This window comes from Melozone crissalis, unplaced genomic scaffold (assembly GCF_028551555.1).
Source record: "Melozone crissalis strain CALT ecotype California unplaced genomic scaffold, PUWL_Pcris_2 ptg000110l_1, whole genome shotgun sequence".
Classification (NCBI taxonomy): Eukaryota; Metazoa; Chordata; class Aves; order Passeriformes; family Passerellidae; genus Melozone; species Melozone crissalis.
The window spans coordinates 650750-705095 of NW_026535887.1; the positions used below are offsets into that span (position 1 = coordinate 650750).

A 54346-nucleotide genomic window follows, 5' to 3' on the forward strand; every position below is an offset into this window, starting at 1 on the left:
TCTCCCTGGGACCTTCTCTTCTCCAGGTTGAACAGAACTCTCAGGGTGTCTCCAAGCAGAGGTGCCCCAGCCCTCTGACATTTACATTTCTCTGCACACACTGACCATGCTATAAACTGTGCATTCTGAACAACCTCTGTAGTGACTCACATAATCACATCAGTTAATGTTAAAAATTCAACATCTGCAAACAGTAGCAATACAAAATGAAAAGAAGAGAGATCAGTGTTCCAGCTGTGTGATGCAGAGGTTATTCCAGTCTCCTCCTGCAGCCCACAATGCAATGCACCTCCCAAAATAGGTCACTTCAGCTTCAAAACCAGGGTGAAGTCAGAAAATCTCTTCCACTCTTCAAAAGGAACATCCACTTAAATGTTTCATGTGGCAAATAAATTGAAAGTGTAGAGCACAGACTTAAAAAATAAAGTTTCAAAGCACACCCAAGCCCAACCCAGATATTTAGACTAAGAGCATTTGCTCCATAGACAAGCAAAAGAATCTCTTTCATGGAGGTGGTTTATTTTAAGAATTTACAGATTTCTGGGGCTTTTCCACTTCTTCACAAGATAACAGAGCAGTCTTGTCAACACAGACACAGGCAGGCTAAACCACATATGCTCAGAAGAGCTCCTCTTCACCTGTAAGGAAAATTGAAACAAATTAAAACCCTTTCATCTATTTATGTATTTATTTTAAACTCCTATCTTCCCCAATTTGAATACTTCACTAATATTCCTTACCACCCCCCAACTATTCATCAAATCTATTTTTTTCTTATATTTTAAATTTCAAAATTTTCCTTACATTTTAGATTTTGAATATGTTCATGCTAGTACAGAAACCTCTTTAGGTATGTCTTTACATACAGACATTTTTAAGCAATTGCATTAAGTCAGGCCACTATGCAAAAATTCAAACAATAATTGCAAATTAATATCCAATAACAGAGAACAAAATAAACCCCACAGAAAATTATCATTCATCTGGGATTATGCTTCCATAGACATATTTTCCTTAAAATTAGTGAAAATTAAGCATTCTTTGTCTGAATTCTAAACTAAAAATGTCCAATTTCACATCTGTTCAGGTAGAAGAGTTTCTGTCTGACCAAGACCATTTAATTCTGACTTCCTAATCTGATTTCATATTTTCTGTGTTCATTAATTTCAAACACAATCCAGTTTCTGTGACACAACTTTACCTCTTGGCTTTGGCTGAAGCGCTTTTTCCGATTAATCCCTGGTTATGGTATTATGAGAGAAAACAGAACAAGCAGGTTAGGAAGCAACTCATGCAAATTCAGGCAAAACTCTGCACGGATTTATGACCACAAATGTATTGTGAGGAGCACAATACAGCACCAAAATGATATAAAATACATATTCCAGGCATTCTGTCAATACACAGGATATGAACACATGTATTTCCATACAGAGCAGAAATTTTTAACTGTTACAGTAATACACAAGAGCTACATGCAGTTACAAATTGTGGTCTAAGCCCACACATTTGTAACCTGCAGCACACACACCTGCACAAAACCTCATCCTCAGGCAGACAAGCAAAATGCTGAATTTCAAGTAAAATACATATTCCATATGAAAATATTCTGGAAATTCCCTCCTTGCAAACCCAGCCCCAAACTCTCAGCTTCTGAACACCTGATTTATCCAAAAGCATTTCAGTCACAACATTTCCTCTCCCTCACTCAACATTACTGGGCTATTTGACCAGGCAAAGTAGGAAATGTCCAGGTAAAAGGGAGGAGGGGGGAAATCCACCAGGAGGAAAACCCTCACCTCTGCAGCAAGGATGCATGGTGAGACTGAAGATCGATTTCACCAGCTTTTAAACTGCATTTGATCAGAAAAAAACTGCCAAACTTCTCTCTGGTTAGTAGAACTGCGCAAGCTGAAAAGCTTGGGAGCCATGCCAGGTTTTAGGGAATCCCAAAGTCTGCCTGTTCCCCTGGCACACAGGCAGCACATGACTGCAAGAGCTCTGAGGGCACCTCCCCACAAATACTCACAGAGCAGCAGCACCAGAGATGATCTCAATGAGCTCCTTGGTGATGACGGCCTGACGGGTGCGGTTGAAGGTCAAGGTCAGCTTGTCAATCATCTCAGCTGCAACAAGGCAAGGTTGGAGTTTAAACACAGAATCAGTGTAGAAATGTCTACAAATGCACATACAGAGAGGCTGGATGGGCACAATACCCAAGTGGCTTGTAAACTACTGCAATACCAAGTAGCAATACAAGGCTTAGTGCCTCTTGGCATTTGCAAGTGTCAAATAGTGCCAAATACCAGAGTGCTCCTGACATTTTTTCCCTACAGGTAATATCACCAGTAAACAATCTGAGAATTCAGCTTGTCACTTAAACATCTGCAGAACAGCTGGCAGACTTGTAAATACCAGGTATGACACAGCTTATTGTAACATAACACAAGCAGGCATCATTAGCTTTGAAATTAGATTTCACTGTCAATTAACTGCATTGTTCTTTCCTTCAAGTTGTGGCAAAAGGAGACAGATTTTTCTCAATTATTTTTTTCTCAATTATTTCTAAACACAGCAGTATCACCTCTTTCTCTCAAGCTGGTCATCAGAGCTACGCCTACCATTGCAGGCAGCCCAACTGCACATCCCATCAGCTTCACACAATCACCTGTATCCTTCCAAAGCATACCTACATATTCTCTACTTGCTCCATGACAGATGGTATTTAACTATTAAGTTTCCCCACTTTTACATTGCACTGCACTAATTATATTTGGTGAAAGAGTAAGTACAGATTTATAAAAATTCAGGAAATCCTCAGAGCAGCCACATGACAGGAGCATAGAGAATATTTAGCCATTACAAGATTAGTTTAGTGTTTCATATGCCTTTGAAATAACCTGTTATTGCATTTCCAGTCTTAGGCCTGTTCCTTGGCAGCAATCCCTCTTCCCAGGGACTAAATACAGTTTGAAACAAAATCTGTTGAACTGGCTCGAAAAAACAACTCAAAATGGAATGAAGATAGGAAACAGCTGATTTTTGGAGTGAATTATCACACAAAGGGAGGTCAGCACTTTCCTGCTGAACAACTGAAGTCCTGGAGAACCAGGGAGGAGCTTACAGGCATTCTTGCTGGCGTTGTCCATGGCAGTCATCCTGGCGCTCTGCTCGCTGGTGGTGGATTCCTTCAGGGAGTAGTACAGAATGTTTGCTAGCGTGAACTCCTGGTAGTTCCTCAGCACATCAGCATCAATGTCATCATAGATACTCAGGCTTTCTGCAAAACATGCAGCAGCAGGCTTACACACAGCCAGGATTTACTACTTCCAGCAAAATGCAATGACATGGAGAAGTTTCCTTGGCTGGGCTGTTTCAGTACTTAAGGTAGCACAGAGGGATTTCCTGAACATATTATATGTACCTTCAGAATCTCTAGGCTAGTTACAATTCTGTTAACTATTTCAATTTAATATTACAAAGGCAGGCCAAAGCAAAATGCATTATTGCCATATTATGTTTAACCTTCACAAACAATGCTGCAGAAATATTCTGGGGTCTTTTTAGTGAGCAGTGAAAAGTCACTCACTACTCAGACTACTCAGTGCTGAAAATTTTGGAACTGACAGAATTTACATATGCACAAATCTTGCTTGAGACAGAATCTCAAACCAGAATTAGCATCACTTTTCCTTTTAACCTCCTTGCCCCACAGCACCTTTGTGAGCCAGCCTTGGACTGATTTAGACCAAGACAAAACCATCTGTTAAACTATGATACAAGCACCATAATAAGATGTTTTAATATCATATTCCCATTTTAAGAGTGCTTTCCTTGTGATTTATCACTGCATGTAACTGGTGGTTTCTAGCTCCCTACTTACCAGAGCCAGCCACAGTTTCAAAGGAGAAGATTGGTTTTTCATCAGTCTTGTAAGAGATGACAGACCTGCATATAAAGAGCAAAACAGGCTCATCAGTTCAACTAACTCTAAACTGAATGGTTCAAATCAAATTAGAATAGACAAATTCTGGCTTTCCAGAATGCCACAAAGTTTTGTGATAACTCTGATGAAAAGATTTTGGATACTATGTGGATATAATAATGTGTTGACTGTAAATATAACAGCTATACACAAGTTAAAAGGGAGTTCCAACCACAGAAAAAACAGCCCAGTTCTTGACACACAACAAAATCAAGAAGTAAAGTGAATATGCCAAATCACAGTCAGTTTTCATACACCTTCATTGGGCCAATATGCTCTCTGAAGCATCCTGCCCAGTATTTTCCCAGTGAAGTTTCATTCAACCTTACCTGAAGCGATTGTAGATGACAGAGCCTTCATCAAACTCATACCCAGAGTTTAACAGCTCCAAAGCAATGGCTGAAGCGTCCCCAAAGCTCGGAGGTCTCCGTCCCACCTCTTTGAATGTCAGCAGGAAATAGTTGCCATGTGTCCTGCAGCAACAACAAACCTGTGTTAGAGCCAAGTGGATGCTCTAAAGTACAAGAGCAGCAAGACTTACTAGAGGTAACTGGAACTTAGGAGTGTTTAGAATTAAACATTTTTCTGAATTAAGAGTCTGAAAGAAACTTTGCCTTTAGTTAAATTACCAAAGCTTCACAATACACACGTGTAACAGCACCAGTTGCCAGCTTTCAGACTTTTATTCCAAGAATATAACAGTGCTGTGTAGCAGTTTCCCAAATTGTGAGATTATCAAAACCACTTTTTGGGTATTTGCAGATTTTTTTTTACAGGAACTTGAATTTAACACAGTTCCCTTAAATGCAATTTCCTGCCAGTCTTGAAATTTCTACCACAGAAAACAAAACTCCAAACTGCACTTTTGGGCCCCATCCTTTTTACCTTTGAAGCAGGCCTCTGATCTTGTCACCTACTCCAACCACCATAACCTCTTTCCCTGCATTTGAGAGGTTGGTAATCTCATTCTTCAGGGTTTTAGCAATGGATGTGTGGATAGCACCACACAGGCCTCGGTCAGAGGACACACCAATGAGGAGATGCTTCTTCTTGTCCTCAGGTGCCTTTATTTCTGCTTTCTCATAAAGAGCTGAAAAAAAAATAAAATTACATTTTTCAAGGGTGCCAAAAACACAAGTAAATAATAAAAAATGCTCTGAATTATTCTAACTAAAACCAATACCAAAGAGGCTCCAGATCTCAGCCAGATTAATTTTATTTCCTTTGCAATTGTTCCAAGCTTGCACATGGTCAGACCAGATGTGAGCAAGAAACATTTCAAAGCCAGTCACAGCTCTGATCACATCAGTGAAGTTCACTGTGCAAACAGACTACTGGAATGTTAAAAAGCCTTGGCATTTTGTCACCAGTATGAAAACTCCTCCTCTGCTCCCCCCATCATTAAGTGCAAGATGTTTCTCTCACACAGAGCTCCTGTTCCATAGACCCTGGCAGGCTTCAGCTCCCTCTCAGCTCTTGCATATTTGGCTGCAGACACCATCTTCATGGACTTGGTGATCTTCTGGATGTTCTTGATGGACTTCAAACGCCTGGTGACTGCAAGGTTAAGGGTTCAAGGTCACAGACTGTACTGGGCATAACAACTCAAACCCAAACAACAAAATGCCAGCAAGAGCCATCCAAAAATATTGTGCCATGTTCCTCAAAGAAGAGGAAATAAACACACAGTGCACAAATAAACCTCATAAGAGACGCTGATGTAAGAACATAGCTGACACAAGTTCATCTTTACAATACAGACATTATTTTTTTTCAGACATGACATTCATTTAATATTTATCCCACCATGAAGTCTATTTACTATTCTCTTTGCTTCCAAATCTACCTGTTTCACAAATATTGTATTTGAGGTATAATGTCTTCTTTCACAGATGACAAGCAGAGAAAATAAACAAAAAGTCCCCATAGTATGAAGACAGAATAAATTTCCTCCTCTATTTAGACTGTGGTAAAATGACATTTATAAAAACACAAATGGAAAAAGAAACCAAAACAGGTATCCCATAGACAAGCACAATTCCAAGGCAATATCCCTGTATAAAAACTATGAGGGATGGCTTAAGGAAGCATTATCAGACTAAAACCATTCAGTCAATCCTTTCTGCCCCCCAAATGCTTCATAAAAGCACAAGGAAAGAAACATAAGAGAAACTAAAGTAACTCTTAGAGGTGAGCAGAAATCTGGTTTAGCACATATGATAAAAATATTTTTTAAATCTATTTGAGTAAAACTATAAAAAGACATTTAAATTTCTACTAAAACCACTTCTGAAGGACACTTGTTTAATGTAATTAGCACTGCAGGCCTGTATATCATTATGTATCACAATCATTTTACCCAACAGAGGATAAAGAGAATTATATTTTAACATATGGTTTTCCTGCAACATTTTCCCCTCTCAAGAGCAGCCAAAACCTTTACTTACTGTCTTTTAGCGTTGCCATATTCCTGACTTGGCCCCTGCAAAGGAACGAAGGACAAATTAGGATAATTCACTAGCTCTCCACAAACCAACACCTCCCAAGGGCAAGTCCCTTTCAGAGTGATGGAAATTCAAAAATTTGCTGTTTCTTAAAAAAGATCTGTGGCAGAGACAAGCCACTCTGACCTGGGGCTTGTATGCACACCTTCACCCTTCCCTACCTGTATAATTTCACAGAATCAATTAGGTTGGAAAAGACCTCTGAGATCATCAAGTCCAACCTATGACTGAACACCCCCTTATCAACTAAACCACAGAGTGCCACATCCAGTCTTCCTCCAGACACCTCCAGGGACGGTGACTCCCCAACCTCCCTAATTACACTTTCTGTGAAGAAATTGCTCCTAATGTACAACCTAAACCTATGATCTTGTGTCCTGCTGCTGGCTGCCTGGCAGAAGAGGCCAACTCCCACCTGACTGCACTTTGCTGTCAGGGAGCTGTAGAGTGATAAGGTCACACCGAGCCTCCTTTTCTTCAGGCTGAGCTCCCCCGGTTGCTCTCCAGAGGACCTGGGCTCCTTCCCCAGGGCCACTGCCCTTCTCCGGATCCTTCTCCAGTCCCTCTGCCCTTCTCTAGCCCCTTCCCCAGTCCCTCTGCCCTTCTCCAGCCCCTTCCCCAGTCCCAGTGCCCTTCTCCAGCCCTTTCCCCAGTCCCACTGCCCTTCTCCAGCCCTTTCCCCAGTCTCAGTGCCCTTCTCCAGCCCCTTCTCCAATCCCTCTGCCCTTCTCTAGCCCCTTCCTCAGTCCCTCTGCCCTTCTCCAGCCCTTCCCCAGTCCCAGTGCCCTTCTCCAGCCCTTTCCCCAGTCTCAGTGCCCTTCTCCAGCCCCTTCCCCAGTCCCACTGCCCTTCTCCGGACTCGCTCCAGCACCTCAATGTCCTCCCTGAACTGAGGGGCCGGAACTGGCTCAGGACACAGAAAGGTTTAACGCGTTACCCACCGCCTTAGTTAACGACACGGAACAAACGAGGGCATTAGAAGGGCAAATCAGAAATAAAAAAATAATTTTAAACAAAGCTTCGTGCAGTGCAATTCGTTTCTAACCTCTATTAAAACGAAGCATAGGAAGCCGCACCATTTCCTGGCCAGAGCAGGGTCTTCTGCCAAATCTGTCCTTTAACCCTTGCCTGTCCCATTCACCCACCCCGACCAAGGACGGACGCTCCATCCCTGCGGGTCCCCGCTGCCCTCATCTCCCGGTCCCGGCTCCGCCACCACCCCTCAGAGCCCGCAGCCCCTCAGGGCCGCCCGCGGCCGCGACCCCGCCGCCCCCAGGCGCCGCACGGCCGAGGGAAGCCATCCCCCCCCTCATCCCGCGGAGCCGCCCCGGCCATCGCGACGCGTTCCCCCGTGCCCACAGCGCCCGTCCCAGCCCGTGGCGGTACCATTGCGGCTGGACCAGCACGACCGCGGCGCCCCGGGCGAACATGGCGGCGCCTCCACCACAGCCCCGCTGAAGGTCAGGGCGCCCGAACCGCGCCTGCGCCGCCCCGCCGGGATCCGCTTCCAGGGCGCCGCCGCCATTTCCGGAGGGGGCGGGATCGGGAGCAGGAGCAGGACCGGGAGCGGCGCCGGGTCGGAGCAGGAGCAGGACCGGGGGCGGCGCCGGGTCGGGACCAGGACCAGGACCAGGACCAGGACCAGGACCAGGACCAGGACCAGGACCAGGACCAGGACCAGGACCGGGGGCGGCGCCGGGTTGGGAGCAGGACCAGGACCGGGAGCGGCGCCGGGTTGGGAGCAGGACCAGGACCAGGACCAGGATCGGGACGGGAGCGGCATCATGGGCAAGTCGGATTTCCTCAGCCCCAAGGCCATCGCCAACCGCATCAAGTCCAAGGGGCTGCAGAAGCTGCGCTGGTACTGCCAGATGTGCCAGAAGCAGTGCCGCGATGAGGTAAAAGGGGGCGCCCTGGGGTCCCCGGTCCTGCGGGCGGCCATTGAGGACGCCCAGTCCCGGTTCTCCCGGGGTCAGGGCCCCTTGGTTCGGGTCGGCTCGTGTGACAGCTGCGATCTCATAGAATCACAGGATGGTTTGGGTTGGGAGGACCTTAAAGATCATCCGCTTCCAACCCCCTCCCATGGGCAGGGACACCTTCCCACCTTCCACTGTCCCAGGTTGCTCCAAGCCCCGTCCAGCCTGGCCTTGGACACTTCCAGGGTTCCAGGGGCAGCCACAGCTGCTCTGGGCAACCTGAGAAGCCTCAGGGCCTCCCCACCCTCACAGGGAATTATTTCTTCCCAATATTTTATCTAACTCTGCTCTCTATCAGTTCAAAGCCATTGTCCCTTTTCCCATCAATTTTCTTTCCCCGTGTTATTGAGGGGAACAAAGTGGGAGCTGCAATCGCACTTGTAGGAATGTATTTGTAGGATTTTAGCACTGTCTTCATTCTGTGAGTGTTGCAAATTGAGACAAAGACAAGTCAAGTATTTATTTCTGCTTTATAGAATGGCTTCAAGTGTCACTGCATGTCTGAGTCCCACCAGAGGCAGTTGCTGCTGGCTTCTGAAAATCCTCAGCAATTCATGGATTACTTCTCTGAGTAAGTTTTCTGTATATTCTTACCCATTCTATTTACCATTACTTATTCTGTTCTTACCTATTCTTCATGCCTGTATCAGGTCTGCACAGCCACACCCCTAAGGTCCAGTAATGTCATATTGAAGACACTTTATTGTGATACATGTAGTATCAGCTCTTCTTGTAACTGAAAATTTAGGCAATGCCACCTTTAAACCTTAGGTAGGAGATTTCAAGAAGCCATGATTTTAGTAAAATTTGACAGTTTTTTCTTGTGTTTTAATCCTGTTTAAAGGATTTTGCTGTTTTGCTGTTGCTCTGTGTTACAAATACATCACCTTTCTGTCCCCACTGAGTGACTGCCACACACACGTGAGCTAAAAGAACCATAACAGAGAGAGAACAAGTCAGGGGAGGGACTGACATCCCCCAGCTTCTCCCAGGCCTTTGTCCAGCTGACCTGCATGACAGCTGGGATGACTGGAGCTGTCCTCAGCACGAGTTTGAAGTGAGGCTTTATGCTGCAGCCGTGGAATTAGCTGGGAGATGAGTGATCCATCTGCCCCATCCACTTCTCTGCCCTTTGTCCTGCCCTGTGCTCTGTGTCAGTCAGCCTGGGAAGACACCTGGTAACCAAATGCCAGCAATTAGTGGGAAGTGTTGAGATTCCTCTGCTCCATTTTATCCCTTTGAGAGGCTGTTACTCTCTTGGATGTTTAAGGTGTGTGCATGTATCATGTTGTGTTTCATCCTGTATTTAATCGTGGCCTACTGACAAAGGGAAATGTGTCTGAATATCGTCATGCTCAGCTCAAAAGAATAATCAGATTTATACTCCAGATGTTTATTTGTTAATGACAACAGAAAATTGCTTCTTAGTTGTTAAAGTTTTACTAAAAATGCCTTTTTTTTTTATTTCCTAAGGGAATTCCGAAATGATTTCCTAGAATTGCTCAGGAGGAGATTCGGTAAATATTTTCCTGTTTGTTTGTTTGTTTTAATGTCTTTTGTTGGTTCAGTGCTAGCCACATAATAAAAATAATTTTAAAAAATTATTCTGTATTTTAGGAACAAAGAGAGTGCACAATAATATTGTGTACAATGAATACATCAGCCATCGAGAGCACATCCACATGAATGCCACACAGTGGGAGACACTGACTGATTTTACAAAATGGCTGGGGAGAGAAGGTGAGTGCACCTGCTCAGGGTTGGGAAGTTTAAAAATTCTTGGGAAATTGAATTCCTGATAATTGATCGGTAAGTATTTATGTTAATTCTTTTTCTTTCTTCCCCTCCTGTATATAACATGAAAAGATTTCCAGACATATTTCTGTGCTAACCATTAGGAGTTTGCTTGTGGAAAATGTCAGAAGTCTGGGATAAGTACATCAGTTGTGAGCCTTTCCTTGTTCCATCTGCTGGTCTGGATTTACTGGATACATTGCTAAATTCTAAATCAGCTTCTAACAGTTGCTGTTTAAAAATTACAGATTCTTTCCACATCTGACAAGAGGCAAGCAGTTATTTTCATTCCTGGCCTAGTGGAAGGGTTAAAGCTGCAGTTCTGTGTTTGGTGGGAGGAAGAGAGATTAAATGGCACTGTGGTGTGACAGAAAGTTGACTTTGGCTCTGGATGCCCCTGTTCTGCAGGATACATCCAGCAGTTACAGAGTGTTTGGAAAGTCACTCTAGCCAGGCTCAGTAACAATAGCACAGTGCTGCAATATTTCCTTTAGTATGATACTGACTGTGTATCATTTATACATGTTAGATTTCTGTCTTCTTCCTTGTTAAAACAGTGGGAAGGAAACATTTTCTTCAATAAGGAAAGTGTTGTAAAACACTTCATGCACTTTGTGATGTACACTGGCCTGTGTCCAAACATATCTGAGGGCAGAAATACATGGTACAGATAATTCCAAGTCAGTTTTAGTAGCCCAGCAAGGGGTGTGCTGTCTCTGGTGAAGTATCTACATTGCTACAGTGAACAAATTAATACACAGTTTTATTTGTCCTTACTTTCTACATCTCATATCACTTTTCTGCTGACAAATCTCATGGCTGCCTCTTAGCTCTAATTGCAGTTCTGCTGTTCCTAAGGCCTGCCTTTTGCAGCTTTCCCAAAACCCTCTGATTTTAAGGATTCCCACAAACATGGACTAAAAATGGTTTTGATATTGTTAACACTAATCTGACTTTGTTTTGCCTTGACTTTTTAGGTCTTTGCAAGGTTGATGAGACCCCCAAGGGCTGGTACATTCAGTACATCGACAGGGACCCAGAGACCATTCGCAGGCAGCAAGAGCAAGAGAGGAAAAAGAAGCAGGACCTTGATGATGAGGAAAAAACTGCCAAATTCATTGAGCAACAAGTTAGAAGAGGTTTGGAGGGGAAAGAACTGGTGAGAAAAATTGCACTGTGTGTGAACCTTCAGCTCAAAGCTCCTTGTGGTTAAGTCAATGGGGAATTTGATGCTGCTGGAATCCTTGCACTGGTATTTCCTTTGATTCCTAACTTGGAGTTACATTGTACCCAGCTTGCAGGAAGTAATAATTACAGCTTTTCCAGTGATTAATGATTTAAAAATCACTCTTGAGTTTAGGAAAGGGCAGCAAACAATCCATTAAACTGCATGATGTCTTCATTTATGGTGTTTCACAGCTAAGAGGGCTGCAGACAACAAGTACCTGGTGCACTGAGGAGGCTGAGATAAATAACCAGGGGGATCTGGCATTGTCACAGACATTTTTTCACAGAAATCCTTTCTTTGGGATTTGTGCATCTTCTGGGAAGCAGAGGCCCCAGAAGAAGAATGTAAACAATTGTTATCAGCTGCTGTGGAATGCAATAGGATGCACCTGTGATTGGTTCATGTTTCATGTGTACAATTAAGGGCCAATCACAGGGCAAGCTCTCTGGAACACAGAGACAGAGAACTCTCTTGTTTTTAGATTCTTTTCTATTCTGTTCTTAGCTTAGCAAGCCTCTGCAACTTCTCTCTTTATTCCTTTTAGTATAGTTATAACGTATTGTATATCATATATCAATAAATCCAGCCTTCTGATCATGAAACAAGATTCTCGTCCTTCTCTCACCCCAGCGACCTCCTCAGGTCGCTGTAATATGGCACAATCAAGTTCACATAGTGAAAAGTTCTATTTTGGTGGTGCTGGTGTGGTTATTTGGGATCTGTTTACTTGGCATCATGCCATGACCCCCATACCTGTTGCCTGGGGCAAAAATCTCCCATTTGATCCTGGGTATTGATGGGTACATTTAAATCCTGTTGTAAACAATTACCTCCTTCTTAATTTAAAACTAATTGAAATTTAAATGGCCTGAGCCTTTGGTGCTGAAAAATTGGAAAGATACCAGAATTTCCTTCTTTGAGTTAGCAGTCTGTCCAGAAACCAGTCAGATCGTGCTGGTTCAGGTAGAGAAAACTGCTGCAGCAAGGCCACTTGCCTTTTATGCTGGAATTGAGCAAGTTTAGGCAGCATCTCTGTTAATTGGACAGTTTTGCACAGGAGCCTGTAATGAGATGATTTTTCAAGTTTAATCTTTTATAAATCAAGCCAGATTGAATATTATAGTTACTGTCTGTAATACTGAGCTAATCAATGATTATGATATCTTGACTCAGTTTTCTGTTTGATTCTTTAAATGTGCTTTGTGTTTTTTGGCAGGAAATGCCAGTCTATACTGAACTGAACAGAGAAAATGAAGAAGAAAAAGGTAACTAGATTTTGATGGATGTAATTTTCTAGAACCTACTGGAACTGGTTCTGTGAAATCAGTGAAAATCAGAACATTTTGTGAAATTTTGGACCTGATTCAAATGAAATGAGCATTAAAGCCTGCTTGGTGCTTCATAAAGTGCTTTGAGATCAGTTATAAAAAGCACTAGAAAATGGAAATACAGAGTATTCTGTATTACAAAATTTAATTTACTTTTAAAGCTAAACCAAAATATAGATTAGTAAATATTTTCAAATTTGTGCTTCTTTTCTATTTGCAGATTTTAAAAATTGTTAACATCCTGCTATGCAGTTATTTGTAAAGATAGAAATAGAGTAATGTCTCTTTATTTTTTAGTTACATTTAATTTAAACAAAGGAGCAAGTACTTCAGTCGCAGCATCTTCTAAAACAAGGTGAGAAAAGAATTTAAGGCCAACATTTACTGCTACAAAGAACTTCTATGACAGTGATGTTTGTATGAACAGGAAGATTTGTCTTGTCCTGAAATATTTGGAGTCTAATCTGTCATCCTCTGTTGGTATTCACAAGGGTGACCAGGTGACTTCTTGGTTGGTTTTGTATTTAAAATGATGAGTGGGTGTATCTTAAATGGGAGCTGTGAGGAGCCTTCTTGAATTCAGATGTCCATAAAATAATAGTTAGGTACAGCTTCCTCCATGGAGGGTGGGAAAGGGATCCAGCCAAAGCATTTGCAGTGATGCCATCCAGCCCAGCTGGCTTCTATGAATGGATATTCCTGACTGGTTAATTTTGGTTCCTAAAAGGTTTCATTGCCTTGTCTAATTGGAGACAATACTTTCTTTGGTCATCGTTTAAGCAGCTAAATCTGCCTGAAATAAATCTTCCCAGAGCTCTGGAATTTAATTGTCACTGTGTAACCACAAGCAATGCAGGACAAAAGGGATCAATAATGCAAATAATACTGACTTACAGCAGCCTGGGGAACTGTTTGATGAGCAGTACATCTTCTCATGTAAGGCAATATTGTAATTAAATGTATTCCAGGTAAAAAGAAAGCTTTTCCCTCATCTCACTCAGCTCTTAGATAAGGTATCTGATGGGATATATGCCAGGCAGAAAATGAGACAGTAAAGCAGCTCTTTGCAATAATAGAGACAGATTGCAGGCTTTAAGGAAAACTTGTAAATTATCCCTAAGCATTGAGTTGTGCTTAAGATGGTTCTGAAACTTAATCCAGACTCTCACTTGAATAGTTTCAGTGAGGAATACTCCAGGTCCTTGCTAAAATTTGGCCAAATGTGAAATCATGTATCAAGTAGTCTAATTTTTTCACAGCATATACAAAATACTACCTGTAAACTGTGAAATGGAAGTGTAGTGAGTTCACAGCTTACTACACTATCTTCTTAAATATGGACACTGCAGTTATGTTTTAATTGTATATTGCCATTATGAGATTTTTTTAAGTATTTGCTATTTGATTTGTGATTTAATGTGCAATTTTGATTATTCAGATTTTCTCTGAAATATAGTTTTTCTCTTAAAGTTGCTTCTACTGCAGTTCCTGTCTCTTCCTTCCTGTGGGGTATCTTCCCTGTGGGAGTATATCCAACATCCTCACCACAGGCAGAGCATGCAATTTTTCCTAAGGCCATATTAATTATTGCATCACTGTTGACCTCAGAGCAGCTCCTCCCTGCACCTTTTGGGTTGAAACAATACCTAAATTTTTTTACTGTGTTCAAATGTCTGTTATAAAAGTGGCAGTTCTCACTTTACCTAGATGTTCCCTGATCCCTGAGATGTAACTTTTTCTGATGATTGCTCTTTATTTTCCACAGTTAGGCCGCTTGCCTGTTTTGAATATGGTTGTAAAGGTGATATTTGTTTGCTGAGTGTGGAGCTCTTTTCTACAGATTCCAGGATGTTTTCTCCCATTGCCAGATAAGCTCAATATTATTACAACGACCTGATGAGGTCTCCAGGGTGAGAGAAGGACGAGAATCTTGTTTCATGATCAGAAGGCTGGATTTATTGATATATAATACATTATTACTATACTAAAAAGAGTAAGGAGAGAAGTTGCAGAGGCTGCTAACCTAAGAATAGCATAGAAAAGAATCTAAAAACAAGGGAGTTCTCTGTCACTGTGTTCCAGAGAGCTTGCCCTGTGATTGGCCCTTAATTGTACACATGGAACATGAACCAATCACAGGTGCATCCTATTGCATTCCACAGCAGCTGATAATCATTGTTTACATTCTCTTTCTGGGGCCTCAGCTTCCCAGAAGATGAACAAGTCCCAAAGAAAGATTTCTATGAAAAAATGTCTGCGACACAATATCTCTGTCTGGAAAGAGTTCTAGATATCTGCCCTGTCTGAGAGTTTCTCTATCCAGATGGCTTCTCTAAAGTTTGTGCTTTCAAATTTGAAAACCTTACTTGCAGACCAGCTTTTGTCCTCTTTATTGAACTCAAGACCTTGATCAACTTTTTGTTTGTGCAGTGGTGACCTGGTCATGGGGCTGTGTCCATTCTGCTGCACTGCCAGCAGTGACCCTCAGTGGACATGGGGTTTGCACCCCAAGGAGATCAGTTCTAGAGGAGGAGCTGTGTAGGGTCTGCAAGGGGACTGGGACAACTGAAATCAAGCAGAGCAGCACAACCAGCTCTTCAAATGCATCTTGGGAGAGGGGAAAAAATGTTAGATCTGCTGTGAAAACACCATCTTACTTTTCCAGCAGTGTCCTTGGACAGAATGCACTGAAGATGGTGGAGGGGGCAGTTAAAAGAAAAGAAGTAGCTCATAGCTCTGGTCAGTCCAAAGAGAAAAAGAAGAAATCTGCACTGGATGAGATCATGGAGGTAATAATCATGCAGGATCTGTTTCTGTGTGCCCCTGTGACAATGTCCCCTTCACCTTTGAAGTGACCTCAGACCTTCAGTTCACATGGAATTCCAGCTTTCACATCTTACCAGGCAAAATAATTTTATTTCCCCATAAAACTGGTTTCATTTCTTCATAAAACTGGCTGCTCAACTCTGCCTATTCCCCAGATGAATGAGGTGTTGGGAAGTAAAGGAATACAGATTTTTCAAGAGAATAAAATACCTAGAAACACTTGCCAAAAACAAAATACAAATCACCATCATTTTGTCATGAGTTCCTGGAGTCATCCAATGGATTTATGAGGCAAGACTATACTGACTTACCCTAATTTAGGGTTTGGGGATTCTTTTTGTTCCCCACATGACATGGGGCTGGAGAATTGGTTCAGAGCTGTTCAGAGGCATGGGAAAGCAGTGGAAGGAAGAAGTAAATGGTGATTATTTGTTGTTCTTTAGCTTGAAGAGGAGAAGAAAAGAACATCTCGAAGAGATTACTGGTTACAGCCTGTAAGTGACTTAAAAATTATTGTTATACCAAATCCAGCCAATTCTGCATTTCTAAAGCCATTTTTGATTAGTGTAAAGATCCAAAAGCAGATTGCAAACTAAATTCACAGTTATTTTCCCTTTCCTGCTCTTGACCCATTGTGGGCTGTCACATTAGATTGTGAATTCAAGTATAACTGTATGTGTCAAAGAAACCCAAAAAAGTCTTGAGGGATGCTACTTTGAGCCACTAATTTGACAATATACACAAATTCCTGAAAGCCACATCTTCACTATTGTTGCTTCCTGCACTCTGCTGTACTGTTAATTTAGATTGTAGAATTGTTTGCATGTTTTGGCACTTTATTTTATTTTTTCTCTCCTTTCAAATCTCCCAGGAAATCATTGTAAAAATTGTAACAAAAAAGCTTGGAGAGAAGTACCACAAGAAGAAGGCAGTTGTTAAGGTAAGGTGGGCTGTGGGGAACACTGGTTTGGATTTTCTGGAATTAGATAATTTAGGAAGATTTGTTTCTTTGTGCTGATTGTTCAGCCTTAAGACAGCACTGTTGAGGACTGAAATGTCACCTCACCTGTATTGGGACTTATTCTGGACAGGCTGTGAGCCTCTGAATTGGTTTAAGGGCATCTATTCAGCACAGCTTTGTCCTGTGTAGTTTGTCCCTATTAACACATCCATAATAATAATCCCTGTATCCATGGGATGTGACAACAGCAGTGCAGTTGGATTTTAACCCAAGACTAGTCAGTTCTGCACTGATATTTCAAGCTGCAGGATCTCATTTGCACATAAAATCTCCTGGCTGGAGCCCTTGCATTTTGCTGGTTTTGAAAATGCAGGATTGCAGAGTCACTATGCCAAAGTTAACTTTGAAATTTAAATTTTAGAGAAAAATGTTTGGTATTTCTGCTTGCCTTTCAAAACAGGAGGTGATTGACAAATACACAGCAGTTGTGAAGGTGATTGACTCTGGGGACAAACTGAAGCTTGATCAGACACATCTAGAAACTGTAATACCAGCACCAGGTACAGCTGTTTCCTTTTGTTTTCAGCTTCTGCCACTGCAAAACTTATATTTAATTTCTTTTATACTATAATTCATCCACTTGAAAGTACCATAACCTCTCCTGAGAAGACAGGCTGAGAGAGCTGGGGTTGTTCAGCCTGTGAAGACCTTAAAGCACCTTCAAATACTTACAGGGGGTTTATAAGAAAGATGGGGACAGACTTTCCAGCAGAAGTTTGGAACCCTGTTTTGTAACTTTTCCTGTTTCTATTTCAGGCAAGAAAGTGATGGTATTAAATGGTGGGTACAGGGGAAATGAAGGCATTTTGGAGTCCATCAATGAGAAGAGGTTTTCAGTGACAATAACAATTGACTCAGTAAGTACCAAACATTGCAAGCTCTTGTTTACACAGAGTTTTCCATCTGTACATGGAGAGCTTTCAGAAGGAACCCTGTTATCCTTAATCCTGCCTTACAGGTGGGATCTGTGGTGTGCAGAGTTCTGTGGACACCCCCCACCTATCAACAGCCACATATGCCCACCTGTCACAGGATTATTCTTTGCTGTTTGCAGAGAATCTCCAAAAATATGGTAGGGTGCTGAACTTAGCAAGTTTTGAACTTGCAAGAGATTTGGAAAATATTTTGTGTGTTTATTTTGAACAGGGCTATTGTGGTACTGTTTTATGGAAAAGTAAAAAATGCAAAATATGCAAGGATATGAATTTACTCCTGCCTTTTCCAGATTGATGTGGGGCTTTATGTGCTCATTTGTTGTCTTGTTTATAGGTAACAGTTATGGTTAATAATCAGTCCATGCCACCATGTCTGTGTGGCTCTTTCTTTATTCTGCTCTGCAAAACCAATCTTTAAACTGATTGATAAAGCACAGATGACACTGGCTCAATGTCAAACTTCTTAAACACAGCTTGCAATTCAAAGAAGGGCTGCACAAACTCAGCCCAGGTTGGATTCTGCAGGATTTGGGAAGAGACTGTGCAGATACCCTGATGAAAGGAGGAACTTTGGCACTAAAAGCAAACTGAAAGGATTTCTGGGATGGTGTTGAGGCCTGGCCACATTCTGTGGTCAGGCTGAAAATTATTAATCAAAGAACATTGTATTATGAACAAATCCTCTTTACCTCTCCTACTGTAATCTCCCTGTTGGGAATTCAAGAATCAATTTTATGTTATGATGTTTGTTTTTTTTTTTTTCTGTCGTTCTCCAGGGACCTTTAAAAGGGCGCAGAGTTGAAGATATCCAGTATGAAGATGTTTCCAAACTTGCCTGAGGTGCTAAATCATACATCAGAGAAGATTTGGGTTCTCAAAACCTTCTTTGTGACATCTTTCAGGCAGACACAAGACTCTACCATGTCAGGGTTTTAATTGTGTGTGTATGTATTTATAATGTATATAGACATTAAAAACCAGCAAAATTGATTTATTTAAAGATAGCTATTGATTTTTTGTTACATAAAATGTTTATGGAAATACTATCACTGGAAATTTTTCATCTGATTTTATATCAAAGTTATAATATTTCCTTCAATTTCCTTTTGTAAAATGTAGCAGAGAGCTGCAAACTGGAGTATGTGGGCGGGTCCTGAAGAGAGAATTACCTACAGGGAGGCAGAGTGTGTTGGAGCCAGAGGAGTTTAAACAGCACACTTTGCAATTTAGAGCCAAAATGGACTTCTGAGTGCTTGAACAAGGCATGGGATGGAGGGGATAGCAGGAAGATTCCACTGCTGCAAGGGGTTATTTCCTGGATGCTGTAAGAATGCTGTGGTTTATTATGTGCAGTCACCAGTTTATTTTTGATCAGCACAGCAGTGACAGTAGAATGCAAGTCATTACTCCTCCAGCAGGTTTGTCAGGGATCCTGATAATACTGATATGGAATTTATCTTCATAGGGACTCCATATGGAGCTGCTCATTGATGTTACTTGTGGAGTGTCTTGGGATGCCAGGTGAAGCTTGCCAGATATGAACTGGGGGTTGCTCCTTTGGTTTTCCAAAGCCTTTTCCTTTCTTCCATCGTTGCTCTGCTACATGAGTAATGTTACTTGTGCCAAATGATGTAGCATTACTTATTTTATTTTTTTTAAAGTGTCCCATTTTGTACAATGTTTAATTTCTAAGGCACTTCAGGAATAAACAGAACCCTTTCTTAGGCCAGTGTGATTCTTACCAACCTTTCCAATGCTGTTGATAAGTCCACCAAAGAGCACAGTGAAGTGCTGGGGTGGTGCACCACATTATTTGGGTAGAAAAAAAAACAAATGGGTGGTCCTGGGCAAACTAAACCCAACTGAAGGTTGTGTGTCTCTGGAAACTATTTCCTTTCATTGCCTCAAAAGGTTGATTTGTGGTTTCCAGGGGAAACCTGCACAGAACTGGAGGTCTGCAGAGGTTTAATGAAACAGCTGCTGTCTGAGGTAGCCTGGAACAGCCTCACACAGGACATCAGCTGTCTCCTCAAGCATAAAGAGTGCAGAGACTTATGAGAACTGGAGGCACAGAACACCTGTCTGTAAATTCAGGCTCTTTGTGCAGCCTGGGCTGTGTTAACAGCACTGCCCTCTCCCAGAGAACAGGCAGTGAGAGAGAGAAGGTTTGTGGAGGGTAATGAGGGCAAGTGATAGAAGAGAGCAGCTTCTGTATCACTGAAAATAATCACCCTTGACATTCTGCACCCTGATGAATTGGAGTAAATATAGTAGACAAGTTGTGTGGAGAAGACCAGAGAATGGTATCTCACTGAAGTGGCTGCTGCAGGATGCTGTGCAGGCCAGAACTGATGGGTGAGTTGAAAGAAGCAATAAATAATTTGTAGGAAGTTGCTGACACTTCCAAGAGGAACATTGAAGAGACATTTCAAAACCTCACTGATCCTGACACAGCTGCAAGAAAGATCCTGTACCAGCTTTTAGTGCCTAAGGAAAGGAAAGCAAAGTTGGGAAGGGCAAGGAGACTACTTGAGTTCCTTTCCTAAATTAGGGCTGCTGAAAAGGATAAGGCCAATGTGTTTTAACAAGGTGTTCAAAAACAGTTTTCAATCCAGCTTTTGGTACATACACAGGTATATTGGTTTCACTACTGATCTCATTCATTGCTGAATGCTCCTGGAAAGTAAGAGATCTTTTGGGAGCTAAGCCCCCTGGAAGGGAAACTTTTAATACTGATTATTTCTATATAGTGTCAATGTTTCCCACTTTCAAGGATTTGTATCTGTGTGAAGCCCCATTCTGATGTTGAATTTTCACAAAAGGGCTGGAGGCTGTCTGAGACTCATCTAACTAATTTCTCACTAATATAGCAGCAACAATTATTGCAAGGACCCTCCTTATCACTGGTTAATCCATCTTTAAATACTGGAGACTGCTCCAGTATTTGACACCCATTCCAGACCCACATTCCTTCTTTGTTGAATTTCCTTTACTTATTACACATCCTTCTTTTTGCCCAGTTCAACACTGTATGAACTTATATTTTCTCCAGTAGTCTGGAAACATAAAGGTGTAAGTATTAAATACATATTAAATATTATATTAATACATATTAAATCTGGTTGTGTGTGTTACCCACACTGCAGGAGCCACAACACTGTTCCACCTCTACTATGAAATGGAGATTAGAAAATAGTAGAAATTTTTAATGGAGTTTACAGCCTATTAAATCAGACACAGCAAGTGAAAGTCACCTCCTCCAACCCAGCACGTCACTTTATTACAGATTTAATTTCTCAGCAGGAAAGGGAGTTTACATGTCTTTGAAACCCCAATAAAACAAAACAAACAGTGGTGGGGTCACCTCCAGTCACCCTGGTGTGACAGCTGCTGCTCAGAGGAGTTGTTTGGGCATGAAGGAGCAGATGGGAATGTTTTGTACTAAACTGGAGCATTCAGGGTTTCTTCATGAAGCTGTAGAGGTGGGGGACCAGGTAATCCCTGTAGTGGCCATCTATGAAGCCTTTGCCACTGTTGTGCACAAACCAGCACAGCACGTCTGTCCCCAGCACACGGTCTGTCCTGTAGTCCTTCTGCACACCCCTGCAGGGAGAGGACAGCCAAAGGAGGGTCAAACATGGCAAAGAGACACAGATATCCTGCTCTGCCAGAACCCAGGACATCCCTCTGGCTGTCCTGGAGGACTCGAGACCCTGCCAGGGGGCTCAGAAACCTTGGCACAGAGCCCAAGGCACCTGTGACTTTGGTCTTGACCCATGGAAAAAATTACCAACCTTATATGAGGATTTACAAGCCACGAAAGTTTAAGTAGAATGATAGTGAATTTATCACCAGGTGAAAATGTAGAATTTTGGGGTTTTTAGAATGGGGGTCCAGGAGGCAAGATGGAGGAATCTGGGCATGTCCAGTCTTTCTCCTTCTTCTTCCCGGCCTCCATCTTCTGCTGTGATGTTGGCACTTTTGGATTGGTTTAGAGTAGAGACAGACTGTCTCTACATAGGTGATAGGTATTGGGAAATTATTGTAAATAACATACACATAGTTTTTAGTATAAAAAGATAACACCACCCCGAGGGTGGCCAGAGTGCCTCTGTCTGTCCTGCTGAGCAGACCTCAGCAGGCCAGAGAAAGAATGTTATAGGTAAGAAATAATAAAAACCTTGAGAATGAGAATAGGAGAATCCTGACTCTTTCTTTGACTGCTGGGCTGGGTAAAAGAGACTTTCTAGCACATCTTGGGGTCACTCTGACCAGCAGAAATTCTGTGACTGCTCAATATTGCTACTGTGGGGAGAGGTGTCTTCCACCAGCAGGAAGTGGAAATAACCACGAAATGCAATTAATTTTACAGTTCTGTGAGCTCATGGGCCTATTCTGGAGGGTTCCAGGCTGGGCAGCTCCAAGGACAGAACTGATTTAGAAAGAGAGCAATAAAGCACATGAATCCTACCTGGTAACAGTGAGCTTGTTGCCCTTCACTTCCATGATGGCTTGTGGTTTCTCTGGAGCTTGCCCAGGTGTTTGGTGGTGGATTGACACTTCTGGTTCAGACACAAACTGACCTGGACAGGGAGAGTTTAAGGCTGTTTGTGTGCCCTGACCTTTGAAGCTCCATGTCAGCTGCTGCCAGGCACTTTTGGAAAATCAAACCAGCTCCAGCAGGCAAACCAATCCTGCATGGACCATGGGGTACCGTCTCTAGACAATCAGGAAAACAACCTCTGCTCCTCAAAAGGAGTTCTGCATGGGTCCAGGACTCAGAAGGTAGATTTGCCTTATGAACTGAGGCTTTGTTTTGTTTTATACCACTGCCAAAAAGGGCTGTCATTTAGGGAAGAGCTGATTACAGATGTTTGCACAGAAATCTCCTCAGAAATTTTTGAGGAGTTTGTTTCGGTCTTTTTATTTTCAACATGCAGCAGTTTAGTCACACAGGTAAAGTCCTGTCAGTGTCACCAAATCTAGCCAGGTCTGTTTTGAAAACACCCTTCCCAGCTGAAATAAGGAATAATCTCCTGGTCCCTGATGTTCCACTATGTCCTTGGGGCTTCCAGGACACTACAGGAATTTCCCTATTCTCTTTTTGAATGATTTCCACAGCTTTTCCATCAGGACACAGTCACCAACAAATTGACAGCATGAAGGTGTGCCAGGAGATGTTTAGGCTGGATATTGGGAAAAGGTTCTTCACTCAGGGGGTGGTTGGACAGTGGAAGAGGCTCCCCAGAAAGTGGTCACAGCGCTAAATGAGAGTTAAGGAGCATTTGGAAAATGCTGTCAGGCACATGGTGGGATTCTTGGGAATGTTCTGTGCAAGAGCTGGACTCCTTTAGGGTCCCTTCCAACTCAGGATATTTTATGCCTGTGATTCTGTAAAATTCCCTCCAAGTCTAGCAAAACCCCTTCCTAGTACTCCACCATTCCCACTGCCTGGCCCCCAGCCCTTACCTATCAGCCCGTGGGCTGCAGGAGAGAGCTGGTTTTCTGGGGGAATGTAGATCCCCAGGAAATCAACATTCACGGGGTGTTTCTTCCACACACGGTGCAGCAAAACCATGAAGGACATCTCCTTCCCCACAGTGATGGTAACGTTGCTTTCTCTCTTCACAGATATGAGGAGCCTGGCAGAGAGAGACCAAAAGGGCAGGGTCAGTTTATCTGCCCACACAACAGCTGCCAGCCCCTTGAGATTCACCCATCCAGAACAGTCCCACAGGGATGGCAGGTATGTCAGAGGATCCATTAAAAGCCCTGAGCCTTAAGAGTGGTACCCAAAATTCTGGCAGGACAGTGCCTAATAAACAGACACTTCACCCCCATGCTGAGGCAACCTCATTTCCCCTGCAAATTTAAGCTCTTTCTACAGTGAATAAAGATTTTGGATGTGGTGCTGTTGCCTAAACAGTGCTGTAGGGTGTCCAGCATGTCTGACAGCTGCAGGGAAAGCTCTCCTGGATGATGTGAATTATGGCATAACAGGGTATCTCAAACAGAATTAGGTGGGAGCAAGTGAAGAATGCTCGACTCACTGTTTGCGGATGACGTGCCCCGTGTCAGCCCAGCTCAGTGTGATGGCATATGAGCCATCTTTCAGAGTGATCTTTTCTGTGCTTATCTCCACTTTCAGGCCCTTCTTTTGGAAATAAAACCCAATCTTGCCAAAGTATGTGTTGAGTTTCTTATTCTCTGCTTTCTTGGCGCCGACGAGCTGCCCATTGACCACAACTCCTGTGAAGAGCAGAGAAGGAAACGTTGCCTCAGTCTTGGAGCACTGCCTGGAGATTTGGAGTTCTGATCTCAACAGGGAGCACCATGAGACCAACAGAAACAGGAACCCTTCTGACCCCGTTTTTCTCATTTTTCCAGCCAAGAGAAGAGAATAATTTATTAAATTGCCTCCTGATGCTACTGTTCATCCCTGTCTGAATTCAGTCCATCCCTCTAGGTGTCCAGAGTTGCTGAGGACCCCACTGTGGGGTTCGGAGACCCTGGCACACAGCCCAGAGCACCTGGGGATTTGATTTTGACCCTTGGAACAAGTTAACAGCTTTGTATGAGGACATGAAAGTCACACAGGTTTGAATGGTGTAATAACAAAATGATCACAGGGTGAAAATGTAGATTTTAGGATTTTTGGTATGGGGATTACAGGGACAAGATGGAGGAATTTGGGCATGTCTAGCCTTTCTTTCTTCTTCTTGTTCTCCATTTTCTGCATTGATGTTGGCACTTTGGGATTGGTTTAGAGTAGAAGCTCACTGTCTAATATAAGTGATAAGTATTAGGAATTAAGTGTAAATATGTTATACGTAGTTTGTAGTATAAAAGGGCAACATCACCTTGGGGGCAGTCAGAGTGCCTGTGGCTGCCCTGCTGAGCAGAGCTCCTCTAGGCAGAAAGAAAATCTAGTAGATAAGAATTAATAAACAACTTCAGGACCAAAAACTGAAGAGTCCAGACTCGTTCTTCATCTGCACGGGCCAAAACAGAGACATCCTGCAAATCTCAGGGCAGCCATTATCAACCAGCTACCTGAGACATCTCTTAGCACAATAATCTGGTGGGAATTGCTGTTAGATCTTGCTGGGATGGGAGCAAAACCCCTTCAGGTGTAGTGTAAGGGATGCATAGGACAAGAGGAAGTGGCCTCAGGTTGTGCCATGGGAGGTTTAGATTGGATATCAGGGAAAGTTTCTTCACTAAAAGGCTGGTCATTGGAACAGGCTGCCCAGGGAAATGGTGGAGTCACCATCCCTCAAAATGTTCAAAAATCCTGTGGATGTGACGCTTGGGGGACACATTTTCCTGGTGGGGTTGGCAGTGCTGGGTTCAAATTTGGACTTGATAATCTTTATGATCTTTGCCAACTCCAACTGTCCTGTTATTCCATGATCTTGGCACCTTTCCCTGTGTTTGGCCATCCTCACAGTGACAGGGTTTCCCCAGTAGCTCACTTCTACTCTGAGTTTCACCTTGTTTCTGCAGCCTCTTGTCCCTTAGCTGTGCACCTTGGAGACGTGCAAGGCTTCACCTCCTGATCATTTGGTTGATAGTACCAACAAGACCCACCATGGATCCACCACTTCTTTTTCTAAGCTTGGCCAAACCCAGCTGCCTCAGCCTCTCCCTCTCTGTCCTTTGCTCCAGCCCCAAATTCATCTTGATGGCCACCACTGAATTCAGCCCAGTTTGTCAACATCTCTTCTGTACTGGCAAGGCCCAAACTGGACACAATACTCCAGATGTGGAGGGAAACAGCCATTTTCCTCAGCTTGCTGCTCACACTCCTGCCAGCACACAGTCCCCCCTATAGGCAATTCCCTTGGTCCTTCTAAACACCTTTCAGAGCCAAAAGAAAAAAATTGTGCTGTAAAATAAGCCGCGTTTTACTCCCTTACCAGTGCCAGGGTCAGAAACCAAGTTTAGGATCTTCCCAGGTTCCGAGTTGATGTTGAAGCAGATGTTCTTTTGGCTCTTGGGCAGGTGTATGGTGAAATGTGGGTCATTGTCCACTGAAACACACAAAAAAACAATTGTGAGAAGCAGGTCGGCACCTGCTCTGGAGGGGAGAGACAAAAAAGCTTTTCAGAAGGATTTTGAAGCACTTTTTGGGGTTCCCCATAGTAAAATGAGGGCCCTTTCCATCCTAAGTTCTCAGATGCTCCTCACAAAAGGCTCTCAGACATTTCCTCCTCATACAATTCCCTGGTTTAAGGGAAGGAAGTGACATTCCTGGTTTGAGAGCTGCCAATGCAGTGATGCCAGGTAAAAACACATCCTGCCTACTAATCCCACTGAGGAATACAATCCAGGACTAGTTCTCACAGTATATTTAACAACCTGTAAAAAATCACTTGTTTTTAAAATTTTAAAAGTTTAATAGTAATAAAATCGTTAAAAAAATAGTAATACAATTAGAGTAATAATAATTTGGACAATTTGAATTAGGACAATATGAGACAATAGATAAAGAGTTACAGACTCTTTGTCCAGGTATCTTTTCTGGGCAAAATAAGCCCAAAAAAGGACCCACATTAACAGAGGATTAACCCTTAAAAGCAATAACCTGTTGCATATTCATACACCTCATACATGATGCATAAATTCCATTCAAACAGAGGATTCTGTCTGGTCATCATCAACTTCTTCCTCCAAATCCTAACAGCACCTTTGAGGCAGGAAGAAGTTTGTTTCTCCTGATAAGAGGGCAATAAATTCTCTTTCTCTGAAAGATTCAGGTGTCCTGTGGCGGCTGTCTCACCGCGAGTCCTTTCTTTAGAAAAATTATCCTACATGGCATAGTTTCTATTTTAACATTTTTTATAACCTAAAACTATATTTACCACACTACTTAAGAGATTTAATACAGCATTACTTTCTAACACAACACATATAATATTCATTTGAATATTTGCGAAAAGCGAACCATAAAATATGCATTTTTCACACAACCTGATAGGATTGGGCCCCACAGAAATTCATATGCCCGTTAAAATTTCCCTCAAATGAAACAAACATCACTGAAGGCAGCTGCTTCCAGCCTTGTCTTGCAGTGCAGAGCTCTGCCCAGCTCCTGCTGGGTTGGTGGTGTCTGGCATTTCCCTGTGCTGAGAAGTAGTTTGAGAGCTCTTTGTGAAATCACTACATAAATACACACATCTCACAGAGAGTTATTGTAGCGAAGCCGTGTTTATGGGCAGTGGTTCTCACAGCTGGCTTGCTCAAATAAACTGCCACTAAACTGTGGCAAAGGCCCAAGAGTTAACAGGATCCATCAGTCACCAGTGCACTCAGAGATTTTTATCTGCCAGGGAACATTTATCTGCCATTTACAACAGCAGTAACTCCACAATGGCTTTCATCTGTCATTTACAATGGAGGCAACTTTGCTACTGCAGAGAAGCTAAAGTTGAGCTCAGCAAACAGCCCCAGCCCCTGGGAAACACACATGAAGAGCTTGTGAGGTCACTTAAATATTTTAGATCCTATTAGCATCCAAAATAGTTTCATCCTTGTAGCTTACAGCATATTTTTACAGGTTCATCTATTCTAAATCAAAATTACTCCATGATTTATAAAGAACAAGCTTGGGTTGCAAGGGACCTTAAACAGCATCTTGTTCCAAGCACCCTGCCAGGGACAGGGACACCTTCCATTAGACCAGGCTGCTCAAATCCCATCCAGCCCAGCCTGAAACACTTCAGGGATGGTGGTGAGTGGCTAGGGGATGAGTGTTGATGTGTCTGGTGCTCTTGGTAGAGAAATGCTGTGGTTTTACCTCTGTTGATTGTCAGAGAGGACGTAGGCGAGCCCCTTTGCTCAGGCATGAAGCTGACTGGCACAGCTGTGACATTGGCCCAGGGTGGGATCCCTTTGTTGTTATTGGGTGCATTTGGAGTTAATCCCAGGGTTCCTGTTACAAGACAGTCACAATTAGGGTCCTGTAAGTGCTGACATATTTAACAGTGTAAGTTTTAGAACATCTGCAGTAGATCAAAGCTTGATGTTGTTATTATACCAATATAAAGCAGGTGCAACACCATTTACAACGAATTTGTGTACTGTCATAAAGTTGGATTTGCTCCAGTGTCTTCACCAATGAAATATGACTTAAGAAGGTAGATAGCTCACCATAAGTTAGCAGTGAAGAAATGGAGCCTGGCTTTTTATCTCTCATTCATGAGAGCACCTCCCACTTTAGCAAAGCCTCCAAGGTAAGGCCTGAAGTGTTTTGCCAATAAAAAAAGCTGACTTTTAAAATTTCAGCATATGGTAAAAGCTGACTTGGGTCCTGAGTTTGAGGTGCCTGAGAAAAGACAGGACTCTTCCTGCATGCTCTGGGATGACCCATGTGAATAAAGGTTTCAGAGAAGTGCAATAATTTAATATCTGTGACCATGTTCTTCCTTCCATGATGGAGACAGGACAAAGTAACTCGTCCTGTCTCTCTCCCATTCAGTTCATAAAGCAACATGATCTTAAACAATCCATGAAACTTGGTTTGTTTGATGTGCTGGGCTGACATTCACATCTGCTGACCCTGCTGTGAAGAAGAGTAAGAGGAAAGAGGAGTTATCATGTTATTGCAAAGCTCCCATACCTTCTCAGTGATTTCTGATGGGCAGCTCGTCACAGCACAGCTAACAAACCCCAAGTCACTCCTCACCCAGCTAACCCAGTCTTTTATAGCCCTTATCCTTATTGGACACCGTTGTGGCCTGTTAAGGGCAGGCCTGTTCCCAATCTTTGGTGATTCTACAGCTGCAGCTCCTCAGGAGTGACATTACCTTCTGCACTAACTTTATTTTCTTACATTCTATCCCCCCACAGAGCTGGGGGAGAATAGCAGGGCTGAAGATTGCACAGGTCACATCTCTGTCAGCATCTTTATCCTTGATTCCCTAATTCAGACCAACATGAGAGACACAGTAATGGTCAGAGTGAGACACTGACCTGGGCAGCAGCCCTTCCTGGGGTCTTTGGGCTGGTCTGCCAGCATTATCTCATCCTTCTCAGCATTCTCTATCAGCATGGCCGTGAAGGGGGTGACGATGTGATGGTCCAGAGACATCTGCAGGATGGATTTGGTGATGTTCCTCTTCAAAGCAGCGGTGGGGGCTGCGTTTCTGGGAGGAAACAGGAGCAGAACTCCTGGTTAGCAGCTCTACAGGGCAGCTGCCATGGCAGTGGCATGGAAGGGTCACAGAGCCAAGAGGAAAGGCTGAGGGGGTTAATCCTGAGCTGTTCCATGGCTCTCACTCAGGCCCCATAAGGTGAATTCCCACCATTTCATTCCCTCAGCCCCACAGCCAGGCCTGTTTGAGCACATTGCTCCTCACCTCTCTGCCATCATCTGGTTCACAGTCAGATAGGCCCACAGCTTCCTGGTGAAGTCAGGATCTGCATATTTGTCCTTCTTCATGAATCCATCCAGCTCTTCAACATCTCTCAGGGTTTCCATGACGAGCTCTGCATTTGCCTGTGCAGAGAGAGAAAAAGATGAGGGATGGGAGCCAGGAGAACAGGGTGCCATGAATTCCCCTCTTGGTTGGTGTAAGGACCCACTCTGGCCCTGCCCGTGGTCAGTTCCAGATCAGAAAGTCCCAGCACTGTTGGCCTGACTGCAGTGGACAGGGAAGGTGTAGCAGGAGGTCCTTCTGCTAAAGACACTTCTGTGGCAGTGGATTAAAGTAGTTCAAGGAGCCCAAGAGGTGCTACCTCATGCCAAAAGAGGCTCTTGACAGAGCTCTGTAATCCTCTCCTCAGGCTTTTTCACATCCAGTTCCACTGAAGAACACCAACCACACTCTGCTTTCTCACACAGGCCCTTTGACTGCACTGTGCTTTGGCAGGAAAAAATACTGAAGATGGTTGGGTTTTTTCCAACAGCTGACAAATGATAACTCCTAAACCCTGTAAGAGTGCAGATAATTGTTCCTCCTCAGAAAGAAGGGTCTCAATGTAATATTCCCATCCCATTCCACCTGGAAGAGCTGCCCTGAAAACATGGGGAAAGGCTCATCACACATAATATAAACACATCAAAGGGCAGTGCTAGGACTTGATATGGTGTAGATCCACCACCTTGAAATCCCTGAGGGTGGGAAGTTCAGTTATGAAACGAGTTACCTTAGGGGATCCCTCCTGCATCTCCACAAAGCATGAAGGAAAACCCATACTTTTGTCTGGATTTAATCTTTTTGGTACATTTATCAGCAGGAAGTTCCTCTGGCAGGCTGCAGGAAGGGGCTGTGCTCAAAGCTATTGTGAAACACTGTTGGAAAAATCTCCCCATCCAGACCCCAAGAGGACAAAACCCTCCACTGGGCATTAACCTTCAGCAGGGAGACTGCCCACAGGAGGGAATGGAGCAGCCCAAACGCCCTGGGCAGGTGTCCCAGGGACACCTTCACTCACTGCAGTCGCGGTGACGATGCTCTCCAGGTGCTGCAGGTTCTCTGTGTCCACCTTCCCAGCCACCACGATCTCTGAGCCACCAAAGTAGTTGTGGAAGCTGCTCTGGGTGACATCTGACACTGACTCCTGGGGGTAGTTGAACTGAATCTTCCTCAGGAGCGGGGTGGAGACCTGGTTGTAGAAATTCTGAGAGGGAAGGAGGCAGAGAAGTGAGTTCGAAGTGATTCTCTTGCAAGGCCACTCTTACTGAAAGGACAGCAGGTGACAAAACCTGGAGCCCTAAGGAGCAAGAGGGAATTTCTGTCACCATCACATTTTCTGAAAAATCCTCTTTGTCCAGGATTCTTCTCCTGGGAAGCTGAGAAGCCTCAGTGAAAAAGGAAAACAATATTATCGCATTTGCTTCTCCTGTGTTTTGCTGCTTTGGAATGTGGTTTGGAGATTGTTTATCCAACAGGTGGTTGTTTGATTGGTTTCATGTGAATTATTTTGACTTAATGACCAATCAGGGTCAAGCTGTGTCAGGACTCTGGAAGAGAGAATCACGAGTTTTGATTATCATTCTTTGTAGCCTTCTGTCTGTATCCTTTCTCTATTCTTTAGTATAGTTTTAGTATAGCATAATATAATATAATATAATATACTATACTATAATATAATATAATGTAACGTAACGTAATATAATATGTAATATAGTATGTAATATAATATAATACAATATAATATGTAATATAATTTAATATAATATAATATAATATGTAATATAATATAACGTAATGTAATATAATATGATTACATAAAATAATAAATTATCCTTCTAAGAACATGGAGTCAGATTCATCATTTCCTCCTTTGTCCCAGGGACCGAGCAAATACCACAAATTTCCTCATCTCATTGAATGCAGACTTCTTCATACTTGGCACAGCTTTAAGGGGGTACAGCAAGAATATCTGGTGAAAGTCAAAGGATGGGGCCTGAATCTCACACACATCTCTGGGCTACTGTGTAAGACACACAGCTATTCCCCACCTAATTCTTGTATAGATGGTGAAATCAGGGCACAGTAACAGTATAAGAATGCCAGAGTTTGACCAGCAGCAATTCCTGCTCACTGATTCGGAGCCAGAGCTAGAGTTGAACTTGTTCTTGCATTGGCTAAGTCTGGATTATGATTTACCATTTATATAGAGAGTTTTTGTTAGTGATGAAATGGCCTAAAGTAACATCCAGGCCTTAATTTTAATTCAGAAAACATTTTTTTATAGTCAAGGCTGCTGTATAGAATATTAATCCTACACAGGGAAGTAATGTATTATAGATATCACTGAAACTGTAACTAGGACCATTTAAACTGAAATATGTTTGATATCTTGCAGGACTCTCCAGAAAAAAATGATGGGTTTTGAGAACTTCTTGCTAGTGGAGCTACAGCTGTGAACAGAATAGAAGAGTTTCAGAGGCAATGAGGAAGAAACTCACCTTCATTTGGAGAGAAGTCTCCTGGTTTCCAAAAATCCTGTGGGCCATGCCGCGGTTGTCGGTTGCGATCCTCTGCAGGAAATCGTAATCCACATCAAACCCAATCCCGAGGCAGAAGAGAGAGAACTCATCCTTGATGCTCTGCTTCACGTTCTTCTGGATAGTTGTCAGCTTCAGCTCACCTTGGAGACACAGAAAGGGTGACATTCACCTGAGCAACAGCAAAGTCTCCATCAAGGTGAACTCTCCCTGTGTCTCTGGTTCTCTCTGGATATCAGGGAAATCCAAGCTCAGTGCCAGATTTCCATTGCCTACAACAACATTCGAGCTTCTCCTGGATAGAGATTAACAAAGTGTTTGCACTGAAGACAATACTTTTTGACACTTTTTAAAAATATGATGTTTTTTTCATTGTACATCCAGGGCTCTTAGTCTCTTTCAATCCTAGAGGGATTTGAAATTCTAGAACATCTAGAGTTCTCCCAAAATTAGTGATTCAAGATCTCTGCAAATTGAGCCATCCCCATGAAGACTTTATTCTGTTTCTCATACTTAAGATGTTTAGAACATTTAGACTTATTTTAAATGGCAGAATTTTTGGACCTGACTTCTTCAAGTCAGCAATTGCTTTGACCTGTACCAAATCCAATCCAAATTAATTTGCTTTCCACTCTCTTTTCCTGCTTTTGATGTTATGCTTGTGACTCCACAGATCTGTGTGGGCTAAACTCATAGGAAGAGGAAATTTTTGTACAATCATAGGATCATAGAATGGTTTGTGTTAAAGGAACTTCAGAGATCATCCAGTTCCAATCCCCCTGCTATGGGCAGGGACACTTTCCACTAGACCAGGTTGCTCAAAACCCCAATTTCTCGAAGATTGTTTTGATTACCTGTCCTACAGGACTTGTGCACTTCTGTAAATTGCAAAAAAATCATAACTTGCACAACAAGCTGCTCATCTTTCTAAAGCTTCTGTGCAAAGCCCCGTGGCACTTCTAGCACTTGGCAAAAGGGCAGCAGAAGGCATTGGAAGAAAGATGAATGGAATTTTTTAAACTTACTGCCAAATTGTCTACTTGTTGCTTTTCTCAGGCTTACCCCACCAGCCTTTCCTGTCACCCAAAGCAGGATCCTTACCTACTGTTGGATCTCCATCAGATACCAATACAATCATGGAAACTGAGTTTGGGTCCAACATGCCTAAACTTTTGGCTTCGTTCAGGATGAAAGTGGCTCGGAGAAGAGCTTCATTGATATTTGTGCCTGTCAAAGACACAGTGAAGAAAACAAGCTTTTTATTCTTGCTGAATCCAGATCAGTTCTAAGATTCTAGTGGAGTTAAGAGGGACAAGAGTTGAGATCAAAGCACTAAACCCCCTCCTTTCTGATGTTTAGGTACACCTTTCTGCACTCTGGTTCCCTTTTTCATCCCAGGCTGTCTCTTCATGAGGCTCCTCCACTCCCCCTCACTGATTCCAGTGTGACCATTTGTGGTGTTGGGAACTCCTTGGTGTGGGAAGAATTACTGGGTTTGCAGAGAGGTGATTGAATGAGAGCATGGAAAAACTTCCTGTTCTGGCCATCAGCCCATTCCTTGGACAAGAGGAGCTGTATGTTTGCTGAGCTTATCTAAGGTTTGATTTGTGACACAGAAGGAGCAGAGTAAGAAATTAGGATGAGAGGAACAGAAATCTGAAGGCTGAGCAGTCAGAAAATAGGTAACTTTTTTTGTCAAGAAAGAAATAAGTCAGCAGCTCCAGAGACAAGTTAATAAAATGCTGCATTTAAACTGGCTTTGCTGGATGGGAGCTGATCTCTAAGCTTATCTGTCAACTCTTTTGGGGTAACAAAATCAGTCACTCATATATAGAGCTTGGTTTCCTATTTCCAACATACTGATGATTTTGGACAAGTCCATAACTTCATGTTCATTGTAGTGAAAACTTCTGGAGATGAAGCTACCACAGCACCAGAAGGCTCTGGTTTTAGGGAGAGTCTCTCCACACTCCTGATGCACAAATAACTGAATAACAAATCCAGAACTGCACTTCAGAGCGTGGCAGATTAAAATCATCGTAAGCTCCTTCCAAAGATCTGTGCAGCTGAAAAAGGCATCTGTCCTTGTTTATCAGACAGGGAATGAAAGCACAAAAAGGATAAACCGTTTGCCCACATGGCCTTTAGTGGCTCATTGGATCTTGAAGGTTGGAAACGACCTCTCAGATAGAACCCAACCATTAACCCCAGCCCACCACTAAACCATGTCCTTAAATTCCTGCAGCTGTTTCTTGTAGGATTTGTGGCCCAGCCCCTTCCCCAGCTCTGTTGCCCTTCTCTGGACATGCTCCAGCCCCTCAATGTCCATCCTGTAAAGAGGGGCCCAAAACTGAACATGGAACTGGAGGTGTGGGCTCACCATGCCCAGCACAGGGAGGGTCACTGGCTGGTCCTGCTGGCCACACAAGTGCTGATCCCAGCCAGGACACCATTGGCTTTCCTGGCCACTGGGCACACTGCTGGCTCGTGTTCAGCTGGCTGCCAGCCCAGGAAAAATGATTGTGGTTCCCTGCTTAGGGAATATTTCATCTGCCTGTTCATCCAGGCCTATGAGATGGACTTCATCTTTCAGTGATATTTAGGATCTCTGAGGTGGGAGGTAAGATAGATCAAGGCAGCTGTTCTGTGGTCTGTGTTCTATCTGCTATAGAAGGAAATGCAATCCCATCTTCTAATACAATAAACTGCAATTCTTGCTCTTCTTTTAAGCATGTTTTTTCTATTTTGGGAATCAGACTCTGTTTATTAGGAATACTCTGACAGCCTGAAGGCTGTCTGAGCCACCCATTCCTGTGAGATGCAACTTCTGTGAGCACCCTGCAACCAAAAGCTCATACCCCCGTTGGGATGGATTGCCTGGATGTACTTCTTGGCATCTTCCACCTGTGCTGGGGTGGCTGAGACCAGATTGTCCCTCCAGCAGCGGACGTTGTGGTTGAAGTCGATCAGGGAGAACTGGTCAGCAGCACGGAGCTCACTCAGGATTGCCTTCATGGCCTCGATGGTCTGGGAGAAGTTTAAGAGAAGACAGGTTTATGCTTCCTGCTTATGAGAGCCTCTTCTTTACTTGTGACCACAGGAAAATATAAGCCTGTGAGCAATAAGCACATGAGCACTGAAATCCGAGTTAGAATCCGCGGTCCAAATCTCTCTTTTAAAAATTTTTTTTGCACTTCTTGCATAATGTCAAAATTTTCACCAAAGAAACACAGAATAATTGCAATTAGGAAGGATAAATTCATGGCTCAACTTGCAATTAGGAAGGATAAATTCGTGTCTCAACTTGCTTAACTCCTGCTAACATAAAGCGAAGTGAAAGGAAGAAACATTTGTGGTTCAGGAGAGAGCAACTGCTGGACTCAGCTCTGGAGACTTAGCTCTGTCTGCAGGCAGTTGTTTCAGGCTGGCTAACATCTCTTTGAAGATGTGTGATTTAAACAAGTGACAATTAACCTGTATCCCAGTCTTGCAGCACTGATTTCCCCAAGGAAGCAATCTGCCAAGCCTTACTGTTGTGCTCTGAAGGAAATTCAAATACACCTGGATGATCCCCAGCTAATGTTTGTCCAGTCAGTTCTCAAAACCCTTCAGTGACACATGATATACAATCTCCCAAACTCCTCGCTCAGACCTACAGGGTTTTCCCTAATATCTGAGATAAACCTCTCCTGCTGCAAATCCATCTGATTCCATCTTATTCCACCCTGTCTGGAGATGAAAGCCAGTTGATGAGTTTCCCTTTCAGAAAAATTGTTTGCCTATTTGGAGGCTGATTATCTTTCTTGAAGCATTTTCTCTTGCAGACTAAAATATCTTATTTTAACATTTTTTTCCCCTTTATGGGTTATGTTGTCTAAACAATCCTTAGTGGTCTTCAGAGGGCTGTCAACAATTCATCCATGTTTGGAAAGCAGGGATGGAGAATCCCCATTGAGTCTTTCCCAGGATTCAGTATGGAGCATTAGAGAAAAAGGGGTCAGAGCCTTTGCAAAATATCTTGTGATCTGTCCTTTAAAATTTAAATTTAGAGTTAAAATCTGGCACCACCTCTTCCTTAAAACATGGAAGAAGCATTATAAATAACGGGGTAAAATCATGAAGTCTTTAGTTTCAAATATTCTCCAAATTAAACTGCTATTTTTACATGCCAGTGTGGTTCAGAAGTGCATGGTAAAGCACACAGGGAAAGTTGGCAGGACATTCATTTTGCAACAGAAGTCAAACACTTACCTGCTTCATTTTCAGTCCCCACATGGAGCCACTGACATCTATAACAAATAAAATGTTTTTGGGCAGTGGATCAAGATTTTCCGGAGCAAAGAAGTGAATAAAATAGCCATTAAAAATCTGTAAAATAAAATTAAAAAAATCACTATAGAAATGAGCTATAGCAAAGATTTCAGAAAACTCAAGACAGTGACAGAGCATAAAATTCTTATTTTCTCACTGAGTTAATTATTTTTCCCTTTTGTCTCTTTCTCTTCTTTATTGGCCAGTTCTAACTTTCATCTCTGCATGTCTCTGCAGCCTTACACAATTTTTACTCAATAAAGGCAGAGCCTGGTTCTCAAACAACTTCTATGCCCTAGCATAGGAAGGAATGAAAAAAGCTTTGAAAAAAACTGTTCTGCCTGTAATAATTCAACCTCATAACTCAGCTTCATGTTAACATAAAAATAGTGATGTTCTGGTCGTCTCCTTGTGATGTATTGGTACAACATCCAATGACTCCATCCTCTGATTCTACATTAAATCACCAGAGTGCTGCCAGGTATAAAGACACTGGCTCTTGGACATGACAGGAATCTTCTCCTGCTGTACGTAAGCCCATGTCTTAGTCATAAATTAAATAAATCCATTCTGCCCACTTAAAATCCCTCTGTTCTTTCAATTGGATACAGAGCTTGTCCTCATGCTTATTTCCCTGAAGGATGAAGTTTAGCACAGTTTGCTGAAGGACAGAAATTCCTTTATTCACAGTTCTCTGAGCAGCCACACTTACTTCCAGCTCTCCCCCCGTGGTCTCTCTGTTCACATCGTACTGCACCACAAAATTTCCATCCACGGCCGTGGACGAGCACTTGGGGCATTTTCTCTGCTGATCCATTGTTGGCTTGAAGGAAACGTGAGCCTTGGGATGAGGAGAGACCATCAGTCAGCGAGGTGTTGTGGGAGAGGGGGTGCTTGGCACAAAGAGGCTCCACATCTTCATGAATTGTCTGATTTTCACTGATTTCATGCTTTCATTATTTGTGGAAAATGGACTTTGTCACTTCAGAAGAAAAACAGCACTGAGGTTTGCCTGGATTTGTTGATTCAGTAGTAGCAAATGTGACACAAATCACATAAACCATCTACAGCACCAAATATTTCAACTAGAGCTGGGCAAACCATTTCTATTAAGCAACACATTGGGGTTTATTAACATTTTCCTAGCTTAAACTATCCACAATTTTATCAATATTTTTAGTAGGTTTCTAATTGACTTTTCCTCCCCAAACAAAGAGGATTGCCATTTGTCTGTGAATTGAGTAGTAGGAAAATTTTCATTAGTCATGTGACTGATTATGCAGACCTTATGGCATTTTTTTCTGTTTTAACTGGATAACTTGAAATTGCCTGAGAAGACAAGACTTAATATAGACACAGTACCTTGGAAATAATTGGCTAAACTAGGAATGGGGGTGAATTTGAATGTCAGGAAACAATACTTCCTGGCATATTAGTATGGCATTAAAGACAGATTTTGCCACATTTTTGCATGCTTCCAGCAGGAACAAAAAATCACCAGGACTGTGTAGAGTAACTGAAGATTTTGTTGTTTTTTTTCCTGTCTGTGACTGGTTATTTCTTTCTCTCCTTTGAAGATTTTGTGTTTTTTCCAGTCTGTGACTGGTTACCTTTTTCTCTCCCTTGGAGATGGTGGTGATTCCATTGAAGTGATCCCCAAGTGAATTAGGAACGTGCACGTAGCGCAGTCCCTGTGGCTCAATGATGCGAACATCCACCTAAGGGCAGGAAGGGAGGACATTTATTGTGGACAGTGCTTTCCCATCCCTGGAAGTGCTCAAGGCCAGGTTGGACAGGTTTTGGAGCAGCCTGGTTTCGTGAGGAACAAATGTGTCCTGTCCCCAGTTGTAAACACAGCTGAGAATCTCCTGAATCGTGACTGGCTCACGTCAGGACCAAAAAAGCTTTGACATTTTTATACTCTTGTGTAAACTTGAGTGAAGGAAAACAAACTGTACTTGCTATTTATTTGGAACAGTGCTTTTCACAAAAACCCCAACTTCATCAGGTAGTGTCCTATGAGAGCTGATGATCTCTCCAGAGCTGTGATTTGCCTTAGAATCACAGAATGGTTCGGGATAGAAGGGATCCTAAAGTCCATCCAGTTCCAAGCCCCCTGCATGGACAGGATCACCTCCCTGAAAACTGTGGGTGCTTTCTCAGCAAGGATTCACCTGTGGGGCTCTTCCCACACACCCCAGTTCTGCCTCACCTCCAAGTGCTTGGCCAGGCGTCCTGGCTTCACAGAGATGACGTGCTCGTAGGAGCTCAGCCTCCTTCGGATCATTTCGTGGTAGTGAAGCTGGAACTGGATCCTCATTCCTGGGGGCACATTCACTTCGGTTTGGAAGTTTTCCATGTCCAAGGCATTGCTCCTGAAAAATCAGCTGTGGGGTTAGTTTGAGGAAACACAAGGAGAAGGAAAAGCTTCATTGAGCTTTGGTTTAGATTAAGGGTTTTGATTCTAACTGTGGCCTCTGTCAGGGAGCTGCAGTTGTTTGCTAGCACAGGGCGTTTTAGCAAGCTGAAAGCTGAAACACAGTAAAATCCATGACAATTAAATAGCAGAGCTGCTTTAAGTAAGCATTATTCTTTTCTGGATTCCCCCTCATCTATCCCCTCCTGGGATGGGTCTCCTCAGGAGATCTCAGCTCTCCTGTGAGTAAATTCAGTACAAAACCCATATGCCAGAGTGTTTATACCTGACTATTCCAGCAGCCTTGCCTTTGGCTTTTGCTTGAGCATACATTTTTCTGGCTTCAGATTTTTCCCGAATATGGCTGGTAAACGTGATACCATTGATATCCCTAGGAGAGAGAAACACAGGCAGCTTGCAAAAGAAACAACTTCACAATCGAGGACTGTTTCTTCAGTTTACATCAGTGAAATCTAAGCTGGTGGGAAATGAAATAACAAGGTTCTTACTTAACCCCAAAGTAATGAATTCTGATTTTCACTAGAGCTCTATCTTTTTCCCTACCTGATTTTTATTTCAAGTAGCCAGCACCACTGTGCTCTGAGGAGGAGGATCTGCTCTCCTCCAGCTCCTCCACACTTTCCCCATGCTCTGGGCAGGGAAGGCAGTTCCTGATGCCATGGATTGTTTGGAACATGGATCAGGACTTCTCCTGACCAGCAGCCTGGCTGCTGCCTCTCTGAATGGAAACTGAACCAGGCCAGTTTCTGCTCAGTGAGGGCTCTGATTTGGGTCTCTCTCCTTTGATCTGGCAAGGCTTAGTCTATTTGAGACTTTTGTCCATTTTTGTTGATATTGACCAATGGCTCAATAATTACTGGGGAGGAGGACCTGGACAGACAGACAGACTGATGCACGAACCTCCTGAGAAAGCCTGCAAAAATTACACTGAACCTGGAAAATAATAAGAGCTTTTTTTTCACAAATACTTCCTTCCCAGCCCATTGAATGCTTCCAGAAGATGAGGCTGATACCTTAATTTTAATTGGGCCTTGGGACTTCAAAGAGACATGAGTAGTTATTAATTGTTATAAAGTTGCTGGTTGTATGAATATGACACTGACTATGACAATTAGTTTCAAAAGTGAAGAGTTTAAGATATTAAAGTCTGTGTTAAAGTATTAAAGTCTGTATTAAAAACTTTCTGGTACAGAGTTCTAAGGTTCTGTGTAGGAACAGTGGTAGTAGTAGCAATAGTTGTTCTCTGGTATAGAGTCTGATGTTTTTAGTAGTAGTAGGAACTACAGTTTTTTCTTTTTCTTTCTTCTCTTTTTCTTCTTGTTGCTCTTTTTTCTAATACAGGAGGATTTTTATACATAAAACAACTAATCGGCTAAAAGCACGATTCTAAAATATTCTTTCTAAACTAATCTAAACTTAATTTTAATGTGTGAAAGTAGTGCTAGTTTTTACTTTAAAAACTATGTATATAACATTTGTTTCTGTAATTATATTATTTGTTTTCTTAAAAATTTATGTATATAAGTTTATTTATTTATGTGAATATATTTATTCATAAATATATTTATTTATGCATATAGTTCTATCTGTTTTAGACATGTAAGTAAAGCTCTGTTATGTCTTTGTTATGTTTGGAGTTAAGTTATTGAGCTTTAAACTTAGCCTTAGGGCATTTACTAGTTAACACACTTTTTAAAGGTACTTAAAATGTATTTCTACTTATTTAAAATTATAACTTATATTTCTATTTACTTAAAAATTAAACTTATACTTTTAATTCATATTTATGAGGTTTAATAAATCTTTTTTTTTTAAGGTTTAATTAACTCTTGTATTCATCTCTCTCTCTGAGGAACCCAGAGAGGTTTGTACCCCACCTGACCCCTACTTACATGGTAAAGTTGTCAATGAAGGCTCCTTTGGGCACTTGCACATCAAACATGATGGGCTGGGGCCTCCTGGCGTTGTTCACCATCTTGGCTTGGATCATGGTGTTGGCCAGCCTGGATGTGATGGTGGATTGCACCTTGTAGCTGTACAGACCTACCTTGTCATCATCCTCCACCTGCATTTGACAAAACCGCTCCATAAATTTAGGGCATGACTGGAAAAAATGCCCTAGAGGAAAATATCAACCATTTTTGTAGTCTCAGTGCTGCTTTTCAATTGCTGCTCCTTACAATATGGCAGCTAGAGGGGACATGGGCCCAAGTTCAGGACATCTCCGTGTTTCAACTGGAAATTGTGGCAGGATATTCACATGAATATAGTTCATTATAACATTTCAGCTGAAAGAGGGTGTTTTTTAAACTGCAAGGTTTTCCTTGCTTTTTACCATGCAACCAGTCCTTGGAATGACTCTAAGAGTGCAATCCAGCATGGACAGCTACACAGTAATCCTGAACATCATATGATGATGAGGAGAGAGCTCACATTTTCCACAGAAGTCCTAAATAGAGGAGGCTTGAAGCACTGGCTATTGACCTGGTATTGTAAATTGTTAAACCACAGCAGGGGGATAACAGTATTTAAGTGTTTTATTAAGACATTGTCTTTTTCTAATCTGTTTTGATGCTTATTTCTTCACCTTTATCATACCCTTCTCCCTCCAAGAGCAGATGCATCAATAGTATTGTGCAAACAGCACCCTGTTTAAAGAAAATAGGTTAATACCCAACCAGCAGTAAAAACAAGGAACTGAACAAACAGAGGGATTGATTTCCAAAAAAATGGTTAACCAGAAAAACACTTTGTTCAGTAATATTTACCACAGAGGAAGAAAAATACTCACCAGATCTCCATCATACCCCCAGTCAGATGTGCTCCGCTGGAAAAGAGAAACATGGAGGGGACATTTCAGCAAAGCTAAAGCACTGACTGGCTGTTTCAAGGCAGGATCAGTGTCTAAAAATTGTTTTCTAAGATTATGAATCATAAAACAAGGAATTACAGAACTATTAGGTTTGGAAAAGACATCTAAGATCAAGTCCCACCATTAACCCAACACTGCCAGGGTCACTAAACATTTACGTGCTTTTTTGAATGCTTCCATCAGTAGTGACTCCAACACTTCCATGGGAAACCTGTTCCAATTTTTGACAACCCTTTCATTGAGGAGCTGCTCCCTAATATCCAACCTAAACCTCTCCTGGCACAACTTGAGGCCATTCCCTCTGCTCCTGTCCCTGTTCCCTGTGAGCAGAGCCCGACATCCCCAGGCTGTCCCCTCCTGGCAGGAGCTGTGCAGAGCCACAAGGTCCCCCCTGAGCCCCCTTTGCTCCAGGCTGAGCCCTTTCCCAGCTCCATCAGCTGCTCCTCCTCAGGCTTGTGCTTCAAACCCTTTCCCAGCTCCATTGCCCTTCTCTGGACATGAATGAGAATGAGTTTGGGTTCCCAGACAAAGTGTGAATATTCCTTTTGTCTTATTTCATGTATTTCTACGTGGGATGTTGGAGCATGTGATTTCCCAGCTGTGCCTCAGAACCTATCATAAACAGGACAGCTTTCTTCCTCTGCCCTTTATTTTATTTTTAAAGAAAACATTCTCTTTTAGAAAAACATTCTTCCTGAAAGCAATTCACGCTGGCAGAAAGTCATCCTCAGACACCCTTGTTTTTAACAGAAAAGTTCTCTTTGTTTTTCTATGAAAAGTGAAAAAAAATCTCAAACCCCAGACTTCTTTAGCTCTCTTTGTAGCCATTTATATTAGAAAATATTTATGTTTTATATGCAATATGTATAAATTTAAAAACCCATTGTGTAATTGATACTGCATTTACATGCTTGTGCCTATAGAAATTAGTTATGCATGGATTACTGAGAAGAAATTGCTCATTAATGGTTGTGGTTTTCCCCCTGCCCTATGATTTGCTCCATTTGGAAATTTCTATGTCTATGCTGACATCTTGTGGCCATTCAAATAATTCTCTTTAATTCCCAAAAAATCTCCCCTATTTAAGGAATATTTCTGTTTATCCCCTGAAAGGGAACCTGGCTCACCCAGATGCAACTTTTTAATGCAGAGATCTGCTTTTGAGTTATCATCACACCTAGGCCAGCTGAGCTCTCCAGGGTCAAGAGGACCCAAAACCACAGAAGATGCTCATGAAAACATCATTTAATCCAATGGTGTGCTGCAAGATTGCTCTGCAGTTGTTAAATTCACTTGAAGCTATACTATTCTAGGGAAATCTTTTGCTGTATAAGAGATGACGATGTCACAGCAAGTTCATGTTAAAGACATGATTTTAAGGATCTTTTAAAGGCAGATGGAGAGGATTTCTCCCTCCCCGAGAACAAATGCAGGTTTTAATTTTCTGGCTCTAAAGGCTCTGAACCATTCATATTGGGATTTCAGGATATGGAAATATATAACTCTCTAGAGACCCTCTGCAGACTGATCCTGTCACACCCCACAAAATTCATGTACAGTGAATTGGATTTCCACACCTGATAAAGCACCAGGCCATGAAGAGTGATTTTTGGCCCCACACATACCCTTGGCACAAGGAACATCATCAGCTTGAATACAAATTAAGATTAAACCAACATTAACTGAAACAAATTTAATTTTGGAAAGATGAAGACCAAGAACACAGACCAAGATCCTTAGAACACAGGGATTTTGTTTTATTTGGGATTCTTTTCTGGTTCTCAGCTTAGGGCTCCTGACCCACTTTAGGAATGGTGTTTAAAGCTTTCAGGATGCCCAGGTTTCCCTCCTGATAGCTCTTGGTGGAGAAGAGGGGGTATCAGAAGGAGAGGGAGCTTATCAGTGCACATGTAGTGACTGCCAGGGCTGTTGTTAGAGATCAGACATGGCCTGGGCCAGCCATACCCCTGGGAACTCAGAGGCTGCAGAGAGCAGCCACCCCAACAGGCCAGGAGGACAGAGCTGTATCTTTGTCTTCAGGCATCTGAACCCCAGAATCATGGAAACACAGAATCACAGAATGGTTTGGGTTGGAAGGAACCCTAAAGATCCTTTAGTTCCACCTCCCTTGCCATGGCCAGGGACACTTTCCACAAAATCGGGTTACTCCAAGCGCCATCCAATCTGGCCTTGAAGATCCTGCTTCAGGTCTGAGGATCTGCCAATGTGATTATTGACATCAGGGACTTCTGTGGGACCTGAGACAATTTTCAGCATGGGGACTCATGGCTGATATTGGCTTTTAAACCACATCCAGACCTGCTGATCACTGCACAAAAACAGGATCTTGAGCCACATCTCATGCATGCCAAATTGCTAATCTGAATGAAGACAATGTGTGCCTCAGGAAGTATTTGAAGGACAGATGCTGGGCTTTGGCTTCAGATACTGAGATGCATCTTCTCCTGAAACCTGTGCAGGACCCTTCACAGTGATCTTTGTTCAAATCACTATATGGACATTGCACTACATAGTAAAATAAGGAGAGCACAATCACAGATGTTCTGCATTTGACAGAAATTGCTTTTCTACTGGGGCATGAAAAATGTTGAAAAGCAGATGCCCCACAGGAGAAACCAGAAAGAAGAAGTGATCTGCAAGTGTTCAAGGCCAGGTTGGACAGGGCTTGGAGCAGCCTGGGACACTGGAAGGTGTCCCTGCCCATGGGACACATGGGAGGAGAACGGAATTAGATGATCTTTCAGCTCCCTTCCAACCCAAACCACTCCATGTTTCTCTGATTCTATGATCTACCTGGAATGCCCTTCCAGTTCTTTGAGGTGCTGTTCCCTCATAATTCACCTATTTTCCTGTAATTTCCTAAGCAGTTTTTAACACTCTCCAAATCCATTGGAGCATCTTCACACTCCTTTCAGGGGATCCTCACTGTGAGGTGCAAGAAGAGAAATTTCAAATGTAAGGCTTGGCAGATTGTCTTCACAGTGCTGTAGATGGATCCTTGTCTGTTTGGTTCCATTTACACCCTGGCAGCTGGGGGGGTCTCCAAAGAGCTGATTTAGGGGGAAATTCTTCAGTGTGAGGGTGGTGAGGTCCTGGCAGAGGATGCTCAGAGAAGCTGTGACTCCCCCTGGATCCCTGGAAGTGTTCCATGTTGGGTGGGGTGTGACAGTGCTCACAGGGGTCTTTGGATGAGGGAAGAGACGAGGATTTGACTCTATGTTTCAGAAGGCTTGATTTATTATTTTGTGATATTTATATTACATTATAACTATAGTAAAAAGAATAGAAAGAAAGGTTTCCTCTCAGAAAGCTAGCTAAGAATAGAATAAAAAAGAATGATAACAAAAGGCAGCTCTCTCAGACTCTGTCTGAGATAGCTCGGCCTTGATTGGCCATTAATTATAAACATCTAAGATGGGCCAATCAAAAACCTACCTGATGCTTTCTACAGCAGCAGATAACCATTGTTTACATTTTGTTTCTGAAGCCTCAGCTTCTCAGAAGAGAAAAAGAAAAACCTAAGAAAAGATTTGCACAAAAAGATGTCTACGACAGTGGGGCTTGGATCACCCTGGGATAGTGGAAGGTGTGGAAGGTGTTCCTGCCCATGGCAGGGAGGTTGGAATGAGATGAGCTTTAAAATCCCTTTCAACCCAAACCATGCCGTGATTCTATCATTCCATCCTATCTCTTTCCATAAATCTTTCCTGTGCTGCTTCTCTTGGAGGGGAAGCCAGGCAGGCAGAAAAGGAAAAAGGTGAGATCACATCCACCCCTGGACAGGCAGAGACCAGGACCCAGGCCTGGGCAATGTGCTGCAGAACATCCCAGCTCACAGGGTGCCTCACAGGTCTGGACACTTTATCTATCTCCCAAACAGAGATAAGAGCTGTGCACCACCATATAGACGTTCACAAGGTCAGCTGCATTCCAGCCCATGGAAAATTCTGCTGCTGTGGTCACGAGGACCATGGACCCACCTGAGGCACAGCATTTCGGGAATTACTCAGGGGCAAAACAGCAGAATATCTTATCTGTTTCCAGGAAACCATCCTCTGTGTTTAGAGCCAATCAATAGGGTCTGCAGGGAGCTCTGTTCCCTCATTGCCAATGGGCTGGTGAGCTGTTTGCAGGAAAGCATAGTGCTGAAAAAATAATTTGGGAGGCAGCCTTCCTGTGATGATGAACAGGAAATAACTGTGTGCCTGCTGCTGTCTCAAGATGACTTGCACAGTTCGGTTTAATCTAATTTATTATATTTTATTGTGACTCAACTAATACAAGAGGATCTGAGATCTTAGTTTCACTGGTTTGCAAAGATTTATTTGATAGGTAAAGAATGGGAAATGATGTATGGGAATAAAAGCAATAATTGGTATAATGAAACCAGTGGTACAATTGTAAATTACTGCATGCATATGTCTGTGCCTCTGTCTACCCAGAAATTTTGGGAACAGAGGCAACATAATACATATGGCACTGATAGAGACATATTGGAAAGAAATGGTGGCCTGAAGAAGTGCAGCCAGGAGGGATTTCTGTTTGGATCATGATTCAATTATTGAAACACTGGACTGGCAAGTGTGACAAGGCTTGATTCATACTCATGCTAAAATCTGCCATTTTTTTTCCACTGTTGCTCAGGATTTAGGTATCAATGAGTTCCATCCAAAGCCTTAGGATAAAGGAAAATCAGGTTTGCCTGTATGTGATTTGAAAGACTGTGGGAAATCCAACATTACTCAAGATGATCTTTCATTTTCACTACATTGAACAAGCTCAAGAAAAGCAGCACCTGAGCTTGGTGGAGGAAAGGTCCACTCTGATCATCATTTCTTTCATGCAGTGTAATGAAAATTTTAATACATTCAAACAACTGATTTCATGAGTATTATCATTAATTGCTACCAAGTAAAACACAGAAAAACTCTTGAAATCCTTCTCTAAATGTTTCTGTCTCCCAAGCCAACAGACTGAAATAATCTGCAACCCATCAGTGTGCTGCAAACAAATTTTCTTCCCAGGTCTCAGATGCCACCAGCTCATCACTGAGTGTCACTCTTTGACCAGAGTTAAATATGAATGCATGGACTGAACATTCACAGCCTGCACTTGCCAGTGCCTGAAGTCCTTTTCCATTTTCTCATGGAAAAACCTCACCTGTTTCAATGGGATTTTCCCCAGACATGAAGTCAGACAAGTATCTCCATTTTTTATCACCTCAGGAGCACAGAGACAGAACAAAGCTTTGCTGTGCTTAAGGGAGAGCAGCAGTTCTTGTCTCAATGCCAGATAAATGCCCATAAAAACCATCTGGTCCCACATGATTGCACTCTCACAACCCTGGAGATGGGAAAAGACACCTGGAGAGAGCCCCCAGGCATTCTGGCTCCCTCCTCTTTGAAGCATCTCTGGTACTGTACCTGGTACCTGCCATTTCTGGCCCTGGGGCTCGAGGGAAACCCATCCATTTCCAGATCAATCAGGTTTTCCACTTCCTAGAGGAGGGAGAAGAAGAAAGAGTTGCTGCTGCCTTACTGTTTGATTTATCACTTGATTTTTTATTGATTAGCACTTTACAGGAGAGTTCCAAAGGGAATTTACCTCCCCTGGATGCTAATGGGGAGCACAAACCATCTCAGAGCAAAATCCTCACACATTCAGTTTCCCTCAGTGGCCAACCAGCTCTATAAACTCCTGTAAAATCACGACCTTTACCATCACTTTACAGCCTTTCCTTCCGAAACAAGGAGTAATATTTAACATAAAATGAACACAAAGAGCAAGAGGCAGATTATTATCATCAGGATGGGTCTAGCCATGGAAATTACAGCATTTCAGGCACTGATATCACTCAAATAGTGAGATGGGAATCTCACTCACTCAGAAGTTCAGAGAATTTCTGCTCAAACCAGTAGAAATTGTCTCTGGTTTTACACCAATACACCTGAGAACTAAATTTCCCCCAGTGACAGCAGAAGAACATCAGGTCTTTTCCAAGTGCAAAGCTGCACTGATTCATTTACAAGTGTGGGTCACACCACAGCAACACTCTTAATTAAATTTTTTTATGAGCTTTATTTATAGAAGAAATTTAAGTGCATGAGTTCCTTTCCAGCTTGTGTGATAGCATAGCCACAAAGGTTTGCACAAAATTAATTCAAATTGTTTAAGCACATTGATGTTAAATTGATAAGACATCTACAATTAGAAAGAAACACAGGTCTGGAATATTTTTCCTGGGAATTACAAATCCAGTTTTAAAATCTCATTGAGTCAAGAAAAAGGCCATAAAAGTAAAGAAAAATAGGATATCCAGCTCAGTGAAGATTTTTATTGATCCTGCAATGGAAAAGAAAGCCTCATGTCCTCCCTGCTGACTTCACAGGAATATTTCAAAACTGCAACGTGGAAATGGGTGTAGACACCAAATCTGAGTTCACCTGAGCCTGGGGGTTTAAATTTAGACTCAGTTTCTGAGTCAAAGCTATAACTATACTTCTTCTCATCATTGTATTATCCCAATAAATTATGGTCTCTTTTATAAATTCTCTCATCTCTCTGCTGAGGAATGTAAAGTCAATAGGATATTCACTCTGTATTTGAATTCCTGTTAACAAAACCCCAATTCCATACAAAGCTTTGCTGAAGTCCCCAGAGGTTCCATTCACAAAGATGTCTAGGTGCCCTTTTTCTGCTTATTCCAGGGAAACAGGGTATAAAACATGCTGAAGATCTGAGTACAGAAGCCCACTTAATTGCTTAAATGTTTAAACCACACCAGAAAAGGCAACACTGAACTAAGAATATGAAACTGCTTGGACTGAAATTTGGACTTATGCTCACACTCTCTCTTTAATAATATTAAATAGCAATAATAATAAGATTTAATAATATTAAATAAAACATTACAAGTGACAAATGAAGACCAATTATCAGAAATATTTACAGCTGAAAGCAGAAGTACAGCTAAAAGCAGAAGAGAATTGTGGCGCAGTGACCCAGTTCTGCTCCCACTGCTGCTTCCATCCAGAGTTCAGCAGGGAAGGGAGAGCTGGGCCTGCCCCCAAATACTCACATCTGGGATGTCCCCAATCACCAGCTCAAAGCTCCTGACTCCAGAAATGAGGAACAAAACCAAGAAGCTGCTCAGATTCTTCATTTTCTTCCCTCTCGTTTCCTCCTGAGAGCAGCTCACGCAGGTACAGGCACAAGTTCTTCCCTTCTCTGAGACAAGTTCAAGGAAACTGCCCAGGTTTGTGCAGCATTTTGAGCAAAGTTCTGAAATGCTGACTTTGTTTAGGCCGTGGGTAAATATTAGCCTTGCAACACAAGCCTGAGCCGTGGTGCCTGAGCAAGGGTTATCCAAACAGAGTCCTCGCTCGATAACAGCCCTGCCTCGGATAGGCCCCCTCCTTGCTTTTGTGATGTTTGACTGATTTCCTGCTAGGCACAGAGCTTGCAGTGTCCAAAAACTTCAAAAGGTCTCAGCAAGAGCTCCAGCCCTGCCTGTTTATAGCAGAGGAGGTGAAGTTTGGCTCTCAGTGTGATGGAGGCAGCAGAGCTGGGCTCCCCCAAGGGCTCTCCCACCCAGCCAACACACAGGGGCTGCTGAGGCCCTGGGGCTGCATCCTGACCCACACAAACCCCTTTTCTCCATTCTGCTGGGAAAAAAAAAAATCATTGTTGATGGTGTGATAGCTCCAATTTTCCAAAATCAGCCACATGAGAACATCTGATGGTATTTTCAGGTGCACGTTGCTCCTGGGTGATTTTGGAAGAGGTTTTTTTGCCCCCCTGGTTCTTTGGGTGCTTAAAGTGATGAGATAAAGAGAGCAAAGAAAAAGGGGAAAAGAAGGGAGGAAGATGCCTTTTGGAAAAAGTTGTTGGGGTATTCCTTCCACTCTTCCACAAGGAAAGGATTGTTGGAGACACCTGAGCAGCTTCAATGCAAGTGACAGAATTACTGTGTGAAGTCTGGGATAAAACAGCAGCCAAATATATATGATGATATGATATGATATGATATGATATATGATATGATATGATATCATAATATGATACTTATGTTATGTTGTTGTGATGTGTGGTGTTGTTATTATGTTACATTACGTTACATTACATTATATTATATTATATTATTATAAAATATAACATAACACAACACGACGATATTACATAATATAATGTGATAATATAATATAATATAATATAATATAAATAGAAATTATTATAAATATAATAGATTATTTTAAATATATAGATATAATTTCTATTATAGATATAATAGAAATTAATATAATATTATATTATATTTCCCATGTCTGAGCTAGGCAACATATATGGGAGTTGAAACTAACTGAGAATATGAAAAATAGCATAACATCATATCATATCATATCATCATATATCATAATTAAATAATATAATATTAAAATTCCTTTAGAACAAAGCTTACTTTAAAAAACAATTTTTTTTGCAACCCCTTATTTCAGTCATCTCACAACCACTAAGTGTGGTTTAATTTTTTTTTTTTTTTTCTTTTTTGGTAAAGATATATCGATTAGGAAATTAGTTTGACCACTAGATGGCACAAACTGCTCAAATATACTGCCCAAAAGAGCCCAAAAAGCTGAAACCTCTCAAACTACAGACAATATACCGAGAAACAAGTTCTGAGGACGCTTAGAGCCCTCCCATCAGTTTAGGTGAACGTCCTAAGGATTTAGTGATGAGGACAGGATCTCAGCAGGATGTTTTGTGCTAGGTGTCCATTGGGCTGTTCCATCAGTTGTCCTCTCATGGCTGGGATTCCTCTGGAATGAGGTTTTAATGCACTGTCTGCCCTGAACCACCTGAATTCGTGCTTTGCAGAGCTTGCCCCTCAAAATAATTTAATTTTGCTAGTTTGGCTTGCACCAAATGGGGAGAAATGTCACAATATCTGTGTCTGATGAGACAGCCAGCATCTTCTTTCATATTGCATTTCATATCTGGAAATTTCAGTGACCCAGGTAAGATCAGGGTGTACCTGCAAGGAACAGATTTGGTGTGACTGCCCTGATATTAATCCCATCACACTCCAGCCATTCTGGAAAATTACATATATGGATGTACAGCAGTGCCTCAGACACAGTCAGACACCCCCAGAATCAAGGCGCTTTGGCAGAGAATTTGGGTGATTTTCATCAGAATAATACCAGGTTTTCATCAGAATAATACCAGATTTGGAAGCTTTGTAAAGCTCTGCTGGGCCATGCTGCTCACAGCTAATGGCAGCAGGGAGACCAGCAGGCACTGGCACCCCAGAAAATACCTTCTTACTCTTCTCTGTCCTCAAGGAACCCTGCCTGGAGGGATTCACCCAGGTTTGGAGCCTTCAACAAGACAAAAATGTGTTGGAGCAGGTCCAGAGAAGGCCACAAAGATACTCTGGGGGCTGGAGAACCTCTGCTATGGAGACAGGCTGGGAGAGCTGGGGGTGCTCAGCCTGGAGAAGAAAAGGCTCTGGAGACATCTTATTGCAGCCTTTCAGTGCTCACAGGGAGCTTACAAAAACCAGGGAGACTGACTTTTTACCTGGGCATTTAGTGACAGGACAAGGGGTAGCAGTTTTAAACTAAAAGAGGAGATGTTTAGGTTAGATATTAGAAAGAAATTATTTTTGCAGACGATGGTGAGGCACTGGAAGAGGCTGGCCAGAGAAGATGTGGGTGCCCCATCCCTGGAAGTGTGCAAGTCCAGGTTGGAGCAAGCTGGTGGTGTCCCTGCTTATGGCAGGGGGGTTGGAACCAGATGATTTTTGGGCTCCCTTCCAACCCAAACCATTCTGTGATTCTTTCAGGAACACAGGCACCTCTCAATAGTGCCAGAATTGGAGAGCAGCAGATCACATCCAGATGCTTCAGAGGAGATTGCTTAGATTAAGACCTGCTGGAAAATATGGAATGCAATTCCCTGAACTTCATGGTAATCAATTTTACCTCTGGACTTTTCTCTATGCCCACACCTGTGTAACCCTTTGGGACTCTTGCCAATTTCTTGATCCATTTGCTGCCTTTGAGTGTCACTAAAAGTGGGACAGTTTGTTGGTGCTTTGGGTACATTTAGTTGCTGTTTCAGACACTTCTGGTTGGGCATTTAACCCTCCATGAGGTCACCAGGGTGCTCATGTTTGTGTGTTAACACAGAGAGACTCCTTAATATAAAATGATCTGTTCCAGGTGAAACGTGTGTGAGAGCTCAGCTGTTGGATCATGCCCCTCTCTCTGCTGGCTCTGCTCATCAGGAAATTTAATTTGCTGAGCCCCCATCCAAGGAACAGCTGCTCATCTTGCTAAGTCTGCAAAAGTCAGCACTGAACATGCCTGATGTGAGCACACCTGAGTGAGTGCTTGTCCTGGACTGCAGCAGCATCCCAGAGCAGTGCCTGCCACGCTCACACCCACACCAGGAGAATGGATTCCAAGGATGAGGAAGAGGGATAATGTGAACAATCAGGACCCCAGGCTCAATGTTCACTCAGCAAGCCTAACTGCATCTGAACCACATGAAAACACACCTTGGTCTCACCCACGGTGTGCTGTGTCCTCACCTGCCCTTGCTGAGGGGAGCATAGGCAGAACTGGCTGCTCCTAATCCCTTTAGGAAGGGCAGTGCTTTTCCCAGCTCATTCTCTCATGCCTGTTGGTTATCCTGTACCTGCTGGAGGATCCTGCTCTGGCTTGAACTCCCTCCTTTCACCAGGTGTGCTTAGGCTCAGCTTTATGGCAGCATCTCTGCAGAGTCTCAGTGTTGTGACACACCTGGCCCTCAGATCCCCACCTGGGCAGTGGGAGGTGCAGAGAGGCCAAATGCTGCAGCTGGTGAGATTTGGATGGTATCCAAATGCCTCCTGACTGTGCAATGGTCATTTCAAACTGGCAAACATCTCCCCTTCCTGCCCAGAAACTACTGTTACCCCTTGGGTTAGCAGGCTGCTTTTACAGAGGTGTCTTGATTCCCTTTAGGTTTTCCAGAACAGGAGGAAAATCATGGTATATGTATTGGTTTGGACGCCTATTTTCAGTATTTCTAAACATTCACTGTAGGACTTTTACACATCTATGTCTCCAGGGTAGTGAAACAGAGAAAGTTGGGACCACCCTAATGTCAGTAGTGAGGGCACAGGAGGCTGCAGTCCTATTTCCCGTGCTGCTCCCGTGTCTGAGCTAGGCAAGACATGTGGGAATTGAAACTAACTGGAAACATGAAAGATACTTAAAACCATCCTGTTGGTGTATTCTTAAGCCAGGTCTCGGTCTGAACCATGGCAGTGTCTTCACTGATTCCCAAATGGATGGTAGAGACCTCTTCCACTGCACTTTGAAATGGTGAGGAGCTGAAGAAAATCCTTCAATTTCTTCTGGCAGGGATCAAATCAGTACAGGAACCACTTGGGCTGTCTCTGGGGGCCTGAGCATCCTGTCCCAGCCTCCCTCCAGCTTTCTGCCAGCACCTTCTCTTCCCATGCACATCAGCCTTCCATCATTCCTGCAGTGCTGCCCAGTTCTGCAGCTCCCATTGATGGTGTGGCCCCCACAGAAGCCTTTGTAGCTGCCAGTGGTCCCAGTGGGAAGAGGACTGGACAGGTTTTGATTTCTTCCTCCTGTTGGCAATGCCAGCAGGGTCTTGTGTGTGTACATAGTGTCACCTCAGCCACAGTGACACCATCCGTTTGCTGATAAGGAGTTCCAAAGATGCTGACCATGACCTTCCCTGTGCTCCATCTCCAGCTGCCCTCCTCCCTTCTGAAAGGAGAGCACCTCGAAAATGCTTGTGAGACTTGGAGGACACAAAGCTTCAGAAAGGCCAGAGAGATATTGAGGAGAGGAGAGGAGAGGAGAGGAGAGGAGAGGAGAGGAGAGGAGAGGAGAGGAGAGGAGAGGAGAGGAGAGGAGAGGAACAAAAAAACCCAAACCAAACAAAAAAAAAAAAGACAACAACAAAACCAAAACAGAGCAAAAAGAGGAAGTTTGTGCCAGCTAGATTTGAGAAGTCACTGCTGTTATAGAAAAACAAAGTAGCAAACACGCCTGATTTGGGGCGAGGGGAGCGCCCGGAGGTGAGCGGCGCTGCCGGGTCGGTGCCAGCTGGCAGAGCCCTGCCCCAGGAGTGTCCCTGGCACTGCCAGGCAGAGCCCAGCCTGTCCCACCAGAGTCCCCTTCACCCGGGCTGGTCTAGCAGGAGAGGGCTCTCTGCCTTTGGGAAATGGAGGGAAAGGCAGGCGGTCACCCCAGCTCTGTCCGGCTGACAAACACAGTCTGGATGGCAGGAGGGAGGTGGAATTTGGGGCCTTGGCCACCTTTGCGCTCGGTGGCTGCCAAGGTGAGAGGTGGAGGGAACCCTGCTCTGCACTGGGGGCAGTTTTCCTAAACCAGCCAGGGCTCCCCAGATGGCGAGCAAGAGAAGCTTTCCCTTCCCAGATGGTGGAACCAGAGGATTTTACCAAGAAGAACTTGGAGCTCTGCTACCTGGGACATGAGCTGATGGCATCTTCCCATTGTCATAACCATGTAATGAGAGTGATGCTGGAAAATAAAAGAGCTCAAGGCACGTTCCTCAGCAGTCCCATCCCGTTTGTGATTTGTACACAGCCCCCCGCCAGTGATAGGATTTATCACCCCTTAGGAAAGCTCCAACTTTGAGGCATCTCCTGGGCTTGTGCTCCCTAAGGGAGCGTGGGTAGGAGACACTGGCAGTGGGGCACCCTTCCTCGGCACCCAGCCAGCTGCAGGAACTGTCCCCTCAGCATCCCCCTCGCTCAGAGGGGCTGTAGGTGCCGAAATGACAAATGGCACCCCCAGCACCGCCACTGTCCTGCAGGGGATGAGAGGGGGCAGAAGGATGCGGGACCCCCCTGAGGAATGCAGGACCCGGCTGAGGGATGTAGGATCCGGCTGAGGGATGCGGGACCCCCCTGAGGGATGCGGGACCCGGCTGAGGGATGCGGGACCCCCCTGAGGGATGCGGGACCCGGCTGAGGGATGCGGGCACAGCTGAGGGATGTGGGCACGGCTGAGGGATGCGGGCACCGCTGAGGGATGCGGGCACAGCTGAGGGATGCGGGCACGGCTGAGGGATGCGGGCACAGTTGAGGGATGCGGGCACGG

The 54346-nt window shown here is 43.2% G+C and overlaps 3 protein-coding genes across 5 annotated transcripts; 1 reads left to right on the plus strand and 2 right to left on the minus strand.

The window, feature by feature from the left end:
- Window positions 1-498: 498 nt before the first annotated feature.
- ATP5F1C (ATP synthase F1 subunit gamma) lies at window positions 499-7965 on the minus strand. 2 transcript variants are annotated; one of them, XM_054292414.1, is made up of 10 exons: window positions 7876-7965; window positions 6433-6467; window positions 5411-5542; window positions 4871-5075; window positions 4315-4458; window positions 3884-3948; window positions 3125-3280; window positions 2030-2126; window positions 1202-1239; window positions 499-638 (listed from the first exon to the last, which is right to left on the minus strand). In XM_054292414.1, exons 1-9 carry the CDS (start codon window positions 7917-7919, stop codon window positions 1233-1235), a joined length of 885 nt encoding a protein of 294 aa, XP_054148389.1. In that variant the 5' UTR covers window positions 7920-7965; the 3' UTR covers window positions 499-638; window positions 1202-1232. The 2 variants fall into 2 exon arrangements, with proteins under 2 accessions (XP_054148389.1, XP_054148390.1); XM_054292415.1 differs by lacking the exons at window positions 499-638; window positions 1202-1239 and having other exon boundaries at window positions 2026-2126.
- A 274-nt stretch (window positions 7966-8239) lies between these two features.
- KIN (Kin17 DNA and RNA binding protein) lies at window positions 8240-19321 on the plus strand. Of its 2 annotated transcripts, none has more exons than XM_054292408.1 (13): window positions 8240-8387; window positions 8942-9036; window positions 9939-9982; window positions 10083-10205; window positions 11237-11418; window positions 12704-12752; window positions 13113-13170; window positions 15481-15604; window positions 16085-16135; window positions 16513-16581; window positions 17063-17162; window positions 17419-17519; window positions 18374-19321. In XM_054292408.1, the coding sequence occupies exons 1-13, from the start codon at window positions 8274-8276 to the stop codon at window positions 18434-18436; spliced, it is 1173 nt and encodes a 390-aa protein (XP_054148383.1). In that variant the 5' UTR covers window positions 8240-8273; the 3' UTR covers window positions 18437-19321. The 2 variants fall into 2 exon arrangements, with proteins under 2 accessions (XP_054148383.1, XP_054148384.1); XM_054292409.1 differs by having other exon boundaries at window positions 15484-15604.
- A 1638-nt stretch (window positions 19322-20959) lies between these two features.
- On the minus strand, window positions 20960-48357 carry ITIH2 (inter-alpha-trypsin inhibitor heavy chain 2). Its single transcript, XM_054292443.1, has 21 exons — window positions 48274-48357; window positions 46619-46693; window positions 41094-41129; window positions 40195-40367; window positions 38568-38672; window positions 38078-38240; window positions 37476-37583; window positions 36578-36706; window positions 35806-35922; window positions 34413-34581; window positions 32656-32781; window positions 31516-31697; window positions 30036-30221; window positions 28958-29097; window positions 28572-28744; window positions 27397-27531; window positions 25517-25630; window positions 23648-23846; window positions 23067-23239; window positions 22069-22180; window positions 20960-21200 (listed from the first exon to the last, which is right to left on the minus strand). Exons 1-21 carry the CDS (start codon window positions 48355-48357, stop codon window positions 21053-21055), a joined length of 2847 nt encoding a protein of 948 aa, XP_054148418.1. The 3' UTR covers window positions 20960-21052.
- Between the last annotated feature and the right edge of the window lie 5989 nt (window positions 48358-54346).

Excerpts from the sequence above, each read along its gene's own strand:
- ATP5F1C (XM_054292414.1), bottom strand. The coding sequence starts at position 7,919 with ATGTTCGCCCGGGGCGCCGCGGTCGTGCTGGTCCAGCCGCAATG. Across the intron at positions 3,281-3,883 it reads TGAAACTGTGGCTGGCTCTG|AAAGCCTGAGTATCTATGAT; the intron begins GTAAGTAGGGAG and ends CATGTTTTGCAG. Across the intron at positions 2,127-3,124 it reads CAACGCCAGCAAGAATGCCT|CTGAGATGATTGACAAGCTG; the intron begins GTAAGCTCCTCC and ends GCCTTGTTGCAG.
- KIN (XM_054292408.1), top strand. The coding sequence starts at position 8,274 with ATGGGCAAGTCGGATTTCCTCAGCCCCAAGGCCATCGCCAACCGCATC. Across the intron at positions 13,171-15,480 it reads GCAGCATCTTCTAAAACAAG|CAGTGTCCTTGGACAGAATG; the intron begins GTGAGAAAAGAA and ends TTACTTTTCCAG. Across the intron at positions 17,520-18,373 it reads TGACAATAACAATTGACTCA|GGACCTTTAAAAGGGCGCAG; the intron begins GTAAGTACCAAA and ends GTCGTTCTCCAG.
- ITIH2 (XM_054292443.1), bottom strand. The coding sequence starts at position 48,357 with ATGAAGAATCTGAGCAGCTTCTTGGTTTTGTTCCTCATTTCTGGAGTC. Across the intron at positions 31,698-32,655 it reads TGATGGAGATCCAACAGTAG|GTGAGCTGAAGCTGACAACT; the intron begins GTAAGGATCCTG and ends TGTGTCTCCAAG. Across the intron at positions 23,847-25,516 it reads GGTTTCTGACCCTGGCACTG|GAGTTGTGGTCAATGGGCAG; the intron begins GTAAGGGAGTAA and ends TGCTCTTCACAG.